Consider the following 72,089-nt stretch of genomic DNA (forward strand, 5'->3'; position numbering starts at 1 on the left):
CATGCAGGCTGTTAATGTCAAAGGCACCCACGGCGGTGGGCTAAAAGCGCCTCTACGCCGCGGGTGCCTTTTGGCCAAAACGCGCCATTAGCCCCCCACCATGCCAGCTCGGGGGAGTCTTTCAAGGACTTCCCTGAGCTGGCGTAGCGGGAGAAGGCGCAGCATGCAGGCCTTTGATGTAAAAGGCGCCCACAGCGGTGGGCTAAGGGCGCCCCTCCGCTGCGAGTGCCTTTCACAAAATGCGCCATTAGCCCCCCACCACGTCAACTCCGGTGAGTCTTTCAAGGACTCCCCCGAGCTGGCGTGATGGCAGAAGGCGTGGCAGGCGCCTCATTGTCATTGAATGCACGCGGGGCGGCGGGCTCATTCAATGACAATGGGCTGCTGTTGCGCCCTATTCCTATCATTACCTCCTCGCCTGACTATTTTTGAAACTTTAAGATTCCTACAGATTTTTGGTCACAGAATGTTGGCATGTATGGTGTTGTGCATGCGCCTGCATGTCTGTAGAGACACCCTTATGTTTGCTGCATGTATGTTGCTGAGATCGACATCGGCATGCAGGCCCTGGATAATGCTCCCCATGTGTGAGGTCTGACATATGTGGATTGTACATTTGTTGGTATTTGCAGTGTGTGTAGTTGTACACATTTATTAAGGTGAAGACCTTTAGTCTTAGTAGTGGTCAGCCGACATGTGTTTCGACCTCTAGGGTCTTTATAAAGGCTGATAGTTAAAATGCTCATATCCAGCAATTTATTCGATATGAGTGACAATTGTGAAATGAGTGACAAGTGTGTGAGTAATGTGTGCGATAGTGAGTTGATTATTACATCCATTAATATTGTACATAGTATCCATTTTGTAGTGCAGGTCACAAGATACTTTATAGTTCACAAAAGTTATACAAATTGTGTTGGCATTGATTAGAACCTTGTCATAGAGGAAAAGAGAGGGAGAAAAAGAAGAACAATGATGGGTTAGCTTGATTAACCACTTAAGGTGTATCTTAGGCTCATGATATTGGAATGGGCTTACCTATGATTGAAGTAAGTGGGCTCTGTGTTCCCGGGTGGGGTTCCTGTTAAGGATGAGACAGATTCTGTTGTCTCCCAGTCTTGGGTCCTGGAATGGCCTGTTGGCTAGGGATACGTTGGGGGTAACATTGGGTTTGGGATACATTGTGGTGCTGGTTGAATTGTGCCGGTGCAGGGCTTGGTAGCATGCTGAGTATCCGGTGGGGTGTGCCATGCATAGGCATCCCAAGGAGGGCTAATAGTTGTAGTGCCTATTGCTATGGGCCTATGTTGTATGTGGATGAGCTCGGTGAGGCAAGACACGTGAATGCCTCTGGTACTCGGGTCATTGCTTGAAGTCACCCATGAGAAGGTGCTACTGTGTTGGCTAATGTATGGTTAGAAGGAGGTTGTGGCACACCACCGGTGTGTATAATGTGCTCATGGGTGTAGGTGGGTCGGTGCGGGGGCGTTGTCTCTATTATCGGTACAGGCATTTTGGGGTGTGCATGTACTTGGTCATGCAAGGCACGTGTGCCTCTCAGATAATATGAGATACAATGAGATACTCAGAGAATATGAGCATTTTAACTATCAACAACAACAAAAGAAGAGACCATGGGCTAGTTTCAAGACACAGAGGTTCTGCCCTTTTGAACAAAGAAATCAGAAACCAAGGAACCAATGTGTCACTCCTTCTTAGTGCCTTCTCTCCTCAATCTCCCCTCCTCACTACCTCAAAACAAGACAAGAACTCCAAGACCATGAACCAAATAGGTACTGGGTAACACACGGGTAGAATCTTAAAACACATGTTTTATTTAATATATATTTCAATCACTTCAATTCGCATATAAAGTTCTAAAACACAATTTTGTATACACAGCCTGGTATTGTTAAAAACAATCATCAACAAACATACAAAAATTCATATTTATAATTGTACTCCAGGTCAATCTTTCAAAATGGTTGATGCAACCTCAGTGGTCAATTGTCCACTTATGGTAAAATGACCTTGTAGTACAAAAGTGCAAAGAGTGCAAAGTGCAAAAAAGTGCAAAATCACCACATTAATACCTCAAAAACAATTTGAACAAAAGCGAATACAATTGTAGTGTAAACATTGCGTTGGCTTTTCTTTGTATACAATTTTTTCTAATGTATAAAGGAACCCTTCACCATAAGCAAGGGACCTATTGAACCCTTATATTAGGATAGATTCAAAAACTCCTTTCTTCTGAAAGGTATACCGTACTTAATAGCTCTTTTGTTATAACACTGTTATAAAATCACAGTGTTTTATGCCCAACACGTTTCGTCCTATGGGAGCAGTTATTTATGCTTACTATAAGGGCTTCTTCAGGGGAACCAACGTGATCCCACTACAAGTACTAACAATTATGGTATTTCACCAATTTGAGTCATAATAAATGTTAGTGTGCTATAAACCAGGACTATAGCAACAAATTGAGACTCCTTAAATCCTGTTTACAAGTGAATTTCTTGAATCAATTTGTATTGGATTCTTGAAAGGAGGTATATGGCACCCGTCATGCTGAGAGGGAGAAAGAAGGGGGAGGGAGAAGAGAGGAAAGGAGAGAGAAAAAAGTAGCAATTAACACTTAATGTAAAAACTTGCAGCTACTAAAAAGTTTCAAAAGCATGTTATTATGCTTTCTACACACTTACCAAGCGTAAATTAATTTATTATTTCTGTGCTGAATGTTCAGGTGTCCACGATCTGGACTGTGCCCTGTGGACAACACCTTAACACTTTTTAACTATCAGCCTTGATAAAGACCCTAGAGGTCAAAACATGGGTCGGCTGACCACTACTAAGAATAAATGTCATCTTAATAAATGTGCACCATACCTACCGAATACCGTGTGGATACCCATCCTTTTCAATATAGTGAGAGGTAGGCAGGATTTTCTCTCTAACTATATGAAGAAGGTGTGGGCATCACCTCCAACAACCTGTGACCTTGCAGTTAACAATCACTAGAGCACCAGAAGCTAGAGCGCAGTGCTGGAGTGTTCACAGCCTAGGGCCCACCAATCTTCCATTGTGTAGCTGTACAGGTATGCAAAACATGCACATGCATTATCACTTGCGGCTGAGATGTGGTTGTATGGCAATGCTGCCAGATGAGTGTGTGGTGCCCATGTTAGATGCATGCATCATGGACATGATGATTTATGGAATATAGGCATGTATGACCCTGCTTACCCCACATCTGAAGTTGGCACATGCTTGTTGATGTTTGGAATAGTGAAGTTGGGGCATTGTAGTTTATGGGACGCTGATTTGATTTAACATGGCACAGCTTGTGTACTCTGATTTGATGTGTGTGCTTGCCATGTGTTTGCGCTTAGGGCCATGGCATCCTCACGTGTGCCTGTGCAATTGATGCGTGGATGTGTAGCATGCACGCAGGGTGGGTGATGACAGAGGCATGTTGTTTGATGTGATTGTGTGGAGAGATGCCAAGGCAGGTGTTGGCATGGTCATGCTGTGAGTGGTGCAATCATGGTTGACTACTGGTGGACAGGAATCCACTGTGTGTCTTGCTCACAATGAATCCACAGCTGTGGCAATGCACATCTGTGTTCACATGCTTTAAATGTATGTACATCCTACCAGTTTACTCCCTGCCCACCCCTGTGCCCATGCCAGGTCTATCATGGATGTGCATCAGGTTGCAGTTGGGTCACTTTGACTTTACTATTGTAACATGTGATTTCTCTTGGTATGTGTTTGTGCACTGGCCACATTGTGTTGCGTTTCACATGTGTATGGGTCATGGCTGTGGTTGATATGGAGCCTGGGTTGTTAGTCTGTTTGGATGTGAATTGCATGTCCATGTGTGTGAATGTGGATGATGCTGGTTGTGCCTTGGACAAATAATGTTCCTGTGAATGTTGTTGATGTCACACCAGCATTTACGCAGTGCACTAATTGTGCTGTTCTGTGCCTCCTTTACAACAGTTGCTGCAGCTGATGAAAAGGGTCGATGCCATTCTGTGGAGCTTGGATGCGGGGACCGTCCCCCGTGACAGCTCACCTTCAGGGAGCGATGTGGCTGAGGTAGCACATGTACCATCGGGAGTGGCTGCTGGGGAGTAAGTCCAAGGAGGTGAAAGTGGCAGAGGACTCCTCAGCATTGGTGGCACTGGGTGATGCCACACAGGGGCCATCCACGGCGGAAGAGACAACGGAGTTGGAGGTGGCCATTGCAGCCAAGCCCATGCGGTTAGGTGGGTGTGTGGAGGCAGGTGTGCATGCTGCAACCCTGTCCAAGGAGCATGCGGCTGTGCAGGCCCCCATGGAGGTGCCTGTGCATAATCCTGTCACTTGGCCATCGGATGCAGCAGTGCACACCCTCTGGGATGCCTCCACCCAGACCAGAATCCCCATGCCAGCTGATGTGTCCATCAGGGATCATGTGCCACCCCTGCTGGCTGGCTTGATGAGGTGGACTGCAGTCATGCGTGATGATGGCCACACTACTCATGGTATGCATGCCCATCATCACAATGAGCTGTACCACCTTGTGGCCTTGCTGGCAGCAGGCCTGTTCCCTGGTGGGCTCCATGGGAGGTTCAGTGCTGCAACATCCTCCACAATTTACTCCTCTGTGCACCAGTCATACTCCGGAGTGCCTTCTGGGCCATTTAGAAGCATGGCCCCCTGTACACCAGTCCCACCCCAAATGCCCCATCTGGTGTAGCTTCAATCCCCACTCGAGGTGGGAGTCCAAAGCACATCGGCTTAGGTGGTCACCGAGCCTACTCATGCACTGACAGGGGCACAGGCAATGGAGTGACCGCAGGCATCTTGGAGCATTGCAGGTGCAGTACGTCCTCGAAAATCATCAACAGGTCGCAGGGCGTACCAATGGAGCATGAACTGACCACAGCAGCAGCAGGTGGCAGGAAGAAGGAAGCAGACCGTTGCAGGGCAGACAACACCACGGAGGAAGGTGGCAACTTTGGTGCAGGATGACCATGTTGGTGCACTGAACGACATTTCATCTGTGTTCCACAATTATGAAAAGCAGCTGCTGGCAGATAGACAGTGGGCATGGGAGGCACTTGTGATGGTGGTCAGGGCTGAGCTGGTGCTGCGTCGGGCGAGGAAGTGGGCTGCCATCCTGGATGTCACTTGTAGGGCAGCGTGGGACGCCAAACTAAAGATGCTGTCCACCCTGCAAGCCCTCCAGGAGTCAACAGAGGCCCACCTGATGGAGGAGGACGTGGCGTGTGAGTCAGCCCCGGATGACAGGTTAGGTAACGTTGGTGATTGGGGCTAGTCTGGTGCCTTTGTATTTAGTTATTAAGGTATAGGTTTAATTTCATTCGTTTTTTCTTTTAGCCCAGACTTTGATGACTTTCCTTCCCTTTTCTTCATGTAAATAGTTATTTAGGTAGAGGGTTCTTTTCATTTTGAATCATTTACCCCAGAAATCTCGGACCTTCCTTCCCAGTTTTTATTTCTATATAGTTGTGTTGTTTAATAAAGGTTGAATATGGTTCCATTATACACTTTATGCAGTTCCTTTGTGTGTATGTTACTTTGATTGCTGACAATTCACTTAGTGCTTCTCTCCATTGCAGGTCATGTTTATTGTAGCGTGTGTGTGTGATGTAGCTGCTGTGATGGTTGCAGGTGGAGGGATGCACATGTGGGGGTGGAGGGTGGGGGCACATGTGGGGGTGGATCTATCAGACAACTGGGGACTGCACTGGATGTTTTCAATTGCATTTATATGTGCAGCATCACTGTGTTTTCAGCGTCAGTGTGGTTGGGGAGGAGGGTTCTGGTGTGTGTGAGATGATTTACATCCGGGTATGGGTGCATTGATGTGGATGTGTTTTCTATTTTTTGTTTGACTCTGATTGTGGATGTAATGTCACCTGTTTCTGTCTGTTTGCACAGTTTCACATTGTTTTAATTTCAGAGCCACTGTTGTTCATGTTCCCTTTGCACATGCTTGGGATTGTGTATGTGCCCACGCTCAGTTCACTACATTGTGTATTTTCCATTGTGGTTTCTGCGGCGGGAGGTGGGCACACTGTGGATGGGAGGCCGGGTCCCATCACTTGCACATTGGTTTATCATTGTTTTATCACTCCCATGTCATGCGCACACACCCACCAGCATGTGCAGTCACACACTGCTGGCTCTCAAGTCTTGCACCACCTCTGCCCCTGGAATGCATGTGTGACCCATGTTTGCCCATTCAGTTTGGCAGCACACATTTCCTGTCTCAGTGAGTCATGCACTTTCTGACTGCACCCCCATCACCCATGCATGTGCCGGTCATGTTGTGGCCTCTGACAGGGATGAATGGGTTGCAAGAAAAAAGGATAAGTGAGAAAAAACAGAATTCTACACAAAAGGTGATTTGTGTACCCTTTACCATTGTTGTAAGGTTCTCTCCTAAAAACAGAAGTACATTATGTATGCACTAATAGTGAAGCATGGAGAGTGAAAACTCTAGATACAATGTTCAGTAGTTAATCAATATATTGTGAATAGTCTTTATTTTAGATGGAATGTGTTTTTAAGAGAAATACAATCTATATTTTTTGATAAATACAAAGCATCTGATGGTGATTTATTACAGATAGCAAAATAGGAAAGAGATTTAATATTAAACTCCATCCCAACAGCCATTAGGTGACATTTTGCTAATTACGAGTCGGGCAGTAGCCGTGCCGGAAAAACCAGGCTGCTGCCGGACTGGAAATTCCATTCCACCTCAGTGATTGCCGGAATCACCAGGGCATTACAACCCTGGTGATCCGGTAATTCTGGAGGCGGAATTCTGTAAAGCCCCATTACCATGGAGTCCTATAGTACTCCAGCGAGGTGGGGACCATGGAAACACTGGTTCCGTCTATGACAGAGCCGGTCTTTCCATGTCTGCCTGCAGGCGGGTGGTATTACTTCAAACAGGTCAGAGCTGGCGGGAGTGACACCCACCGCCTGCAGGACACGGAATCAGCCGGTACAGAAACAACAGTGGCGGTGGATTTACCGCCACCGTTGTTTCCGGACTGGCTGACTTGTAATGAGGCCCATAGGACCATCCAAGCAGGCTGTGTGTAAGCAAGTTAAAGGATTTCTTTGGAGGGATTGCTTGGGAAGCTCCATATAGATATCCCCTCTTGTCTCTATTTCATTTATCAGTGGTCCCTGATAGGGATTTTGCCACCTCTTCCACCTGCCTCAGTTATGCTCAGGCTGTGACATGCATGGTCATTATGTGTTGATCTGGCCGATGTTTGAATCAGTTTAATTCTGTCCTCAAGTCACATTCAGTTGCTGTACTTTGGTGCCTTTGCAATGACCCATGGCCAACGTGCACATGCCACTTTGCATTGCATTCACTTGTCACATGTGGATGTGACGGCCACAGTGTTGTTGGTGCAATATAGTGTGGTCTGGCTGGGGTGCTGCTGATTCAGGTCTGTCAGGGAGTGACAGCGGATGCTCCGGTCCAGGAATGATCTTGGGTGCTTCTTTTCGATGGTGTTCGCAGTGGAGGCAGATGACAGAGGTTCAGGTGAGTTGCAGCCACGCATTGTACTGGTTGTGTGGGAGACTGTGAGGGGGATGCCTCAGGGCAGTGTCAGAGGTGAGGGCAGTGTGGGGAGGGGGCAATAATGTCAGGGTGCTGCCTGGGGTAGTGTCGGAGGTGAGGGGGGCCGGTGGGTGGTGTCTGGACTTGATGGGGCTGCCTGGGGCAGTGTCTGAGGTGAGGGCGGTGTGGGGAGGGGGGAGTACTGTAAGGGTGCTACCTGGGGTAGTGTCCGAAGTGAGGGGGTCTAGTGGGTGGTGCCTGGGCTTGATGGTGCTGCCTGGGGCAGTGTCGGAGTTCAGGGGGGCTGGTGGGTGGTGTCTGGACTTGAGGGGACTGCCTGCGATCAGTGTCAGAGGTGAGGATGGTTTGGGGAGGGGGGACTACTGTCAGGGTGCTGCCTGGGGTAGTGTCAGAGGTAAGGGGGGCTGGTGGATGGTGTCTGGACTTGAGAGGGTTGCCTGGGGGCAGTTTAGGAGGTGAGGGTGGTGTGGGGATGGGGGAATACTTTCTGGGTGCTGCCTGGGGAAGTGTCGGAGGTGAGGGGCGCTCGTGGGAGGTGCCTAGACATGAGGGGTTGATGTGCAGTATTCATATATGGCTGCAGTTTGGGTGTTGTGTAAGTAGGGGGGTGCACTCGTATTTTCGGAGGGGTGCTGCCTTAATTTACAAGGGATCTCTTGCCTTTTCGCAGGGGGGAAGCCTTGACTTACAAGAGTGCGCCCGCGTTATTTCAGGGTTGTAGCCTTGACTTACGAGGGAGCTTGTGTGTTTTCCCAGTGGTGCAGCATTGACTTACGAGGGTGCCCTGCATTTTCATAGGGCTGCAGCCTTGAGTTGTGAGGGAGCTTGCACATTTTCCCAGGAGTGCCACATTGACTTACGAGGGTGCGTCCGCATTTTCATAGGGGCACGACCTTGAGTTATGAACAAGCTTGCGTGTTTTCGCACAGAGGTGCCACCTTGACTTACAAGGGTGTAACAGCATTTTCGTAGGGGCAGAGCCTTGAGTTAGAGGGAGCTTGCGGGTTTTTTCGCAGGTGCGCCGCCTTCACCTTGACTTACAAGGGTGTGCCAGCATTTTCATAGGGGGACAGCCTCGAGTTATGAGGGAGCTTGCACATTTTCACAGGAGTGCTAGGTTGTGGGTGAGGGGTGGAGGCTGAGGGTTGCTATTAGGTTGGGCTATTGCTTGTTTTTTGGTGTGCATGGGGGTGTATTCTGGGCATTCCTCGTGTAGCTCATTTTGATTTGTGGATTGGGTTGTAATGCACATTTGGATCCATGAACACATGGAGCGTGCCATTAAAATTCTGTGCACAGGCTCACGCAGTGTCGATCTCTACGCGCTGCCCTTGCAGGTTTAATGTGCTCTTTTCCACAAATCGCCCCCATGGTCTCTGGCAGAGGAAACTGCTGTTTCAGCAATTAAATTAAATCAATAACAGTAGCACTATTTGAGGTCTAGACATAAAACAAGTTTTCTTGGTGCTATACATTTCGCTCCAAAACAATTTGCTGAATTTCCCAAGATGATGATGATGATGATGATAATAATAATAATAATAATAATAATAATAATAATAATAATAATAACAACAACAACAGGTATTCACAGGTATTCATGCCGGCTTCCTCCCACCTCCAAGACACCAACACCGTAATGCACTGCTCATACCCTCTTTATTACTTCATGAGGTCGGGGGTTGGCGGGTGGTGTAACAGAATACCGAATTTTCTTTTTATTAATTATACCACAATGTCAGACCTTTATTTCCAAACGTCTGCTAAACCCTTGATAGGATCCGATTTGTTTTACTGATGGCTCCCCTATTCTCATTCGATTCACGCCAGGGCCAGGTTGTCAGATTTGATGGTTTCAGAGCAGAGACGTTTTTATGGGAGGGCAAAAGGGGCACTTGCCCAGGGCCCCACCTTGGAGAGGGCCCCACAAGGTTGCCTGATCTAAAGAAGTAAGAGTCCACTGTTCACCAGATTTAAATAGCACATGTCAGGTTATTTTAAGCCCATTGCCTGTCTGTTTTGACAAATACATTCTGCCTTGATCAATTCATCATGTAATGCCTTCTGTGTTCACTGTGGTATACATAATTTGTGTTTCTAAGGACACAACTCTGTAGCATTATTTTCTTCCTGTGGGAATTATGTTGATCATGTGCAATAGCTAAAGTTGAATTGCATAATGATAAATTGAATGCCACAATTGTTGAGAAGTTAGCTCAGTGTGTTAAGCACTCATTGCAGAGATATGTGTTCAAATGCAAGATTAGAATAGCCATTCGTTCAAAGCTGGCTGAGCCTTTCCTATGTTTGAAGCTTATACACCTGCCTGCATATGTACCTGGTTGTATAGCACAGCAGGTGCTATTATCAACAATGTACCTGCACCAGGTAGGGGTTGCTATAACAACTAACATATAATCTGTATGGTAAAGGTCCAGACATTGGTTTGTTCAGATTGGGTGTTGTAAAAAAAAAACAAGCAATCACCTCCAATGATGAGCATAAACTGTTAGTCCAAGAGGTGAATAAGTATCCAAATTCAAGACTGTGGAACAAAAACGTTCATGCTTGTATCTTGGCTTTGTGAGCAGATGATACAGTGATCCTGGTCAAATAATGTAATATCTCTTACATTACAGTGCTGTCTTCTGTAAGGTTTGCCTTTGTGCATGCAGTGGTATTTATTGTTTAGCCCATTACTTGATCTTTCTTCTTATGTAGGCCATTTGACTGGAAGGGGTGGTAGACAGAAGAGAGCGGACCAGGTGTTGCAGGTCTAGGGCATGCATATTTTAAGGCCTGCTCGTTTGCCACTAAAATGGTTTGCTTTTTTGTAAAAGTCAAAGGATTTTATGCATGCTTATAAATGACAATGTCACAAGCCATTGTTTTGGAAGTATTTAAAGCTTTAAAATACAAAATAAAACAGATTAAATGTGTTAACTAAAATCGATTGGTAAGCTGGTATTTATATACTTCGCTTGATGATGGAGAGAATTAATCTAGAATCATTCCCATTTTGTGTAACACCCTTCTATAATATTTTACTTGTTAAAATGGTCATGTTTGGTAATGCGATTTGTGTACTTTCCAAGTCAGTTTTATAAAATTAGATTGTTTTCTTTCATTATGAGAACTGGAAAAGAATGTGTTTAAATGCAGAAACTGCAGAGTTGGCACACATCCACCCCTTAACCAATGTGGGCTGCTGGGCATCTCATTTAATTTTGTATTGCCTAACCTCTCAAAATTACCAATCCCTAATCCTTTCAAAATTGTCAGCCTTTCAAAGTGATTTCCTTCTCAGGGTATGATCTTCATAAAAGCCTCATTCATGGTTTCACTATTGTGTTGCTTCCACTAGAATAGTGAGCATTGATATATTGCACACCACAGACACTTGTTCCTTTGATCTCTAATGGCAACACTATTTCAAAACCATATCCCACTTCTTAACTCAGTCTGTCTGGATATGGACACCTTCCTGGTACCTTCTAATCTGCATCCACTATCCATGCTATTGTAATTGTAGCTTTCTCCTTCCTTCCAATTGGTCTTCTCTATCCATGCTTGAGCCCTTTTGCATTCTGTGAGGCAGCTAATGTAAGTTCTCTGTCTATTCTGGGTTACATGTACCTTTTACACGCGGTCCTGCATTAATACTACAGGTTGAATATTTTCCTGGATGCTATTGATAAAAAGTATCCTGTATCTGTACTAGAACAAAAGTAACCTCTTCGTAGACTACTAATGTTGACCTTCAAATGGTACTTGTTTATCATTCTGATAAGAGCCAGAATGAAGAGGGTAAGGGGACTTAAAGGGAGTAAACATGTTTATTTTGAATGTTGCAAGGCAGCATATCAAACTATAGGTTGTGATCGCGGCGATGGGGTCGGGTGTGCGACCAGATACTCTTGATCACTTAATTTCTTTGGTTTGTTGGAGGGGGCCCCAATGAGGGCTCGTGGTGCCCTACACTGATGTCTTAATTTGCAACGGATTGACGCTCATGTTAGATACCCAAGCTGCGGTATATAGTACTACTGTCACATATCGATGTGACTATATCTTAAGGTTTGAGTCACGTGTGAGAGCGAATATCGCAGTTCACGACAATCTGGATGTTAGTGCAAGATTTGTGTGGAAGGTATGTGTGCTTTCAGATGCGGCTCGTGTGTCAGCGTCGTTGTTACTCACTTGACAGAGCAAAACTCCAATTACTGCCTATTGTTGAACATTGCCACACCGGTTTTCTGTGAATAATATGAACTACATTGCATGTCACGCGGCATTGTCACCTAACACCATGACACTAGACGTTTCAACTGAATAACACCGGATTGGTGTGCTTTCGTCTACCCAGTGTTTTGGGTTAGTGTGAAATGTATTTGTACCGCTGCACTGTTGCATTCACTCCATAGCACTGTCATTACATGCAGCTGTAATCTTGCTGATGATTACTGCTGCCCTCCCCGGAACCATTAAGAATTGGGGTGGCAGCCTCTGCAGGCTCATTTTTCTCCTTAACTAATAGAAATACACACTTCTATTAGCATGCTCGAATTGAGCTTGACAGATAATGAGGCTTTGTTTAACAATTATATATAAAGAGGCACATTGATCACCTTGATGTCAGTCAGTCTAATTTAGAATGCCTCTTTGTTGCCACAGCACTCACATGTTCTACTACACTCGAATATAAATCGTGTGAACTTTCAAGGCGTACTGTAACTAAGTTTAGAATGACAATGCACAGAGGCTGAAAGATGCAGGGCGGCATACATCAGAGCATGTACAGAAAGGTGGCGAAAAACAAGAATCACATTGTCTGTGTGCACAGTAGTGAAAAGCCTTCTTGTCTGCACTCGAAATGTAACATCCCATGAACTCATGTTTATAATCCCCTTTCAGAGCTTGCAAAGTTCAAGCCAGGGGACTTAACTTTGAAGTATTACATGGGTAAATAACATACTCTGATATACGGAGACAGCTGAATGCACACTCAATGAGGCCTACTAATAGGGTATTACAACTTTAGCTCAGTGTCCCAGTAAATGGGACTCATAAAACCTGAATATTCTATTGACTGAGACAACAGTGGTGAGAGGGCGTTGGAGCTTTCCTAGATACATGCTGAGGGGTGGCAATGGACAGTGGATGCATGCTACAGAAACACCATGCTTTCAGCACACAAAGAGGATATGTATCTGAAAAGTAAATGCATGATTTCTGACTACAATGAACTGGCCATTTCAAGACACCTTTGCATCACAGCGCATTGATACACAAATGAATGAACACCTTGTGTGGGGTGTTTCACTGGGTAACATGACATTGTAAGGAAGGAAGGGGAGAATTAGCCCCACCCTATATTCTATGTGAAATGAACCTCTTGCTCTTGCATTAGTGGTGGACGCCTCCATCACCCTTCTGCTGCCATGAGGAATAAGACCTCGGCTGAAGCAGAGGTGGAGCTATTACAAGACACACTTGGACTCCATTTTGTGTGCCCTCGACTCCATCTTTGGACTAGACCGCAATTCTGCAATACAAAGTCTCCTCTCCCCTCTGCAGTGCCGTGCCCAGCAAGCACCAACCAACCCCACTGTTTCTGTACGGCCCAAATCCCTTTCTCACGGATGCGCTGAAACTAACTGATACAATTAAAACTATGTATCTATCACTCTTCCACTGATTTCACTGTCCTGTGTGTGAACTGGCCTGAACCATGACTTATAGCTCATCCATCTCCACAAACCTGCTCCTGCACCCCTCACTCTCTCTGTTGGAAAATGACTGCTTGTGTAACCCTGTGCCCTCCTAAGGTATTCTCTTGATGTAACAGAAGTGTGCCCCCACTGTGCTGACCACCCCAGAGTGCCCCCAATAAACCCAGACAACCATCACAGTATATCCTATCCTAAACTAGCATGTGTCACTCCACTCCCCACCTCGCCCTGAGGTGCCAGACCAGCCCAGTCCCCAGTTAATCACAGAAGGCAAGACCCCCACACCCTTCACCTTATGAATGACTTAATGTGAGATGATGCAGTCATGTATGTACAACTTATAAGCCTCTAAGATGTATACAAAGGTATATTGATGCTCATTGTTTATTGCATGTCTAGAATACGTGTATAGATTTGCTAGTGAGGTCCAGCTGCCTCTCCGACCTGGCCTAACCTTCACCTCGCACAGACCGGCCCAGCTGAATCACGTGATGTCCAACCTCCCGCCAACTCATCGGCCAATCCTGTGGAGCCGGCCCATAAAGAAGTATATGTGCACCTTCCTTTTCCTTCTAACCAATGATATTGTAACTTGCTGGCTGTATAGATCTCATCACTGATGACGCTGTAACTTTTTAAAACACATTGTATTGTATTGTTTGCCAGAGCGCTCTCGAGGCAGCAGAGTTCTCGTATGCTGAATTTTATATACATTTTTGATAACTCGCAATCATCTCTCATGGTCTGATTCCATACTGGGAGGTGTCCTTTACTCTGAATTGTATTAGTATTGTGGGGAGTGAGTACTTTCACCTTTCTTGGCTAAACACAGAGGAAGTCATTTTGGATCTTTGTGGAGTGTTGAGGTGTCTGTGTGTACTTGCACATCAGGGGTGGGAATGATTGCATGCTTGGTTTTAGCACATGGCTGGTGATAATTTGGTAATAAGAAATTGGGGCTCTGATCAGGATGTCAGATTCAGCCTTTTATTTCTGCATGCCCCAGACCAGATCACAGCAGCATTGACTGTATATGCTAGCATACATGTATTCCATTCCTATCAATTAAAACAACTTGGGTGGCCTATTCGATGCAACTGCCTGTGTATTGCCTCCTGCCATAAATATATGACACACGGCATTCACATGCATTGTTTGCAGTTTGTCATGCTACCATTTATGATTGCAGAGAGGGGTGCACCGTGCATGTATATTCAGCATTCTGCTAATTAGTTGTAAACATTGCTCATTGCATGTAGCTGGCCACCTACGTGGTCCCTGGTATTCCTAGGCACTATATTGTCCTGGGGGAGGCATGTGCAAAACCATGAACCTTTGTGAAGCAGGGTTAGAAATTGACTCTAAATACTTTGGCCCAGAGGATTCTGGTGGCTGTAGGTATTCTTCACTTTCTGGGATAATAAAACTGCAACGATGCAAACGGCACCTTGTTCAGGCCCTGGATGTGGTGTGTGGCAAATGACCAGTTGTTAGTCTTGGAGATGTATGGGCATTTTCTGTGGATATGTTAAAGTAGAAGTCCTGAACCAAGTGCACAAAAACAGGAGGGGTCACCGATTTTTGGGGTGCCTCCTATGAATGGTTGGTCCCCTCTGCCATGACAGGAACAGGAGGAGACTTCCTTTTTACCCCCTCTTCTAACTCTACATGCTAATCCTCCTACCATTGGTGTATGTCTACCACATGTCGTGGCACCTCTGCAATCTGGTCCTCCCCTTAGCCTACTCCTAATGGACTCCTTCTAATGCTCAGCAGCACCATCTACCTGATGTGTGTAGACAACCCCCTCCTCTATGCCTCCCATCCAGACAGGAGCCATACCAATTTCCACCTCAAGGGTGCTTTCTGCGGCTGCCTTCGATTACCACAAGAGCATCATGCCCCCCTGCTCCTCCAATGCCTCTGTGGGGGAGTCTGAATGAGCTGCTACCTCCTCTGACTCTTTGGAGGTTCTACCTTCCCTATCTATGTGATATTTTTCACACTCCTAAGTTCTACCGCAATGCCTCAGCCACCCCCACCAACTTGGCAGATCAGTGACCTGCTTTGGCCTGGACCCATGGAGCAGCACCCACAGGTCTCCCCCTATTCTTCTCTCAGCTCTCCACTATGCCGAACATTTCAGGATCCCCCTCCTGACAGACTTCTCTGGTAGCAAGGAAAAAATGCTCACGCCCAAGAACATATGGTATGTGTAGGGAGATAATATCACTGTTCCCAGGGGTCCTCATCTGTGTGGTTTTCCCCACCACCAAGACAGGAGCATAGATACACCCCTTCTTTACCCCCTCCTCCCGATATGGCTTCTCCATGAGCTGGAGTTCTGCTGAACCTCTCTCTGGTGGATTACCCTTCATCCTGCACCCTTGCTCTGTTAGGTGGAGACAACATCCTTCTCTATGACTCCCACTATGACAGGAGCTTCTCATCCCTATGCCAGATTTTTCACTGCCAGCGATTGCTCAAATACCAACCCTTCTCACCCACTTCTGAGGCCTCCCCCAATGCTTAAGCCTCCTCCAGTGACTGAGAGACTCACCAACCAGCACCCACAGAGAGCTCTTGGTTCCACCCTCTACGTCCATCAAGGAAGAATCCTCCTCCTCCTCCACAAAGGAGAAATTCAACTGCTCCTCTTCCTCCATCCACCTTCTGCACTTTTCCCTCACATTATTGTAAGGGCAGCATGATCATTAACACCATTGGACACATGGAAATGGTGGTAAATGTGTGCACAACCCAGGAACTAAAAATGGTGAACTAAACGTAGCCCAGTAGAGAACCAGAGAACAACAGCACAGCAAAACGTTAACAAACAATGCCACTATTATCACTGCTAGTAAAACCTCAATACGCTTGTTCTATAATGTTACTCTAGAACAAGACTGCTACAATTCTATATCATGCAGTGCACATCATACACACTGGGGAGTGTGAAAATAATATTTTATTTCTTTTTATAACTACTCAACGGTGGGAAGTCACAAGCAGAAAATGCAATGTTTTTGTAATTTTCTTAAAATGGGGAATCTAGCACAAAACATGTTCAAACACTGAACAATTACTAAAACAAAGGGCACACACATGGCTTCGAAAGCACACTAAACATGCAGAAACTACAGAGAAAACAACACAAAACAAATCATCTCCCTCCAAAACCCTCAAAGCAGTGCTCCAAAGCTCTAATATATCTTCTGACACCCTCCAAGTGTGAGCCTGCCCTACTCTAGCTCTCTAGAAAACCACACAAAGGAACATAGGAGGGAAAGTTCCATTGGGAGATGTATGGACTCTGATTGCTGAATGAACTTAAACACACTGGATGAATCACCTCAGAAGGCCCTAATTGGCTAAACACACTGACACATAAACCCATTACTTGCTACAAGATCTGCAGATTCTAATTGGAGTTCTCCTGAAATTTGTTGGTGCCTGTATCATTCTCAAGGTAGTGATGAATTGTTACTAAAAGATTTGTCTGCAATTGAGCTCTATCTTTGGGTAGTTTCCCCAGACCTACTCAATATACAGCTGGTGCGTGAAGGAAACCTACAGTTTACACTGTACTACGAATACATTCCCTGGATCATGGCATGATTGGGTCACTGAGGAGGAAATCCAGGATGAAACACATACAGAAAAATGTACACAAGAACTGTGTTATGATAGGTACCCTACGAAACACATGTGTGTAGCCCACAACACTTGTTTTGGAATCATAAGCCAACCCATAACTCATAACCCAATAGCCTCCTACATTCCATGGTGATGACCCATAGACAGAGTTGTGATTGCTCATAACGTAAGTGTCCTCTTCCCAAAGCAGGTGGCTGAGTATAACAATTTAAGATATGGCTCATAATGCCATTCACCAACCTCACCATAAAATGCATGAGGCATTATCGCAGAGCATTCATCGGGAGAGCTACAGCAATTTCATGAAATGCTTCCTGTGTGAGCACCAAGGCATATGGCAAAGCCAAGCCCCTCCCTTGTCGACTGCAAATCAGATTCATGCTACACAACATGGTCACAGAGGCCCATCTAACCTTAATTGACCAATTTGGTGAACAATGTTGCAAGTGCCATTAGACTAACTGCAACACCATATAACAAAAACAAAACACAAAAAAAGAAAAACAGTATGTACATGTTTGGCTGAGGAACTGTGTTAAACTATACTAAACATAATCCAAAGCATGATTTGTTACAATCTAATGCATGAGAATAATCTATAACATATGCATCTAATGCACACTGTTCTACAGAGTTATACACTTGCAGTTTGTTCTCCTGATTTAAATGCAAGGTACAGTGGGGACCCTTACTAGTCCCTTATTTGCCCTGGTAGAGGCGCCGCTTTGACTGCATGAAAAACTGAATGACCTTCATGTGCAAGCACCACCCTCAGTCCACCAGTTTCTTGGATATGCACAATGGTGATGATCTCTTCCAATGCAGTGCCCTTGCTGAAAACCTGTCCACATCAAAAGCGGCTGACATACATTTGCTCCTCTTCTGACACTTGAGGGGTAGGCTTATTTAATGCTATTTTATGATGACTAATACACAAAATATATAGATCTAGGTTTGTATGCATAAGTGCAACTACTATCTTATTTTGCAGCTCACAGTTCATATCCCCATGTGATACAGCAATGTGACATGAGTCTTCTTTGGCCAGCATCAGCATTTCAGTTTCGCTGATCTCTTCTATTTGTCGGCCCTTCTTTGCCGTGTTGCACCACTATTTTTGACTCTTGAGGAGTCTTTGAGGTGTCTTGGTTTTGTGTGTGTCAGTTATGGATGTGGTGCATCTTGTGGCTTCTGCTGGGTCTATCTGAATGGTTGAGGGTCCCGTAGGTTGGTTGACTTCATCCTTACTGGAGGTGTTTTGTGGGTGTGCCGTTTGAGCTGCTGGTATCATAGCATGGTGCCTTGGAGTAGGCTTTTCAGTATTTCTTGAAAGATATATGAAATCCTGATCTGGATGGATATGTTATATATATATTTATATTCAAAGAAAATACATTGTTAAAGGGACGTTAAGGTTACAAGTAAAAACAAAAAACCCTAGAAATGTGCCATTTATGGTAAGCTAAACCACCATAACTCGCACCACCATCGTGCACTAAGACAAACACCCAGTACTTGAAAGATGACATCACAAATATCACTGATGACTGATGACATCACATATCTGAGCCACTTGGTTTTGTTCACTGACATGTCTAGGCCAGTTTCTAATTTTACTGACAATGAGAATTTAAAAAATTGAGAAGGTGCTAGATATAAACATTAACCTTCTTATATCTTCTTAAAGTAATTTCTGCAAAGTTTGATTTGACCGTATAATGCACATACATGGGGCAATAAGCAGGCGTCAAACACAGTATTCATTTGTGTACATGATAATGAACTCTAATGTCATTGGGCCTCATTCCAAGATCGGTGGTACCCATGGTGCTATTTGCACCATGGCTGCCTCCAATACCGGGTCCATGTCCGGTCTGGTTGAATGGAGACTTATCGGGACATTCCGACCTGTGCGGACCCGGTATGTCCCCATTCAACCAACCATTCCCTAATCCCATTTTAGCCCCCATAGGGCTCAATGGGAATGAGGAAGGTGCTAATTATGGGCCCGCTAATAGCAGGCCCGTAATTAATGCCCTGGTCACTTAGCGGGACCCGTAAAGGACGTGTGGTCAGACTACACATTCTTTGCGGTTCCTGCAAAGGGACCTCGGAATTGGGCAGTAAGGGTTTACCAGCACCGGTCTCCATACCGGTGCCCGGTAACCCTTACCGCCCAACTCAGAATGTCCCCCATTGTCATTTTTTGGTGCTGTTGGTTCTTTCTTCCTTACTTTAGTTTCCCTGTATGTGGCTCTAATTTGTATGCATTCTTGGTTTTTAAATATCATTTTTTTCTCACACATATGTTATAAGTTTGAAAATGTTAGCTACATATTCAATGTTTAACATTATGCAAAACACTTTCATACGGTAGCATTTATTGTTTTACTATTGGAAATTACCAGAGTAAAAATAATGTACTTCTTTGGTAGATGCTGACTATGTGTATGGGCCTCATTACACGGACGGCGGTGGACCAAGGTGCTGTTAGCACCTTGGTCCATGCCGGTAAAATACCGGCACCGCCTTGGTGGAAAGGGGAATTACCGCCCTATTGCATGGTTGTTGGGGCGGTATTTCCCCCTTCACCCATTGCCCTTCCCCATTCCCATTTTTGCCCCATAGGGCATAATGGGAATGGGGAAGGTGCTAATTAGCTCCCTGGTCCCTTTAAATTCTCCAACCCGCAAAGGGACCTCGTAGTAAGGCGGTAAGGGTTAACGGTCACTAGTACCATTAACAGTGACCGGTATCCCTTATCGCCGTCCGTGTAATGAGGCCCTATGTATTATTAGGTTCCTGTATTAACAAACAACACTTGAATATAATATTTTCTTCAGATGAGAACATTGTTTAATGCATTAAGTAGTTTATGAAAGATCTCCCGATCACCCCTGATATCTTGTTACCAAAATTATAAACATTACCCCTTGTTCATCAAAATAATTATTTTAAAATGTAATATCATCAATGATATTTGTGATGTCATTTTTCATGTAATGGGCGTTTGTCTTAGCAGTGCACTGTGGTGATGTGAGCTATGTTTGCTTAGATTACCAGAACTTGCAAATGTATGTTTTTTTTTGTTTTACTTGCCACCATAACGTCCCTTTAACAAGTGTGAAAACAGAAAAATGATATGAGGCCGGGAAGCCCAAAAAGAAACACACCAACACAGGTTACAAAGGAACATACAAGTGCTTTATTCCAAGCTACAACAGTTACCAAGTCAATAGACAAAACGGATAGCTATTCGGCTCTCAGAATAACATAACGAACTTCAACGAGGGTTCGATGTGTTAGTGAGAGACCGCATATTGGAAGACCCGGGCCTTTTATACAATTTGTCCGGCCCTTGGCCAACCCTCTTGCAGGTTAACCATTCTGCGAAATACTTAATTCTGGTCTTTAGGGTTCCTTGCCAGGTCAATCCTTTAATATATACATTTCGATTAGTTTCGCTGTTATAAGTAGTACATTTACATACAGGTCAACGGTAGGACAAGGTCTCTGTTCACGACCCCGACAAGTGGCCTGCAGGCATATTAATTATTCAGTTGTACGGAGGTCACAACGGCCAGAATCTTACTCAGAATGTCATTTGGCCTCCATTTTGATGTTCAGGGTGACTTCTACATAACAAGAGAACCTAAAATGGCAGCTCAATCCAAGATGGCGGCTTACATTGGTTTCTCTAAGGTCAAGACCTTGCCATGGAGTTTGTTCGCACATGATGTTTAGACAACTTGGCGTAGGCCAATACACATACAATTGTTACAATAGGAGGCATAATATTGTTTCTATTCCGACACAAATATTTTTCTTTGAATTTCATAGGTTTTTATTTGCAAGTTAACCCCTTACCTACCAGGCTATTATGCAAGTCTATGCAAACAAGGACAAGCATACTTGTCCTTGGCACTTTTTACCCATAACTTTCCATTATCAAACTTTTTTCATTGAATTTCATGGGTTTTTATTAGTGCAAGTTAACCATATCATCCCTTAAACAATTTTTTTTCAGTGAATTTCATAGGTTTTTACCAGTTCATCCTAATTTGCTACAACTTACTAATATCTTATTTACCCCAGTATAGCAATATTTTTCTCCAATTTAGAAAGTTTCATCTTAAAACAGCCATTCCCCACCTTCTAGCATCATTTTTAACACTTCTATACACGTTTTGCAACTTTTTCCACTGTTTTTGCATTCGCTGATGTTCGCGAACATCTGACGTCATTACAGACTTTTCAGACAATGTCACTTGACCACGTGCACTGCACTAGTGCCTGACATACTTAAGTACACTACACTGACTCCTCTTCTAAAAAAGTCCAATTTGGATCCACTGGTTCTCCAAAATGATTGCCCTATTGCTGGTATTCCCTGGCCGGGGAAGATATTGGAGAAAGTGGTGACCCAACAACTGCAAGCATTTGTTGAACAGGAACTTCACTTGGACCCCCTAAAGTCCGTTTTCCGGCTGCAAATCAGTACGAAGACGGCTCTGTTTGCAGTCTATGATGAACTTTTGAAGGTCGCTGATCAGGGCAAGCTTTCACTTTTGGTGATGCTTGACCTGTCAGCCGACTTTGATACGGTCAACCACACAATTCTTTTAGAGAGGTTGAGGACGGTTGGGAAGGTTTCTGAACATGCCATTCGGTGGTTCAGATCTTTTTTGCAAAGGTGCCAACAATGTGTCAGACTAGGAGCTTTTACATCAGACCCCTATACTGTGGACTGTGGGGTTCCACAAGTCTCATTGTTGTTACCACTTCTCTTTAATTTGTATCTGCGACTGGTTATGGAAATTCTTCGACATCATGGAATATGTTTCCAATCCTATGCTGACGATACTCAGATTTTTATTACAAGTGATAAGGTTGAGGAATCTTTTGCCAAGATCAGTGACTGCCTTCAGGATATTAGTGAATGGATGGCCTCTAACCAACTGCAACTGAACTCAGCCAAGGCAGAGTTTATTTTGTTTGGCCCGGAGCCTCTTTCGGCCACTTTAAAGAATCAGTCACTCCCAAGTTACTGGGAGTCAAACTCAAACAATCTGGCAAAACAACCTGGGTAGTGAAAGCCAGACTGGAGCCAATGTGAAAGCTGTCTTCTAATCCTTGAGACTTCTTCGGCAAACCCTCCCATATATTCTAGAAGGGGATTATGCTATGGTGGTGGGAGCACTCACAAATGCCCACCTAGACTATTGTAATAGGTTGACATCCCAAAAAACAACTTTGTAGATTGTAGAGGGCGCAGAATGCAGCGGTTATTCTTGTCTGCGGTTTGAATAAAACCTCTCATGTTTCAACCTTACGCTGTTAACTCCATTGGTTATTAGTTGAGGACCACATTAAATTTAAGATAGTTTGCCTGGTATTCAAGTGTCTGAACAATTTAGCACCAGACTACTTGAGGGATAAACCTATGCATTATCAACCGTCCAGATGTCTACGTTCTAAGACCAAGCTCTGTTGGTCATCCCCCCATCTACATTTGTGTCTAGAGGGGATAGAAGTTTCTCAGTGTTTGGACTAGACTCTGGAATAGCTTACCCCGGGAAATCAGGTCTCTGGATTCCCTGTGCCAGTTCTGTAAACCTCTCAAAACGTTTTTGTTTAAATAAAGCTTAACCAGGCCCATTACAATTGTTTGCCCTCTTGGATGCAATTGTTCTTTGTCCTTTGGATGTAATATGGTACTACTACATTTCTTGATATTCATTTACAGCAAAAGTCATCTGCGCCATTATATGGTTTGTTCTATTTTGAGCGTGTTATAAATATCCAAAATCAAAATCAAAATCATGATGACCTGTTTGTGAACACCTCTGCACTAGGAGAATAGGTCTGTGCTTTGTGAACAGTTAACTGCATTTTCAGCTGATTTAGGAACTTAGAAGCTAAAAGTGGACCCTTGCACAGCTCCTACACCTATTCTCACTATCCATTAACAATCTAGCACACAGCACATACTTGTAAGAATATTAGGAAAACTACTATTTATCTTAAAAATGGCATCAACTGTTGCCATCCCTCCTCCCCAAGAGCCACCACACGGCCACCAGTTGCAGGTCCTACACAGTGAAAGAAGCACAATACTTCAAAACACAATCAAGAAGACGAGGAAGATGAGGTAAAAGATGTACCTAACTCCTGCACCCAGAGAGAATCATGGGTGTGGCAGTTCTTTACCACTGTTGGATATGTAGCAAAGGCTAAAGCTACCAAAGTGAAATACACTGGAGTGCAATGCTGTATTCAGTCGCAGACAACCTGGGCAGTGCTCCTAACGGACCACCACCATGCACCGCCACACCAAATCCAACCACCACAATGCTCTCAGAAAGGCTATTTCCATTTCCTTTCTGAGGAAGTAGTAGGCTGTTTTCCTCTACCTCATTTTCCTCATTAAATTCTATAACCACACAACCTGCTTCTGTGGATCCCACAATTCCACCAGCTACCTTGCAAGTGATAAAAGAGGCTGTTGATCCATATCTTGTGAAAACAACAGTACTGTGTATTTACGGCAACACAACACCACTCTGAAGGTGGAGGCAATTTCGAGGTACTTTTGAAGCTGTAATCAAGGACTATGAGAAACACTGCCCTCTACCTTAGATTTAACAAACACGCTACATTTTCCCCTGTCCACCTGCCCCTCCATATCTGTGGTTGTGCCCCCTCCCTCATTTCCTTCCCCATGTTACTTTCTGGCCTCCCCTGCAAGGAAATAAATAAAAAAACAGATAAACAAATGTTCCTTTACAACCACCTTTTACAGGTAAAACATAGAACTAAAATAATAAGCTTATAGATTACGTCTACTTTACATTTTTCAGTAAAGTAGTTAGATTCAATACGTTTCTCCAACATTTCCATTGGCATTTTCTACTATGCTAATGGAATGAATGGACAATCGTATGCTAGAGAAAAAGAAAAAAGCAAATAAATATATTTCTGTCTAAAATTCTTCTCCTTAGTATACACTATACAGTCTCTGCATTCCCATGTCTAGCCCATGTGTTATTAGAAAACCCGGAATGCATGCACCATCAAGCAAAACAACCCTTCTACTCTTTTTACTATTATGTTTGTAAAATACCCTCAATGCCTGATTTAAACCATTAACAAATATATCCACCAATCACTTAAAAATCTCTACATATACCCTATCAACATATTATACGTCCACCCACCAACTGTCACTTTTTTTTTTTTTTGAAAATTCTTTATTGGTTTTTCGATAACATGTAACAAACAGCGCATCGGCAGAGCAATGTAGTATGTGTGATAACAAAACATCAACCTTAACATTCCCTCCCCACCCACTCCACCCCCCTCCCCCCGAGACCGCAGTTAAAACCTCAGTCCTCAGTAGGCTCACGTGCCGAGCAGGGGCTGCCAGGACTGTTCGGTGTGCTGTCCGGTATCGCTGGACGGAGAAGTGGCTCTGTCAGCTCTACCCAGCGGAGAAGATCTGCACTGGAATCTAGTTTTTGTACCTGGATTGCCATTTCCCAAGCCGCCGTCTCCGCGGCAATCCATCTCTTGAGGTCATACCACCAAAGGGCCTCGCTAGGACCCCGTACGCTCTTCCAGCCCATGGCTATGCGCCTTTTCGCTGTTATGTAAATCAAGTCTAGGAGTCTATTTAGGGGTTTATTCTTGCTTCTTCGCCTGTATGTCCCCAATATGCAAGCTGCAGGTTCATGAGTTTCCACTTCAATCCCGGCCGACGCCACCCTCTCTTTCACCCGGGCCCAAAACCTCAGGACCGCAGGACAGCTCCAGAACATATGGGTCATTCCTGCCCGCAGCGCGTGGCACTTGGGACATGTCTGTGGCGAGGCCCCTTTGAACTTTGATATGGCGTCAGGCGTAAGGTAGGCTCTGTTTGTGATGTATAGCTGTATTAATTGGAGGCGAGCATTCCTGGAGGTCTTTTTATGGTAGTGGGTTATTTTCTCCCATGTGTTGTCCTCAAATACAAGGCCCATTTCACACTCCCATCTCCTTTTGCATTTTAGTTTGTTCGTTGTCGTTGCCAGTAATAGGGCTTCGTATATTCTGGAGGTTTCGTGGCCTCCCTCGGCAGTGTCTAGCAGTGTTTCGATGGTTTCGTTCTCAGTGAATTGATTGTCTGCCTCAGGCCATCTTTTCCTTAAGGCCAGTGTTACTGCCCTGTGGAGCAAGAACTGCCCAGTGGGCAGGCCCGTCAACTCGCAGAGGTCGGGGAATGTCAAAAGTTCATGTTCGTGCATGAGGTCGCCCAGTACTGCCACACCGTAAGGCTCCCACACCGAGCGAGTTTCAGTGTGCCCCCAAGAGGGTTTCGCCATGACTGCAGCGATGGGGATCTGTGGGGAGTATGGGTCCTTCAACCCCACAGCTTTGCAGGCCCGCTTCCAGAGCTGAGTTCCTAGCTTGGCCAGGTATGGGTGACGTTGTGGAGCCCCTTTCTCGACCCACAACAAGTCTCGAAGTAGCAGTCGCGGCAGAGCCGGTTGAAGAAGTCTGGTGTCCGTGGTGGTTTCATCTGCCATCCAGTGCGTTACGTGCTTCAGTTGGCTGGCCAGGTAATATAGTTCAAAATTAGGGACTTTCAGTCCGCCCTTCTCGTAGGGCCTCTGAAGGATGTCAAGCGCCACCCTGTGCCTGCCTCCCTGCCACAGGAATCCTCTGCAGAGATTGTTCAGGTCTCTGAAAAAGGCTGAGGGGATGTTGTAGGGGACATTGGTAAAGCAGTGCAGTAGGCGTGGGAGCGCTACCATTTTGAGGAGTCCTGCCCTTCCTGCCACAGAGAGAGGGAGTTTCCCCCAGAAAGCCATGGAGTTAGTGAGTGCATCCCTTGCTCTGACTGTGTTGAGAATATGTTCAGTATCCGGGCTACGGTGTATGGTAATACCCAAGTATTTGAAGGAGGTCACCTGCCACTGGAGAGCTAGTAGGGGCAGGGATCCACGCTCATTGCTATATAGTGCTGCGAGGGGGTAGAGACACGACTTGTCTTTGTTTATCTCGATGCCTGTATGTTTTTGGAAGCAGTCTAGTGTCTCCAAGATGTAGGGCAGGAGGTGCTCAGGGTTATGTAGGTAGAGAAGAGTCTCATCCGCGTACATGGAGAGGTGTGTCACTCCATCTAGTATGATGCCTCCCCCACCGTATTCCTGCCGGATGTACGCGGCCACTGGCTCTACAGCAATGATGTATAGCATGGGGGATAAGGGACATCCCTGTCGTGTGCCTCTGTGGAGGGGCCATTTGTCAGAGTACGTCTTGTTGGTGCGCACTCTGGCCACGGGGTGGGTGTAAAGCCATTGGGTCCATTTAAGGAAAGCGGGTCCAATGCCCATCCTGACCATGGTGGCGTATAACCATTCCCAATTAACCGAATCAAAGGCCTTGGTGGCGTCAAGTGATGCCACCGCGTATTTCTGGGTATCTCGCTCAGTGCAGTATATGATGTGGTGCAACCTGCGTAGGTTTTCGGTGATAGAGCGCCCGGGTACATAGCCAGTTTGGTCATGGTGAATTAGCAGGGGGATCACTCTGCGTAGTCTATTGGCGAGGAGTGCCGACAGTATTTTGCAGTCGACATTAAGCATAGAGAGAGGTCTATATGAACCGCAATCTGTCCCATCTTTGCCGGGCTTCAGCAAGGGGATGATTATTGCTTCCCTCATGGAGTCAGGGAGTGTGCCGCGTTCAAAAGCCTCATTGTATTCTTGTGCTAGCAGTGGGGCAAGGGTCTCCTCAAATGTCTTATAGAATTCCCCAGGAAGGCCATCCATGCCTGGCGCTTTCCCAGAGGGTAATGATCTAATGATTGCCTTGACTTCGTCTGGGGCAATCGGGTCTTCTAAGGCTACGGCCAACTGTGGGTCTAGCTTGGGTAACTCTATGCAGTCTAGGGCGTCCTCGATCCCGGTATCTGGCGAGGGCGGGGTTTTGGAGTATAGGTCCTGGTAGTACTCAGAGAAGACTGTGTTAATTTCTGCCTGGGTGTGCACCGTAGTGCCATCTGATCTACGAATGTGGCAGATGGGGGTCCTAGGGGTTTCCCTCTTGTACAGCCAGGCCAAGAGTTTGCCAGGCTTGTCTCCCAGGGCGTGTGTCCTTTCAGTGTGTTTGGCGTAGCTTAGTTTCCCCAGGGACTCCCAGTGCGACAGACAGGCCTGTCTCTGCGTTATTATTTCCTGTACATGCTCAGGAGTCGGATCTGCCTTGTTCTCCAGCTCCCCCAGCTTCCTTTCTGCTTCCGCCAGAGCATTCATAATGGCCCTTTGTGCCCCCCCTACTGCAGCCAGCATGTCCCCTCTCATAACCACCTTGTACGCCTCCCATGCGGTGCTGATGCATTCTACACTGCCTAGGTTGTTTAGCCAGTATTCATCTGTGCTGTCTTGTACGTGGTCCCTGAAGGATGCCTCCAGCAGTGCCTCTGCGCGCATTCTCCACGTGGGAACCGGGGGTCTGGGCTGGTACACCTCCCAGGTGACCGACAAGGGCGAGTGGTCTGATAGTACTCTGGGTAAATACTGTGCCTCGCTGAAGGTGGCTTGCTGCTCCTGACTGACCAGCATGTAGTCTAACCTAGTGTGGACGCTATGTGGCAGGGAGAAGAAGGAGTACTCTCGTCTCTCCGGACTCAGTTCCCTCCACAGATCGCAAAGTGACAACTGGGAAATCAGTTTGGATAGTATCTTGGCTGGGGGGGACGGGCGGGAGTGTTTGGTGTCAGACCTATCTTTGAGAGGGTCTAAGGTGCAGTTGTGGTCCCCACCCCATACCATGGTGCTATTTATGTAGGGGCCTAGTCTAGAGCACAGGGAGTGGAAGAAAGTTGTGGCGTCATGGTTAGGTGCGTAAGTGCTAATCAGGCATAGGTCTCTTCCCTCCATGGTACCCTGCACCAGTGCCATCCTGCCCTCGTCATCCGTCTTGGTCTCCGTAACTTTAAAGGGGACTGTCGGGTTAATCCATACCAGAACCCCTCTAGCATATGAGGAGTAGGAGGATCCCACCAAGGTCCCCCGCCAAGTTTTGGCTAGCGCTGTCAGTTTTGCCTCTGTTAGGTGTGTCTCCTGAAGCATGGCGATCCCTACCTTGCAGCGTCGCAGGTATGCCTGGATCCTTCATTGTTTCACATAGCTATTCATGCCTCTGACGTTCCACGTCATCACTTTTATTCTCTCAGCCATAGTCATGGTGGTGTTCTCTCTCCTGCCCTGGTCCTGGTCGAGGTCCCGTTAGAGGTGCTGTAGTAATGAGGGAGTCCTGCGGTCTCGGTATTTCAACTTTAGGGTTCCCAACTAGGGTGCGGGTTTCCGGCTCCCCTTTCCCTAAAAAAAAACTTCCCCAACAAATAACTGGTCTGACAAGATACTCCTCGTTGTGACTGTCCCGTTTCCGCTCCTTAGGACCAGGCATGGTCTTCGGGTGCCCTACGGGCGGGTAAACGTACCCTGAAAAACAGAAAAAACAAGCTCCAGGGGGGTTGAGGGAGCTGAAGCTTCAGTGTTCCGCGTGAAAGGATCATTTCAGCTGCTCTAGGGGTTAGGTTACTATGCTCGTAAGGTGTAATTCGCTACAGCAGTCTCTGGTAGGTGTGTCAGTGCGGCTTGCGCCTCTTGCCGTCGATGTCTGGTAATTGCTGCTCATCCATCCAGTCCCGGGCTTGTTCCGGTGTGTCGAATAGGTGGGCTCTGTTCTTGTGTATTACTTTTAGCCTTGCAGGGTATAGGAGCATGTATTTCAAACCAGCGGCCTTCAACCTGGCTTTGGTGTGACTGAACTGAGCTCTGTTCATCTGCACTTGAAAGGTGTAGTCGGGGTAAAATGCGATCTTGGCCGAAGTTCTCAGTATCTGGCCCCCTGACCGAGAGTACGCCAGGACGACCTCGCGGTCTTTGTAGTGTAATACTTTTGCTATCATAGGCATGGGTGGGCCTCCTGGTGGGGGCCTCCTGGCAAGCGACCTATGAGCCCTTTCGATGGAGAACCCCTGCGATAGTTTCTCCGCGCCGATCTCCTGCAGCAGGAGGTTCTCCACGTAGTTGGTGGGGTCCGAGCCTTCAATGCCCTCCGGTAATCCGAGCAGCCAGATGTTGTTCCGGCGGGCCCTTCCTTCGGCCTCCTCCACCCTGTCCTCTAAATTCTTGACCGTTTGCTGGAGGCCTTCCATGTCGTGCAGAAGCTGGGTATTCGCTTCAGTATTCTCGCGTACTTGGGTCTCGAGCGCGTCAGTTCTACCAGCCAAGGAGCGGACGTCCTGGCGAAGGAGTCCCAGATCTATGGCCACAGCGTCGATTTTATTCACCATAGTTGTTTGGATTAACGTGATGGCCTCCAAGAGTTGGGAGTTGGTGGGTTCAGAAGTCACTGGTGTGGGGCTTATGTCTTTACCGGCAGTTGCCATGGTTGGGCACTCAGGGCTGGGGTCTCAGGGGCTGTGTAGGCATCCAGGGTGGTCTGCCGCTGCTTGGACCTGGCCCCCCTCCCCGTAGACTTATCCAAGCTGGACATCCTCCAGCTCAGCGGGTATCAAGCGCTGCAATCGGGTGCCCCGGCCAGGGTACTTTAGTCGTGGCCCCTGTAGAAATTGCCAATTTACGGTTCTCCCAGCACACTTAGGGCTATAGTCCGCGCTCTGGGCCCTCCAGCGGGGTGTCAAGCGCTCCGGCGCCGGTCCCCCAGGTCCTCCAGGCTCCACGAGGTGCAGTAGGTCGGTGTTTTGCTTTGTCAGGCAGAGTACGGTAGAGAGGTACGACCCGCTGGGTGTAGGTTGGTAGGCCCCCAGTGGTGGTTCGCAGGAAGTCTTTCCCCAGGGTCGCACGATCGCGGGCCGTGCTGTGCAGCTAGGCCCCCAAACGCTCCGCCAGGCAGGGGCCGTTCTCCAGCCTGTGGTTGCGGCTCCCCACGGTCCTCAGTAAAAAAAGGGGTGGGGGCAAGGGCTCTCTCGATTACCTGCCCGCTCTGAGTGTCGCGGTCGCAGCAACCCACTTCCAGGGCGCATGGAGCCGGGGCCGTGGTGTAATTCGGGCGGGGCGGATGGCGTACGCGGCTCCCGTAGTAGCGGCAACCGGGGGCAGCGCGAGGCGGCCAGCGTTCGCACTCGATATAGTGCGCGATCCCCAGGCCCCGCTTCCAGCACTCCCTTCCCCTCGCGGGAGGGTCCGGCCGGTCCTCAATCACCTTCGATCCCCGCAGCGGGGCCGGCAGGCACCCTCGGCCGCTCCGGTCACCTTCTCGTCCTCGAGCCCGGAGCACTCCCAGGCTTATCGTGGTGGTTGCTTCCGAGGAGCCAGCAGGGGCACTACCCACACCTGCTCCACTCGACAGCGTGGGGCGGCCTTCTCCTGGAATGCTAGGCTGACGCCGGGCTCTCTGGGCTCAGCAAATGGAGGCCGCCATCTTGGCTACCCGCTCCGTCAGGTACGCGGTCTTCCCAACGCGGCTCCCGGGCTTCCACCCTCGTATGTAGGGAGTCCAGGAGGCTCCCGCCGCAGCCAGCAGCTCTTGGGGTGGTTTGCAGGCACTAAAGACGGCTTAAATGCTAGATAACAGCTTATCAATGGATCATCGTGCGGAGCTTGCCGAAGTCGCGTCCGCTCTACATGGCGGTTGGCCACGCCCCCCCCACCAACTGTCACTTAACAATGTTCTACAGATCTTTTGCATCTACATTTCCCATACTTATACCAGAAAACTGTACATAGTGCTCCCATAAATGTACATATGCATTGTGCAGTGACATAAGTGCATAAATAAAAGGGGCAGTTGGATGGACAAGTGCTCATGAGAGCCCAACAGGGAAGTGCCAAGGGATGCCAAGGTGGGAAGCCACCAGCTAGCCGCTGGAGCATAGGAGTCCCAAGGTTGTAGTACATCTTGACCTTAACCTCCCTTTTGCAATGTTTTTTCTATCAATTGAATAGGTTTTTATAAGTGAAAATGTGTCATAATGTTACATCACTGTATATAAGTTAGTAATAATTCTCCTTTAACATACATCAAAGAACTGTAAACCTCATTAACAAACATATTTTTTGCACCACATACTATGTGAGTCGTTATCAGCAGCACATACCCCAATTGGCAAATCAGAGTAGACATTTGTCCTTGCCAAAAGCCAGTCGCTCTGTCCACAGCAGAAAGTTATATCACAATTTTTTGTACTTACATTTTGACAATTTCAAAAAATTAAAACACAGGATATATTTGCAAAAGCATCCTTTTCACGTCCTTGCTGATGGTCCTCGCGCAACTTTGCTCCAATCCCATTGAGCACTCTGAGCTGCAGCCGTAAGAAGATTTTTTCCCCTATTTAAACCTACATCTTCGGCCACGCTGCACACCCCAATAAGTAAATCAGAGTAGGCATTCATCCTTGCCGAGGGCCAGGCCCATTGTCCATGTACCCAACTTATATCACTATGTTTTTATATCACTTTTTTTAGTACTTATGTTTCGACACTGTCAAAAAAATAAAACACGTGTCAGATCTGCAAATGCATCCTTTCAGGTCCTTGCTAATACTCATCACGCACGTTTGTTGTAATCCCGTCCAGCACTCCACACTGCAGCCGCAAGCAGATTTTTTTTAACTATTTCAACTGTGAGCTTCAACCATAGTGCATGCCCCAATAAGTAACTCAGAGTAGGCATTTGTCCTTGCCGAGGGCCAGACCCATTGAACATGCACCAAATTATATCACTATTTGTGTGCTTACATTAATAAAGCACAAAACAACTTTTCAAAACCATGATTTCAGGTCATTGCTGATGCTCCTTGTTCAGGTTTGTTGTCATTCAGTAAAGCACTTTAGGCTGTGCCGTAAGCAAAATATTTCAAACCTAGTGTATTGCATACCCCAATAATCAAATTAGAGTTCACGATAATCAAGTAATTGCAGGGTGGTAGAATCAGTAGATCACAGCGCTTCATCCAGTACTTTAAACAGATAACCCTGCTGCTGGTGATGGGGTTATTTTCTGTATGTGCCCTTTTTATCTTCAAGTGTTAGGTGTCGAAATAGGAGAGTGAGCACTGTTGACCTCACTGCTGGGTAATTGTTGTCTTCAAAATCATTCTTGATGCTATAGTTATTGTTAGCAGTCAGTTGACACTTGATTTGACTCTCTAGGCCCTCTAGGGTTCTTCTCAGGGCATGTGGATTGTGGGGCAGTCTTTGCTGCTAGGTTGTAAAAAGGAGTCCGGCATTCAATCGTGATACCTTGTCCCACTATGGTCGCAAATAAGGGTGGTTAATGATTTCTTGGGGTGGACTGCTGACCACGTGGGTACCTGGTTCGGCGTGCATGGTAATTATCTGCTGATTACCATTGTCTCGGAGTGTATGTAGCAATAGTCACAGCGATCTGTTGATCTGTTGATGCAATCATGTGCAGGACTTCGGGCTGTAGCCACAGACAAAATTGTAGCCACGGGTAGAATTTGTTACCAACATTATAAACACTACCCCTTGTAGGAACCATGACTCGGACAATCTGGCCACTGCCCATGACAACAGGTTATAATTCGGATAATCTGGCCACTTTACATGGCCACCGGCTATACCTCAGTGACTAAAGTTATATCATTATTTTATAACTACATTATGACACTTTTCAAAAAATAAAACAACACATTTGCAAAACCAAGCTTTCAGGTCCTTGCCAATGCTCCTTGCGCAACCTTCCTGCAAATCCATCCATGTTTTTATTTTTGAAAACTGTCAAAATGTACGTACATAAAATAGTCATAGAACTTAGCTCCTACTTGACAACATCCATTCATCCTTTGTAGAGAAATTCAAAGTGGGGTCTATAATCGTTCTAAAATCTTTTGTGCACATTCGTCAAACAGCAACAAAGTTATAAGCCATCTAAAAATGTTCAAACCCCCCTCTAAGTTTGCCCCCTCTTCCCAAAATCCCACTAAACATTGTAACAACATTCAAGTCTGGGTGTTAAATCGTTTTGACAAACTTTTGTGCAGATTCATTAAACAGCACCAAATGTATAAGCCTCTATAATATTTTGGGAACCCCTTCTAAGTGTATTCCGTCTTGGCAAAGCAGCACCAAACTATGTACAGCCATTCAAGGTCAGATCTAGATCAACATTTCATGCACTTTCATTCAGTGGTGCCAAAGTTAGAAGCCATTCAAATACTGCTTTTGACCAAACCTGTAATTCAAAAATATGTATGGATGCCCTGGAACATCTGAGATGTTCGCGAACATCACAGTGCAGTCTGAAAACTGCAGACTACGAATGTGGAAATCCTCCCAATGTTGGGCTTTTTATGGCCCTATCCCATTCTCATCACCCCATGTTTTTACCATGAAGTCTGCGGTCTACGGGCGCAGTTTGGAAATCCAGCATGGCTCTGTTTCAAAGGTTTTGATGCACCTCACGTTTTTCACTAACCAATCAGCAGGCACATCCGATGTCCGTGGACATCACGCCACCCTCTGCTTGGCCCGGGAGGGTGTCCATGGACCGAATAGGGAAGTGAGTCTGCCTAACGTACCCAGATATCACTAATTTGGTTTTACCTACTTTTTGGCTGTTTTAAAAAGAAACTGCTGGAAGGATTTACACAAAATGTACAAAAGCACGCTTTCGGGACCAAACCGGGGCTGCCACACGTTTGTTGAAAATATGTCCAGCGGTTAGCCTTTAGGCATGGGCAAAAATTATTTTCCATTGCATCTATAAGGAGAACCACACATTATGGTCCCCCCCCCTATGACTTTGTCCCCCCTGGACAAACCTCACCAAATGTCGCAGAATCAATCGGAGGGGGCCATATACTTTATTTGCAAAGTTTGGTCAGGATTCGGACAGTGGGGCAAAGGTTTAAGCCACCCAAAAGTGTTCTTCCAATGGGTTGAACAACTTAACCATAACTAAACACCCTCTACCGAAGGCAGTGTAATTTATATACATATTTAAATGTATTGATGGAATAAAGATGTACTGCTAAGAGTATGTACAAAAATACGGTTCTGTTCTAGGATTCAGCCGATGAAAATAGAGGAAGTCCAAAGTAAAGTTTCAGGGTTTATGTGGAGTTGTTAATTGCTCTGAATATTACAGCACGGTTTCAGTGTATAGGGGCCTGACATGAAAAAGCCTTGGACTGTTGGGATTTAAATGGGATGTAAGGAAATTTTTTTATTTTTTATTTATTATTTACTTGTGTATAATCACAGGAAATTATTTTTACAAGAAGTAATCATGAAATGTTCAAAGGTTTGTTTCCGAAATTTTCGAACTTTCGAGGTTACAAAATTGAAGCTTGTAATATACAGATGGTAACTCAAGCCTGATCGGTGGAGTGGAAGGTAAGAGTCTTTAACAGATTTCCGAGCCGGTCGTTGTATGGAAGGGAAGAGTCCGCGATCGGTTGGGCCCACCTGACAAACTTCCTTCCATAGAAGATGGAGACCCGTTGGCATTGATTTTGATGAAGGCTGCTTCTAATAATTTAAATGGGACGTAAGGACAACATTTATCAACATGGATCTTTGGGTCTGAGCAATATAATGCCTTATGAGCTCAGCAGTGCCCATCGAAGCAAATCTCCTTTTCAATCAGTAGCCTGTGACGCTGTCTAATGGAGAGGGGTGTGTGTGTTTGCCTAGACAGTTAAAAAATCAATTTCTAGAGTTGAGAACATATTGTAATCTCTGCAATGGAAAAGCCAGAATGCACAAGTTGACTGAAATGCTGAAATCAAGTCATGATAAAAATGTAGTCATTCAACATGGTCACTTGATGGGAAAAAGAGCATGAGTGTAGACGTGTTCTTTATTAGGATATTGTATTTATTGGAATGTATATATCTCTTTCATCAAAGCGCTGTACAATTAAAGTAATACAATGGCACAATTAATTGAATGGTGAAGTGGAATAAATGAACAGTGTTTAAGAAAAAAGGCGATCATCAATTGTGTGACAATATATGGGTTTCAAAATATATGGGAGAACATAATATATGCAGAGTGGTAAAAGAGTGAACAGGCAAAGGTAGAGAGCTTCAGAATTTAGGGGCAAGTAAAGAGAATGAGCGGAAGTGATATGATGCCCAGGGCGGTTTATCAACTGAAAGTAGATGTAATGAAGCAGAGCAAAAAGAGCGGAAGTTACAAGAGTAGAACGATAGGATAGATCAAGGACGTAAAACACTTTATACGTGAAAACAAGTGAAAATTATGAAAACATATGAGTGTCAAATGAGAACAGTGGGAAGCAAAATAGGCAGCCATAGATGAGCGAGGGGGTAGGAAAAAAAGGCAATTAGATGCATTGTATACTAAATTTAGGGGAGCAAGTTGGGAAGCAGGAAGGCCAACCATGAGAGTGGAGCAGTAATCAAGACGAGAAAAGATGAGAGAGGAGATCAGATGTTCAAGAGCTTGAAAGGAGAGAATGGCACAAGAGCAGTTCATATTATAGAGATGTAAATGACTGACATGAGCAGTGTTAGAGACTTTTGTTCAGAAAGAAAGAGAAGAGGCGATAGTGACACCTTAGCTATGAAGCAGGGGTGGGAAAAAGGAGCTGAGTGGGAAGGAAGAAGAGGCTGGATGTGAGGGAAGTGTAAGAGAAACAGTAAAAAAACGTCCTGGTAGGACTGAGGTTCAGAAAGTGTTTATGCATTTATGGCTGGACAGCTAAAAGTCAGGCAGACACATTGGAGTGGACATGCCATTCAATGTAGGCCATTCCAGCAACATAATAACACTTATGCTTGCTTTAAAGGAACACTTTCTAAGAATACACTACAGTAAGTAAACTAGTAGAAATTATTACTCCTCATGGCCGTCCATTATGTACAGATATATAGCAATGGCTCGCATGGTGAAAGATTAACTGCAAGCGGTAGCTGGGTGACGTGAAGTTTGGTATTCAGAACGCAATCATTTCAGGATGGAATACGATCTAAATAGGCAAGTGATTCGCTCAAATCCTCTGTGTATCTGGAGCTAGGAAGTTTGGATGGTTTGGCCTGTGACAACAGCCAATCCTCCTTTTACCCCAACTGCTTTTTGTTGTCTGGTATAGATAAAGGGACATGAAACCATTCTTCCTTTCCATTGGAAGCAAGGGCCCACCTGATAATGTTCTGCCAGACACTTTTCATGATTTGGCCCCCATTTAATAGTTCATCCAACAGATCCCCAAAGCATTTTCCTCCCATCTGAACATATGATGACCCATATTAGTTATGCACTGGTTAAAATATTACCTCCAATCCAGGGGAAATCTAGCTCGTTGTGCACTTTAGTATTTAAGAAACGGTTTCCGATAGTATTAAAGCAAAACCTATTTATTACCAATGACTCACAGCTCAAATTCCTACATGCCCTGCAGAATCGCACTGGCCTGGTAAACCACGAGCACTAACCCAATCAAAGTTGCATTAGTTTTATAAAAGAAAGCCTTAGTTGCACCCAGATCCTGAGTCATTTTCCATGGAACAGGAGTAACCTTTGTCGTCCGAAAGGGAGTAAATACAAATCATATGATCAAATAGTCATATAAGGAAGCCCTGCCTAATGTTTGATTTCTAATAGCTCCCATTTGCTTAGGATTTTTTTCTTTGGCTGATACTTTATAATCGTGTATTTGGAAAAATGCATTACACTATCTATCAAACTCAGAGAAGAGTTTAATCAAAGCCATGTGTGTCTAAGTAATAACCACTGCATGATCGGCAAAAGTAACAAAGGGCTAGCACCACCCTTTATTTTTCGTAAATTACATTTATTAAGCTGATTTATTTACCTGCAGTATTTTGCCCAGATCATCAATGTACACTATTAAAAGGAGGGCGTAAGGACACAAGCTTGAATCACCATCAATAACTGGAAAAGATGTATCCAAGTGCCCTTGATTGCCAAATCCTGCCAACACCATGTTGCATTAGTATAGAGCTAGAATGCATTGTACAAGACCCACAAAAAACATATGTCTGATCAGTTTACCCTATAATGTAGTCAGTACCACCATATCGAAGGACTGCCGTAAGTAAACACATCTAAGAAGCATTGTTTCTTTCTTCATTTACCTGCATTCCAAAAGTTTGAGATGCAAGCAAACTACTCATTAATGGTAGTTATTTTGGAACAAAAACATAGTTGACAGGTGATATAATGTAATTATGATTAGCCCACTCTAAAAACCTCAATACATCTCTTTTCTATGAAACTTGGCATGGCTGTCTAGTCGAAATATTGCGCAAATACAGTCAGAAGCACTGCCTCCTTTTTGAAAAATAAATTGTGACAAACTACGTACCTTTTCCAGAATTATATATAATGGCCAAGACAGAAGCCCAAATTAATTGATAGTGATCCATGATATCTAGAAGAATTTAATACGGGCACGGTTCCTTACCCGCTTTCAAAACCATGAGAAAGGCCTCATGCCCTCCAGAAAGAGTAACTTTTCTAAAAAAAAACAACTTTTAAAATCAGCAGATATAGAACAACCCGCAGGAACACTCATAACAAAAATATCATTCCCATCTGGGGAAGAAGAAAGCAGAGTATGACAACTATACAAAGAGGTGGCCTTAATGTAAGAATCAAAAACGTGTCCTTCCAGGGAAGACTTGGCACATATAGTCAAAAACCTCCTTCAGTGATTCATTGCACTTCATAGAGCTGATTTCACCCCTCCATATGTACTGTATTTGCTTTGCCGCAATAGCTCTTTTGCGATTGATTCTCACCCCTTGTATCAGGGATAAATCAACCATCACGCTTTTGGTTTTGGCCAACTAGGTGATATGGGCCTCTGTCATTCTGTAGAAGTTTGAAAGCTACCTGCTCCGTTGGCTCTCCGGTAACACGATTCCACCATTTACTTTAACTCTGGCATCATTGGCTTCAAGCTTTTCTGTATCGGATCTCTCTCGAATCAGGACAAAGTGTTTCAATATGCTGTATGCTTAAAAATAAATTCCCCCATTCTCTTATCGGTCCAGTCCTCGCTTAACTTCACATTTCCCCTGTACAAAACAACATCCATGGGACCCAAGGCAATACTGCCTGAAACAAGGGGGCTGATTCATGGAATTTGTTTGCTGAAAAACAGGGATTTGTGCGCCATTCTGCCCGCAAATCCATGTTTAACAAATGATGATTTGCGGCAGAATGGCACACAAATCCCTGTTTTTCGGCACACAAATTCCATGAATCAGCCCTAAGGTTTGGAGTTAGTTTAACTTCCACAAATTCAAGAATGCAATCATGGGATCATCAATGCTTTCTAGTCTCCTCACAATTTGAAAAGTTAGCCACACATCCAATGTATCAGAATCTAATCAATCAGTTAATCAGTAGAACCAGTCAACAAAGGTGGATTCCCATGGTAATCCAACGTGAAACTACTATTTAAACAATGCATCCTTGTTCTGAGAAACATGTCACTAACAGCTGCCCATCTTTTATTGGAAACAATAATTGTAAAGAAAATAGAAAAAACCTCATCTCAAATAAAATATTGACACAAATCTCCAATCTTAGCCTTAAAATCCAGTGCTATGTCTCTAAACTGCGTTTTTAGGCCGGTTTGGTGTGGCCTCCAATGGGTGGAAAACCGTGCCGATCAAGGGGTATTGCTAGGTCTGGAAAAGATCTGGGGCTACGCAAATGTCAGGACTGTGGGACTCGGGGCTAGCTAGCCTTTTGGTTGTAGCTCATGAGCATTTATCCTGGGCTACAACCAAAAGACCTGGGGCTATAACCCCCTCAGCCCCCCCCTAGCAATGCCAGTATGCCCCACTCCCATCTTCTCCTGTGTTGTCTGGATTTAGTTAAGAATGGGGGGTTTACCCACCATCCCGTCATTTCTCTCTCCCTCTGACTTTCTCATCACATGCAGCACGCCCTCAACCACACATGCACACACATCATAACCTCGAACACCTCATTTGGCTCCCCTTCCTTCCTCCCATGACTTTCACATCACCTACAGCACCCTGCCACCCCCACATACACACACACACAGTGACCCCTCACCACATGCATACACATAACACTCCCGTCACCTACATACACGCACACAAACACACACTTACCTGCTGTCCGTGTGGCATCTTCCTTCTTCCTCAGACCATTGGGAACTGCCATTCCTTGTGTGCACTATTGTCTAGTGTTGGGCGGCGCTTGCCTGTCCTCAGCAGTCGCCAGCCTTTAGTGCACACCCTTGTTTGATCCCAATCTTTAGATTGCAGCTAAAAGAGGTCGCACCTAAAATCCCCCCTAAAATCCCCCCCCCCCAAAATCACTGAAGGACTTCCAGCAGAGAATAATCAGCACAATTCTGTGATGGGCTAAGCTTTGACTATAATAGGCAGGAGGTTTGTGCAACCAACCTACCTCTCAGTGAACTCCCACAAAAGGTTGATTGAAACAAGTGTAATGAAGCCACCTGATGGTCCAGTAGTTCATGTCCGTGTGCTTCTTAATTGCCAGGTACAGCTGGTGTTCTTCCTGTTATGCCTGATTTCAATGATGACTTTCACATGCACGCACTGACAACGTCTTGTTGTGGTCGATGGCTGCAGGGGGATGGCAATGGCATTATATTAGTGTAAAAGCTGCATGTTAGGGTTTGCCATGCCTTGTTCTGCCACAGGCCCAGGAGCTTCCAGACTGATATATATTCACAGATGGATGGCATGTAGCATATTTTAATTGTATTCATAGCATTATCTTGTGGGGGCACATCATGCTTCTACTTTCTGTATATACAATCATGGCCTTTCCAATGCTCTGGTCAAGAATGGCATCTCAACCCTAGTATGGGTGGTTGTTTATGGGTGTATGGTAATAGGTTCTGTTTGACATTGCTTTTCATGTGGACACGTCTTCGTGCCATTTGAGCTGTAGATTCCTACCCGGATGTGGAGGGTTGTTCTGCATACTGTGCTGCCCTGTACGCCTATTTCAGGATGTACAGCCATGCAGAGTGATTTTTGTGCCTAACATCCAAAATTCATTGTAATCCTTTGTCCAGCCGAAGTGGTCACGTTGAAGTGCAGTTGCTCATATATGATGTTTTGCAAATGGTTATTTTGATTCCTGATATATTCCCGGAGCTGTGTTTGCCGATATTTCATAATAGCTTAATTGCCTTCTTGCTTGAAAATGAGTTCTGTCTTTACAGATTGGGTGAATTCTGCCCTCACTGTTTTTTCCCCGCATTTGGCATCAGCTAAGTTTTCATGTTTTTTGAAGTGTTGGTATAAATCATGTTCAAGTCTTTGTAAATGTATACATTTGGGTTTCCGTGAATGAACCTGTCTCATTTTAGTAAAACAAAATAATAAAATAACCTGCTTTCATGTCTACATCCCCAGTAGGGTCGAGGAGCATTTCATTGGGCTAAAGATCCAAAAAGTTCATATCTGTATGATGTTGGTATGATGATATGATTGTTACGCAAGAGCTATTCCGAAATGTTTGACTGCATATAGATGGCATGCTTCTTACCTCCTTCTCTTTGTAATAATCCATTGAGCCTATGTAAAAGGCAATACCTGGATGCATGGCTGTTGGCCTGCTATTAGCTGACCAGCCTGCAATCTGCTCTAATGTACCACAACCAATGTTCCCGCTAAGCTGTTCGCATGTGCGGTTGCCCAGCTTTCTTCTGGGTGCCGCTCAGAGGATTTTGAGCAGCACACACAGACAATTCTCACATATTCAAAAAAGATTTAATGAGGCACAAGTACAGCAATTACCTGAAATGTTCTTTCTCTTAAAATAAGCAACTAGTCTTGATATTCTGCTAATTTGCGTTACACTACTATGCACCTGAAATCCCTAACAACAAAATACAACATAAGAGGTAAAAAACTAATATGAAAAATTGGCTCCATGAACAGAAGAATCTAACCAAGATATGTCTGCACACATTAACCAAAAATGTTCCCTCCCCACCCATGACTCCTAAACCTGACTCTACCACACTTTTACCTTATGACTCTAACTTCTGCCCCAGAGTACATTAAGATACTATCGGACAACCTTGACTCTTCCTCTCTAAGCTCTGTGAGAGGTTAGCAGATGTGTACCTACATCCACTTGTTTTATGTTTGTTGTAACAGGAATAACTTTAACATGAATAACGTTCACACAACAGAATTTCTGTTATTCATTGAGCCTTACCAAAAGCATCCCCCACGCTATATAATTGAACTACCAGCTCAAGTATCGGATACTAGTAAGCAGCCTACTTGGATGCATAACCAAATTCCATACTTCCTCTTCTTTGTACATATATCACGCAAGTGCTTTGAACTCGCCCCCTTGTAAATGAACGCATTATAAAACTCAAATATTAATTTGCCCTCTAAGGATTTAGAAAAGACAAATGTGATGCTCAGTGTTTCCTACTTTAGCATTACTAACATTACCCTATAAGTAGAGAGCAACATTGCAATATCATTTACTTAGCCTACAAGGGATAATGGGTATGGCCTATGCCTGGAATTACTCGTCCATAGTATCAGGGCACTGGATATTGAGACAGTAAAATGCTTTTCACTTAATCTGCATCATTTCCAAGTGTTCAGAGTTCCTTTGGGCATAGACCGTCACACATTATATGGTAACTCACTTCTATACAAAAACAGTTTCACTGACCACTTGTGTAATCCTACACAATGATATAAGGGTGGGGTATGTTGCAAACAATCTTGTATGCACTGAAAAAGAATTGTGTACATGCAGAGTCATGACATTCTTAAAATGTACATCATATATTGAGGCATTTAAATATGCCTTGGTTGCAAAGTATTGTGGGTCTGCAAATATACCAGTGAGTGTTTACTGCTACAATCCCTCACTTTTTACAGTACTCTATCAACTAGTATTGGAAGCCAGCACAGGGACCAGGGAAGGGTATAGGTGGAAGCATCACTCCTTGCGGGTGATGAACAAAGCAGCAAATTTAAAAGACCAAGTCAAACATTTCGGCAGTACACCGAAGGAAATGTGTGGCATGTTTGCTAAAGGATAGGAAATTCTAGTACCCATCTAGACAACAGCACCTTATTTCTCTTTCTATGATCAACTGCAGAGAGATTTTCAATATAACCATGCATTCTGTGTGTGCCGTCTCTAGCATCGCCCTGCATCTTATTTAACTGATCACAAATAATTACAGACGAGGGATCCATAGTTACAGAAAACAGAACTCAATCAGTTGTATCTCTGATGAATTGATGCAATTAACTTAAAAGTCATATATGTGTGATTTTCTTCAACAGGGCTCCTTAATAATCCTCAGTAATGCTCTTGTTTAATTGTATCTAGGCTGTGGTGCGGAAGGGTCGGAAAAACTATACACTTCATTATGTGCCCTGTCATTTCACTCCCTATGTCAGGGGTACAAGCAGGGCTCTAATCAGATTTTGCTCCCTACTTGGAGTCAAATGATTTTCCAGGGAGTTAAAACGTAATTAGCTTTGCTAATAGGGATACTTTCTGCTTATTAAAAGATAATATTTCCCCATAAAATTCCTTTTGAGATCGGGCATTAATATTATTGTAGTTCCTTCCTTCCTATACCACTGCTCTACTGGTCACCAATTCAAAAAAATATCAGTGGAGTTTTGTGGGTTGAAGCAAAAATATATACATTGTTTCTCATTTTTGTTAGGCACATTTTCCTTTTTTAGGGAGTAAAAATGCATGGTGCATATGTCTCTTAGCTATAAGGCGGTTGTTATCACTAACCACAGGAGAACGTAATGCGGATAGTCAGCAGAGGCATAGGAATTTTGGATCATCATATTCTAAGGTGCGGTTATTATGATGAAATTATCCTTACACAAATTCTTAGCATGGTCTCGTGGCCCTTGAATTACTTCATTAAAGTGGCACTTGAACTCCTTTCAGCATGTTTTTGACACATTGCTTTTAATTGCCAATAATCCATTGGCAAATGTATTCTGTCTGGGTTTGTTGACAGCCACATCAGTTATGACAAGAGATATTTGTGTTTTGTAATACAAATGAGTGATTTCCCAGTGGCATAAAACATATAGGGCCTCATTATGACTTGGGGCAGTATCTTGGCGTAAATCCACCAGAATACTGCCCAAATGAATTACTGTTACCGCCACTTAGAAAGTGTGCCTAATAGCGTCACTGTGCTAAAGTTGAATCTACAAATGTGCCTAATAGCGTAACTGCGGTATAGTTGAATTTAAAAAGTGTGCCTAATAGCGTCACTGTGCTAAAGTTGAATCGAAAATGTGTGCCTAATAGCGTCACTGTGCCAAAGTTTGAATTTAGATAGTATGCCTAATAGCGTAACTGTGGTATAGTTGATTTTAGAAAGTGTGCCTAATAGTGTCACTGTGCTAAAGTTGAATCTAAAAATGTGCCAATAGCGTAACTGTGGTATAGTTGAATTTAGAAAATGTGCTTAATAGCGTCTCTGTAGTATAGTCACTGTGGCAAAGTTGAATCTAGAAAGTGTGCCTAATAGCGTCACTGTGCTAAAGTTGAATCTAGAAAATGTGCCTAATAGCGTAACTGTGGTATTGATGAAATTAGAAATTGTGCCTAAATGTATGCCCCCTGCCCTGCTCTCATGTTTGATCACAGGCGCCTTACTGATCATCAACATATCAGACTTCTACGCTTACTCTCCCCTATACACCATCATTCAACTAGAACACAGCTGTACTATGACACACTCCGTCTAGCTGTTCTCATAATTAACATGACCCCACAAACTCCACATCATCCTAATAAAACACAGCTAGCTGAGCACATTCCGGCTAGCTTAAGCCTCTCCTCAGGCCTAACGCAGCCAGAACTCAGCCTGGGTGTCCACCCTCCAGACTGAACACATCCAACTGATTTCCTCAGCACCACAGCTACCGCTAAGAAGCAACGTTCATGCAACAACCACACCAGCTGCACACATATCCGGTGTGCCCATGCACCATACCACACTTTCTATCTCTACTGACTGAACTGCGGTTCCCAAGGGTATTCAAGCTACCAGCGCTTTCAGATCATCCCAATGATACATAAGGCGCTATATAAATTCCAAGTAACTAATTTCCAGCGTATTACAACTGATGGTGCTGGTGTAATTCCCCATTCATATTGAGTTCATATTGAGTCCATTGGCTCAATGTGGCTTTTTTGGCGGAATTACCACTGCAGAAATTCTGACAACTTCGGTGTTCAGTTGGAGGATTTACCTCCAGGATTTTCCAGGAGGCAAATTCTTCACTCCAGGCCCGAAATCGTAATTTGACGTAATGGTAAAGTTGGTGGTAATGGAGTTACTGCCAAGTTTACCACTTACTGACTAACTCGTAATGAGACCATCATTTACCTCTGCGCAGAAGTGCGTTTGCAAGGTACTGTGGCAGATATTGAAGTCTTGGACTGGTTGCAGAGTTTTCTGTATAATAATATATGGCATATTTTATTTTAACCAAGGTGTTTGGAAAAAGTGTGGTAAGATTTTTTAAAGAAGTGCAGTGGATTGGAAGAGGAAATTCCTTTCCAAACTCTCTTCTCCAATGGTAGCTCACAATGTGGCTTACCTCATTAGTCCGTTGCGCACATGGAAAATAATGTGCGCACAACAGCCAACCGGTTCTGCCCATAGAGAAAAATAATTAGAGGGAACATTGACCACAACCAGGGATGGACTGGGACATAGAAATGGCTTGGGCACTTAGGCGCTAGGAAATGCTTTCTCTTTTCTGCTTTCCTCAAATAGACATCAATGCGATCTCCCATGCTTTTGTTAATGACCGCACCCTGACCTGACCTTTTGGACATAAGTAAAGCCCTCAGTCTTACTTATCTTACTTTTGCTCACCTTTTCTGGGAAGACTAATCCGTCCCTAAGACTACCAGTAATTGGAAACCCAATCTCCCTTAGTAGCATTTTAGTTGTAATTAAACTGTACACACCACCTTATCAGGAGGTGTCGTAGGGATACTTTGTGTCCCTATAACTTTGTCTTTGGCAACTTCACTGTTGCAGACACAATGGGCCTGATTTAAAGAAAAACGTGCAAAGTGTGCACAAATGTTCCAGGGTGTACGCTAGGATTGTGTGGTGCAAATGCATCGGGCGAGGAGGCAATTTAGAGATATAAGAGCAAGCTGGGACCTGCAATGCAAAGAAAACAGGTTTGCACCTGGCATGCCCACAACACACCCCGAGTGAAAACCAAGCACCCACTGAAATAGACCGTTTTGCGACAATGTGAACCAGGTCACTAGACACTGCAAAAAAATTACAAATTGCATGGTGATTACTGACAAGTAATCACCATTACTTGCACCCATACCAACCATTAAAAGCCTGAGGAGTGCTACAAATCTGTGCCCCTCCAAATGCACAGTGCACCTACACCAAATATTCCTACTCCCTGCACACCGACTGATCTGAGTCCCTCACATGCAAATTGCATCTACTCCCACTATTCCTAATCCCTGTACACCACCAATATGAGCCCCCCACATGCAAAGTGTGCCTACACCCAGTACGCCTACACCTTGTACACTGCCAAATCTGACACCACAAATGCAAAGTGCATCTACACCCACCATTCCTGCCCCCTGTACACCGACCAATCTGAGCCCTCCACATGCAAAGTGCGCCTACACCCAATATTCTTACACCTTGTACAACCCCCAAATCTGAGCCCACCAAATGCAAAGTGCACTCACACCCACTAATTCCACTCCCTGTACACCCACCAATGTGAGCCTCCTACATGCAATGTGCACCTACACCGAAGAACCCTACTCTGTGTACAACCACCAATCACACACCACACACAAAACCCCACACCCAAGCATCACCCTCAAAGTACTAGCACACACAAGTTGCATCCAAAATCCCCAGGAAACTGCACTCACACATCTCCCTCAAAGGACTAGCACAAACAACGTGTACCCCGAATCCTCACAACCCTCACCCATGCATCCCCCTGGAATAAACAAAAATTGGGCATATGGTTGACTCATACATTTGTCTCTGGCCTGTCTCCATTAGCACCCATTATGTGGGAGCACAATGGTTGTGTGGTGCAGCGGGTGGATGCCCCCCGGCAAAAGCACATGTGCAACAGGAAGGCAGCAAGCCAACCACCATACAGCTGGCCTGGGTACCCCCAGTGCAGGCATTGCCTATTTGCCTTGAGGCCAGAATGACGCTGAAGTGAGACCGGAAGCTCTGGGCTGTATGGGACCTTGCCCGTAGGCAGGGTTCCCAGGGGAAGAGCTGGTTGGGCACCTTGAGGTAGACCATGACATACTGGGTCATCAGACCTGACCATTGGGCAACACCAAGCTGAAACAAATGGCCAAAATCGAATGCGAGTCCCAACAAAGCCCAGCAGCTGGATGCACAGATGTGGAGAGGGTAGTGAGCGTGGGACCTGGGTCTGGACAGGGCTACACAAGGCAGACAGGGGCCTCCTGGGTATGCACCCCACAAGAACTCAGTCCTATTCACAAATTCCCAAACCTCTGTATGTCTGTACTTAGCCCAATACCCATTTAAAATCCACTAGAAGTGTTACCACCTTCATTGTGTAGCCACAACACCCTACTGTATCTTCTGGAGGGACATTGTGCACACATCATTCAAACTACAACCTCTGGGTGGTACAAAATGAGTGACCACAATTGTTGATGAAACCCGAAATGGGCACTTACTTCATTACCGACAGTGACACTGTATGGTCTGTGTAACTACTAGTTCACATTACATCCATCCTGAGGAAATTGACTTCACATGGCCCACCACACCAAATATTGCAGAGAAAATCCTCTGAGCGTACCTGTTTAGCCACATGAATCTCTAGAAGTGTCAGGGTTGAGTGGCCCATCACATCCCCACTCACCCTTGTACGCCGGTCACTCAGATTCCAATCCTACACAGATATGTCTCCCATGTTGTACGCCATGGAGAAATCAACGACTACATGCATTGGAGTCCGCCGTGGTGCTGTTAACACACATTCACCTGATGCACATGTCCAGCTACAAACAACCTTAGGAACACACTCATCTGCCCTACAGATGTTGGAGTGATGTTTGGTGTATAACACATGCATTACCAGTCACAGTGTGTGAAATGAACACAACTCTGCGCAAAGGGCCAAATCAGAAAGCACAGACATTCAGATTACATATATTGAGCATGACAGTGACCATCACTGGGATTTCCAAAACCACAGCACAACAAACACTATCACTGGCAACATCACCACACCCAACACACCTTTGACACACACAAGACACCGATAAAGCCTTTCCGATAGAAATGTCGCCCATAAAAAGCACACTTACATCCATGACACAAGTAGTGGGGCCATATCCACCAACCACATCTCAGGATCACAGGAATGTACAGTACAACTTCCATGCACACTGCAATATACAGTCATCATTGTCCTACATAGGTAACCATAGATCTGTAAAGCCAACATACATGGCTACATGACCATCTGTGCAAGGAATGCAATTTAGGACAACCTTGACTACCACAATGATGAACCATAATAATACACCACCAACACCTTTACATGTATACAGCCAAAGATGCACATGACAGTCTGTACATAACACAAATACATGTAGCAATCTTATGCACATGCATCAACTACATGTATGGACTGCGAAGGTCACAATGATTACATGTACTTAAGCTGATCCATAAGTGCATGGCTGAAAGCCTGAAGGTTGCATAAAGCACACATGGTGCTCCTTGGCAATGTACACATGTAACACAGAATCATACCTAAACTGTGAACAAATGCATGGACAAATGCCACATAGAATCTTGTAAACTCAAAACAAAGAAATGTTGAATGAGGACTCATACATCCTGACAAGTAACCTATGACTATGCAGCATGCAAAGATGAATGCACACAGACATGAGCGTCGGAGAAAGTGAATTACACAGTATAAAACAAAATAACCACATACATTTGATTGATCCAAAGACAAAACTGTTTTGTAATGCAAAAAGAACATGAACCATAAAAACATTAACACAAAACAAAATCACAGGAATCCTCCTTTAATGATGTAAATATATTTTTAAAAAATCTATGTACAATCACTGCTGCAGTCCACTGTCTTACAATTCCCTGGCAAAGGTTGCTTGTGTCTCCCCCTCGACTTGCTGCAGGCGGGTTTCAGTGGTATCCCTGAGGGCCTTTAGGACCTCCATATTTGCTGAGCAGCCCTCAGACTCAAGGGACATAATTTCACCAAAATGCCAGGGGTAGCGGAAGTGACATCACACAAGCCTTGACCTCTGATGACATCATAGGAAGTGATGTCATTTGACCTCCCCCAAAGTGATATTACAGGAAGGGATGGAACATGGCCTTTCCCTCTTGACAAAAGAGGAAGTGGCATCACATAGCATTGTTCCTAAGTACACTATGGAAAATATGGTTACAATATCATTATAATGTGATATACATTTCATACAAGGAATGGATCGCCATATGTATCGTTAAGATCAGTGTGTATGGGCCCATATTACCAAATTACTGTGAATGCAAGCAGACGTCCATGGCCAAATGATAATGATGTGTTATAATATAGCACTTATGCTTAAGAGGTTTATATAGAACAACTATACATACAATATCACCCAACCTGTGTTGGTACTCATTTATCGACCTCAGATGAATGAAAGGCTGTGTTGAGGTGTTTAAGAACAGAATAAATCAGTGACTCACCCCCTGAAGTGTGCCTGAAATAAACCTTTAATGAGTCTTGCAATTAATGTATAGAATTCCAGAAAGACAAATTATTTGTTATTCCTATTCTTTCTTATTTAGGGTCACTGCTGAAAGTGTTAGAGTTGTGGAACCCCTGTTCATTTTTTTTAAGAGGCCTGAATAAGAAAGCCAGCCACTCCAGAAGCAACGAGCCACATGGCACTGGCCACAGTCCAGGACTTTGCATTTAATCAAAAAAAAGACAGTTAAAAGAAAAGGTTTTTTAGGGGTAACAAGGGCGACCACAGGGGTAGCAAGGCAGTCTACAAGGGTCATAGGTGTGACCCCTGGTGACCCCTAAATGACGTCCCTGTCAGACTCTCCCCCAGAATGGTAGCACGTAACTCCCCCATCCTTGCAAGTGCTGCAGCCCTGTCACTGGCAGCTGCCTGCTCCATTGCCTGCAGCCTCTGCTCCTCCTGCTGCTTCATGTGTCGTAGCTGGCATGTGGTGGCTACACGTATCCTGTACCTTGACACCTGTCTCTCCTGCCTGACATTGAATGCCTGCTGCACACTACGTGCCATAATAGTCCAGTGTTCTTGCCTCAGCTGCCACAACAACTCCAGCTGCCTGGCAGCCCACCTCTGGTGCTGGTACTCCATCCGGCGAGATGAATGACTCCTGGAGGGGAGTACTGCACCACCGCTCACCTCCAGTGCAATGTTGACTTGCACTGCTTGTTCCTCTATAAAGGCAATTTCAGGCTGTGGGATGATCTGAATGGCCTCTGTGGCCACTTGCACCCCCACTGAGTGTGAAGGAGGCACCAGACTTGCTGATGGGGTCTCAAGGGCAGAGGGCCTGAGGTGGTGGCCAGCAGGGAGGCCACACCTGTGGAGGCCTGGGGCACAGGTGCTGAGGAGGAGGTGGGTGACATTGGTGTTGCCTGTACCAATTGGACCACGCACAGCAGTGCACTTGCCATTTGCCAATGATGTGGCACACCCGCCCGATATGGCTCCCGAGCTGGCCTCAGAGTATGTCAAGGGCCTCAAGGGCAGCCACCTGCCAACCATGGCCCGACAATAGCAGGGGCAGGACTGCATCACAGATGGCCTCATTGGCCCTCACTGCAGATCTTGTCTGCATGTAGGCATCACTGAAGGTGTGTAGCCCTGCAACCGATGGGTCTGGGACAGTGAAAAGAGCTGACTCCACCACTGTGTCCTGCACAACCTCCTGTCCCAGGTCCATGTCTGAAGCCTGCACATCCAACATTTTACCCCCACTAGACCCCAGGGACAGGCTCACAATGGTGGCACCTTCCCCCTCCAACACACCTGACCCTAAGACCCCAAATGGACCCTCCATGCCAATCAGCTTTTCGAGGGGGGGATGATGGAATGTCCGTCTCTCTGCCCCTGAGGACTCACCCTCCATGGCCATGGCAACATCCTGCACCTCATCAACAGCGTCATCGGAGGTTGTCCCCTCACTAGCCACATGTCCCTCAGATGAGGTGTACAATGGCAGTAGTGGTTGTGGTTTGCGTAGCCCCCTGGAAGGTCTTGGCCTGGAACCATGCTCCCCCTCAGTGATTGTCTCTTCATCTGCATGCGACACTGGAAGAAAAGGGAGAGAGGAGAGGCAGATCAGCACACATGTGAATTTCCGAAGATTGGTAAAGTAGCATGCTGCCATCTCACATGCAAATGCCATGGCCTCATCACATCACGACTCATCCTGAGCACATAGACATGTAAGCTCGTAATACATGATGACACCCCCATCAATTGCATGCACGGATTTGCATAGAATGAGCAAACATCATTCCATGGGGACAATAGTTTCCAGGGCCATCTGGGCACATGGATGGGCATACATGAGGACAGTAGCATGTTGGATGTCTGGTAGACAAGGACATAAACACAACATCATAGTGCAGTGGTAGTGCAGGGCCATGAAGGGTATGGGGAGCACAGATCCTGAAGTGATGAAATGGCATGGGTGCACCCCTTCTAGTGCAACCAATGTTTTATGTGTCAAACAAATGCATGCATGAACCTGCAACTATGCCCCCAGGTTACAAACAATCTCACAAATGTGTGCATGTCAACAGCGGATCATTTGCCTCACCCACCCACTCATTGGTACAACACAGGCTATGTTATGCAAAATAGGAAGCGGAACCATGATTTCAGCACTCCAAATCTGTGCTCGACTATGCCTCTGGTGGCAATGTGGGCTGCATTGTAGCATTCCTGCACTGTTGTGGTGGGATTTCAGATATGCATCATTAGAAATGGTGATAGCAGGTAAGCACTGTCCCCTGTAAATGACCAAAATCACATTTTATTATGGTATATGACTTTATAGGCGTTTGTATTGTATGTGACCCCCAATCAGTGTGTGTTGGTGGTTGATACCCACCAATGAGCCACTTGTTGCCAAACATTTCTCATGCCAGTGCGTGGTGGATGGGGAATGCATAAAATGTAGCTATCGTGGGTGATTCCAGGGTAGTTTACGTTCACATACATGATGTGACTCTTTGCATCACAAATGAATGGCACGTTCAGCTAATGCCAATTTTTCAGATTCCAATATATATATTCTGTGGCTCGAGGGGGTTATAGAGCAACATGTATGCAATACATTGCCCCAAGTACCTGTGGGAACTGGGCAACTGCATAGAATTCTTGAGACACTCTTTGCCTTAACTGCACATTGCATGGCATGTCTATGGGGGTCATTACGAGCTGGGCTTGTAAGAGGATTCAATTCAGCACTACAGCCAAGTTAACGCCTAGTCTAGAATACTGAATGAAAACCCTTATTGATATATCTTTAGGTCCAGTTCATGCGTTCTGGATGACTACCCTTGTATAACACCCCTCTCTTGGAATCCCCCTGACCCCACTGAGCCAAGAAGTAATTCTGTTTTGCAAGTTTAAAAGGTTTATTTGATAAATTAAAATATATATCACACTTTTTAATAAATTAATAATTGAATATCACACTTAATCTGATATGGTAAATATTAACAACGGAGAATCTGGCACTAGCACACTTCTTTAATCACTAATGAGTTGACATGAAATGGATAAGGTAGCACACTGGTAAATAGGAACAAAAGTATAATGTGGTAGAGGATGCTTTATGTAGGCTCAGGTGGATGCAATATTCAATGAATGCAGTACAGAAAATACGCAATATGATTTCAACCAAACAATGTAATCACTTTTCTCTGGCTACTCCCCTCCCCCCCTTGATGCAAGGCAAGGAAATGGAAGGAAAACACACAGTTCTCAGAAATGCAATCAACTGTAATTCAGTTCAATCCAGCAAGCTTAAACAGAAGTTTGAAAACACAGGCAAATGCTTTGATAGATGCTAGCAATGAATGAGAATATGCTGGAAACGCTCTTAATTCCCCTTTAGAGGTTCAGGATGAGTGGTATCTAGTTAATATTAGTCCAGGCTCACACTAGCAATGATGCAGGGATAGTTAGCAGGTTAAACGAATTTCTGGCAAATGAAATCAGGCAGCAGCAGTTTTTTTTACATGTGAAGAAATTGCAAATCGCGGCAAAATTCGCGGATGCGCCGAGCGCTATTACAAAGGAACCGCAAGGACTATCTCTACCGTTTTGGGGTCCTAGGAAAGCCTGGGATCTCAGCTTCCAAATGAAAGTTATTGCAAGTCTCTAGCCCAAACGGTTGCGGAGATATGAGTAATTTAGTAAAGGTCGTTTTTGGTTTTGTAAATTTTAAACGCACACTTTTTCAAAATGACAAATTTTACTAGAAATGACAGGTGACAGATAGGAGGCAGTTCTACTTAGGTTAAATAGATTGAATTAGATGAATTTAAACTAAGAGATGTGTTCTGAGTTTTGCTAAGTACTCACAAGAGATTTTGAACAGGAAAGCGACTTGGTCACGATCTTCAGTCTGGTCAGGTCTTTCCGGATTCTGCTCACAGCGCCTGGTCTGGTCTCGGCTAGGCACAGCACTGCTTTCTCTCTGGTCTGGTCTCTGCTAGGCACAGCACTGCTTTCTCTCTGGTCTGGTCTCTGCTAGGCACAGCACTGCTTTCTCTCTGGTCTGGTCTCTGCTCTGGATAGATTGAAGTCTCTAGTTTGGCTTTCTGGAGTTTGATGGAGGTAAGTATGGATTTTTCCGGCAGGGCTTCCAGCGGCAGATGAAATTGAATCTCTCTATGTGTCCTGACTCTCTGCTTTTATCTGTTTCTTGAGAATGGGTGTGTGTGTTGCATCACTAGACTTGCCCCTCTCATTCGTCATTGGTCAGGCTTCCATTCCTCCGCTTGATTGGCAAACTGAACTGTGAGTCAGATTGATGTCATTTTATGATCTCTTGAAACAACCTCCCTTATCATCTGTGCACCCAAATATATATATGATCAAAATCCATACTTCAGAGTTACACAGTTGTTTGAAATTACATATACATGGTGTGGCTGAATTTAGCCATGTCTATGTCCAAATCTGCTCATTCTCGGAGCTTGCATTCAAAGAGTGTACATAATTGACTTTTTAACTGCTTTTTCAATTTCCGACATGGACCCAACTTTACATACATGTGTGCAGGGGGTAGGGACATTAACTGATGAAGTTTCAGATTTTTAACATGCACACATTTAGAGTAATATCCACTTTTCCGCTAAAACCCCCCTGAACATACCACCGGTTCCTACCACGTCTTAAACTGTGGGCAGAAAAATCACAAGAATTATGGTATCATTTATAAAATTTTCACATGTCCGCACTATGAATTATCCCCCTTTTTATAAAACCATATCCTTGCTGCAGGGGTGTGTCTTTTCAGGTCACATGGTACAGAAACCAGTCTTTCCAGTTTCTGCCAAGCCAGCTTGCTTCTCACAGGCAGTGCCCCTCCCAGCTTCTCCAGGAGGAAGCCACTTTTTACGACGTCTGTAATAAAAACCTTTGCCTGAGTGGAGAGGGCTTTGTTCACTCTCTGGCAGAGCACAGGAAATTCAATTATCAGATAGATGGCATATCCTTATTGTGGGCAGCAAAAGGAACATTGGCCTGGGAACATAGTTGTGACTCAAGTTTCACTCCTGATGGGATCCGTTGCTAGGCAAAATCAAGTTCCTTAAGCCAGACCTTCAGCTAACTTTTTGTTGCTTTTAAAATAACTTGTAATTTTACACATGCAGCTAAAATGCTGATTCTAAGTGCAAAACTATGACATTTCAACAGTTACAAAGGCATGTGACACCAAACATAGGTCACTCATTTATTTTAACATTTTCGATTTTGGTGGTTTTAAATCCAGTTGCAGTTAGGCTTAAGCTGCTGACTCCATAGCATTTTTGTTATAAGCATTGTTTTTGGGCTCTTCATTTCCCAGATTTTGTAGGCACACAAAACTCCATTCTGCCAAATGTCTGCTGGTGTTCAGTGATTATTTTGCACATGTTGCAAGGTTTGAAATAGGCATTTTGCTTGCCTTCAGAAAAACACCCAGTGGGTTTTAAAATGCCGGCTTTTGGATAGTGGTGAGTACTGGTACTGCACCCATTTTTGGGATTTTCTTGGATTAATGCATTCTAAACAGGAATGGTTCTTACATGGTAGTAAATCCTTGCTTAACATTGTTTTGATGGGGCTCCTTACAGTAAGATGGTTATGTGGAACCCCACAAAAAGGGTTGAATCTTTAAAGTGGTCCAATGAGTCACGATTTCAGCAACTTTTTGACATCAGTAAAAGTGGATTTTGTTAACAAAGACCTTTCTTTACCCTGGTGGGTGGCAAGTTAGGTAACCATTTTGGTGTGCGCACAACTGCGCAGCTTTCCTGGATTTCGGCGCACATGTGGGTTTTCCGCCATCTTGAATTTCCTAAGCCCACAGCACCAAATGTTGTAGCAGGGTAGCTTAAACGTGGGTCAGGACACCCTACAAGCCCCCCCACGTGACTGCACTTTGAGTTTGGGTCGATGGGGAGTCGCGTGCCCAAGGGTTTTGACCCACGCACCGGTCTGTCCGCATAATCTTCTTCCTCTTCTGTAGATGGCACAGTTCAGCATCTTCTTCTCCATCCGGTCAGATCGATCAGTTCTCCTCGCCGGTCCTGATGGGAAGATTGGGCGGTACCCCGGGCCCGTTGTGTCTTTGCTCCCGGTCTCCGGATCGTCCTTCTTGGTCATCCTTCATGGTTTCATCTCTCCTAGGATGATAAAGGAAGAGCGGCAATATCTACTCGTAGACGATTTTTTTTTCCACCACTGTTGAGATAGTGGGGCAGCATATGCATTTCATCGTAACGAAATATTACATTCTTATTTTGAAAAAAAAAAACAGCATCACTAGAGACCGTTTCATGTAAATCACAATATTTTAGAGACTAGATGTGGTAGGTTTTATGATTGGAACTGAATTAGTCTGATACAGTACCCGCTAGGATTCCAGAGGATTCCTCCAGTTGTTGCAGAGTGTGCCTGGGATGGCAACATTTCAACTGGTTTATGTGGACCCACTTGTCTTCCCCCTCTGCCGAACCACCTTTGGGGATGCGGATCTTGTAGGCCACAGGGGAGATCTTATCGACGATCTCAAAGGGTCCCTTCCATGTAGGCAAAAATTTGCGCTGCTTGGCCTGGTTCCTTTGGAAGTTGTATAGATAGACCCGGTCTCCCACCTGATATTCCTTCCTGGAAGTTTTCAGGTCATAATGGGTCTTCATGCTATCAGCTGATCTTTCTAGATTCCGCTGAGCATAAGCAAAAGCATGTTGGAGGTGTTTCCTTAAATTCTCTACATACTCATGAGTAGTGGAGGCATTTATCAGTGTCTGCTCTTGGGTCCTGTAGAGCAAATGCTGCGGAAGCACCATCTTGCGCCCAGTCATCAACTCAAATGGTGACATTTTGGTTGCAGATGAAGGGGTAGATCTGATGGCCATTAGGACCAGAGGTAATCGGATATCCCAACTTGGCCCAGAATCTGCCACAAACTTCTTTAATATGCTCACAATTGTCCGGTTATATCTCTCTACTGCCCCAGAAGAAGCTGGCCGATAAGCAATATGCAACTTCCTTTTGACCCCCAGTATCTCCCACATCTTTGTCATTACTTCACTGGTGAAGTGGCTACCTCTGTCTGACTCAATCCTTTGAGGTAGACCAAAACGGGAAAAGATGTGGTTAATCATCAAGGCAGCTGCAGTTTCTGCCTTGCAGTTTGGGGCTGGGAGACATTCCACCCACTTGGTAAACAAGCATGTCACGGTCAACATGTACTTATTCCCCCTAGCCGAGCGAATCACAGGGCCTACAAAGTCGATTTGTAAATCTGACCATGGCAGTGTCATTCCCCTCTTTTGTAAAGGCGCCCGGTGTGTGAGGGATGTCGGCTGAAATTGTGCACACACAAGACAACCCTTCAAATATTGGTTGAGGTCCTGGCCCATGTGTGGCCAGTATGCAACCTCTCTTAAGATTTCCAGTGTTGTGGGAAACCCCCTATGACCGGCAGTGGCCGCATCATGGGCGTGACTTAACATCAGGCTTCGGAATGAGGTAGGAACCACCCACTGATCGTGGCCAGCTTTGGATTTCCTTACCAGCAAACCGTCTTGGATTCAGAACATTTTTGGACATTTCATCAACACTCTTAGGTCCTCTTTCCCAATGTAATCGGTATCCGTCAGGGGAAAGTTCTCAGGGTCCTCAAGGTGCTGGTAAAATTTACCAATTATTGGATCCCCCTTCTGAGCAGTAATCAAATCAGCATCAGGGGTCTCCTTACTCCATTGTGCAATTGAGAGGTCGTTGTGAGCATTTGTCTGGGACCTAGTGATGGCAGTTTTGGCCAGCTGATCAGCTAAGTCATTTCCAGTTTTGTCTGGTCCCTCTACTTTGGAATGACCCTTGATCTTCTTCCAATAGATGGTCATCCCATTCGAGGTGACCAGATCATCAATGTTTTGGATCAACTTCCCATGTTTCAAGGGTTTGTTGTTAGCACATACCATGCCTCTGGTCTTCCAATTAACCAGGTGCTCCACGAACCCGTTCCGTACATAATCCGAATCTGTGATTATGACCAGTTCGTGGAGTTGATGCTGGACAGCAGTGAGGATGGCCTGATGCACAGCCATCAATTCTGCCACCTGACTACTTCGGGGACCAATTTTGTATCCAGCGGAGGGTTCTGGGGACTCATTCACCCATGCATTCCCTACGCCGGCCACCAGTTCTTTCTCCCCGTTGTTGTCGACATGGTAAGAGCATCCATCCACATACACAGTGGGCATTCCCTCACACTTGTCTTCTTCAAAGACTTTGTGGGGGGAATTAAGGTATGCCTCCATGTTGTCCTTTATTTTTAGACTTTCGTCCTCGAGACAGTTTTCTCTGGCACAATCATGCAAGTCAGCCAGACCTTGCGCGAGGGGACTCTTCTTGTTTTGGCCATATCGGACCTCCACAGGAAAGCCTTGCATTGACAGAATCCAGGAAGTAATTCGGGAATTACTCACATTTCCGGCCCGGATTCTGTCACTTTGGAGATATTGCAGAGGCTGGTGTGGAGTCTCCACTATGATGTGTTCCCCCTGGATAAACGGGCGGTAATTCTTCAATGCCCACACCGTTGCCAGGAGTGCCTTCTCACAATCGTTGAATTTTTCCTCCACAGAGGATAAAGTTTTGCTCGCATAGGAGATTACTTTATTGACCTTGTCATGCTTTTGGTATAATACTGCCGTCAAGCACGTATCAGAGAACCCCGTCTCAGGAAGAACTCCTTGTTTCTGACAGGGTAAGCTAGGCAGGGCGCTTGTGAGAGGCTTCTTTTGAGTTGTCTTACTGCCTCGGCTTGTTCTGGACCCCATTCCCACTTGACCCCCCCCTTCAGGAGATGAATCAGGGGTCTGGTGATCTCTGCGTAGCCCTCAATGAACTTTCTGCTGTAATTAGTCAGTCCAAGGAGGCTCCTTAGTTCCCGCAGAGTTGTGGGGTCTTTCAGTTTCTGAAGTGCTTCCACTTTCTTTTCCTGGGGACAGAGACCCTGAGGAGTAATCTCATGCCCCAAGAAATTAACACGGGTTCTACACCACTGTGCTTTCTGAAAGGAAAGTTTTGCTCCGGCGGCCCTCAACTGCGTCAGAACATAACGGATCTCCGCTATGTGTTCCTCCACAGATGAACTTTTGATGAGGACATCATCTACATAAGCCAGGTTACCCCTCGTACCCAGGTCGGGCATGGCCTTATGTAGGAAAATATTGAACTCATTACCGGAGTTAAGGTATCCGAAGGGAGTCCGGGTCCATGTGTACTGCTGGCCCCCAAAGGTAAAAGCCAGCTTGTATTGGTCCTCCCTACTGACAGGCACGGTCCAGTATCCATTGGTCAGGTCTATTGCAGTGAATACCTGTGACCCCTGAATCTGGGCCAGCCCTTGGTCAATGTAGGGAAGAGGCCATCGGGAAGTGTGGACCCGTTTGTTGAGCTCCCTGAGGTCAGCGCAGAGTCTCCACTGGCCGTTTGGCTTCAATATTCCCAGCACCGGATTATTGAAGGTGCTGTGGACTGGACGGATTATTCCCCGGGACTCAAGGTTCTTAATTATTTCAGTAAGGGACTCCATTGATGCGAGAGGCAAGCGATATTGCTTCACAAACACTGGAGTCATGCCAGGGTCCGTGGGGATTGTTGTGGTGTGGATGTCGGTGCGACCACAGTCATATGAGTCTACCGCAAAGAGATCTTGGAAATCCAAGAAAACTTGTTTCAACTTTTGCTTTTGTTCCAGAGTCACACAGGCATCAGCTAGGTTGACTCTCTCTTCCACCATCTGCCTGAAGCCTGGAAAGACTTCTGGTTTGGCTATCTCAGCGGCCTCCTCCAACTGGGTGGAGAAGTCCCTGGTCAGAGTGCTGATTTGGACCGGAGGCTTCAGGTGGGAAAGGCAGCCCTCATGTACCTGGAAAATCACCTCATCCCTCCTGAAGTCACACGTCACATCTTCCTTACCATAGGGGCAGGAAGTGTACACCAGGAAGTTCCCCCCATGCCGGGTGAAAATCCTGTCTGGTGTTGTATTGTCCTCACTGTCACTGTCAAAACAGTCCTTAGGGATTGGTCCTAACAGTTCATTTCTAAGATCAATGGAGAAATGTCGGTCATCAACCGCCATTCCAATAATGGTGCCTGCGGCTAGAGTAATACTCTTTAAGTCGCTGTTATCCACCTCTATTAGAATGGGGTCATGTTCTATGTTGACTAATGGAGTCGGGTTTACCCCCAACCCTTGCTGTTGGAGAGAAGCATTTAGATGTATGTAAGCATCAGGGTTTTTCAACTCTTGTCCCCTTTTAACTTTCACTTCCAGGGAGAATTGTCGGGTCCTTTCTGGGATGGTGACTTCCTCTTTAACCTGAATTTCAACTGCATAAGGTAGCAATTGAGCTGACCTAAATGCTTTTTCTGGATCATCAAAGCCCATGGGATTATCCGCTAATCGGGACCAAGCTTTGAAGTTTATTAGGTCCAAACTAATGGCAAAGCGATTGAGAATGTCACTGCCTAAGTAAAAGGCGGCAGTGACGTCTCGCACGACCCAACAATTATGGACTATGCTCTTGTTGCCAATGGAGATTTTGAGCATACACCTGCTTGGCAGGAGATGTTTGGAATTAGGTGCTTCCAGGTCCATTTCCCATTTGTCTATCAGTTTGAAGGTGGGAATGGCTGGATCTTTTGGGAGTTGGCGAAACATGGCTTCGCTGATGAAGCTCTTACCGTTGTTCACACACACTCGAGCGAGAACAGAGTCCTTCCCATCATTTAACTGAACAGGGATGAACAACTGCTCTCCAATTTGCTGAATATCAGCCAGGCTCTGAGCTGATTTCACATCTTTCTGGACTATAGGAGTGGGAGTTTCAGATTGTGGATTAGTATAGAATTTCAGAGTGTTTCCTTCCAGCGTGGAATACCACTTTAGACTGGAAGGAAGGTTGATTTTCAGAAATAGAGAGGACCCCCCATCACCAGTCTGTTGTCCTACTGCTATTACTGTCACGTCTGGAATTTGGCTATTCTGGAAGTGAAATTCTACTTGGTCAGATTTTTGTTCAACCATGTGGCATGTGCCGTTTAAACTAACATGGTTGACACTCTGTTTTAATTTTATTGGTCGGCTAGTCTGGGTCCAGAGGACCTTGTTTACGCAATCTATTAGGGGTGACAACCTTCTCAGGAGGTCATTCCCTAGTAAACAAGGGGTGCCCTCTGGGGTCACAACTATGACCGGGTGTTTCAGCTTGTGTCGCCCAATTTTAATGTCCAAATCTGCCGTCCCCTCAACGGGAATTTCCTTCCCGTCAAAGTTCTGTAGTTGTCCAGGAAGAGAGGTGAGAGGAATTTGGTAATTCTCTCCCCTTCCTGCATTCAGTTCGTCAAAGGCCCTTCTGGACAGAAGGGTAGCTTGAGATCCAGTGTCCACCAGTGCTGAGATTGTACCCTGCCCCTGTACTTGTACCGGGGCATAATATCTTCCCTCCTTCTCCTCAAGGGGGCACAGATAATGTACATTTTTGGACAACTGGTGGGCTAATTTTCTGGTTTTGGACATCGCTAGCGAGGAGATTTGGGCAGAATTCTGTGGAGAGTCTTGGGAATCTGAAAGAAAAAATTTGCAACTGGAGATCAGAGCCATTGTGGGTTCCCCTGGCTCCGTTTCTGGCCCGCCCCCCCCTTTTTGGAGGCAGTCGCCAGGATGGGTTTGAACCAGGGGATTTTCTTGCTGTTGGTTCTGGGATGAGATGGTGGGCGGCGGTAGCTCAGTCTCCACATCTCCCCAGTCTGGATTTGCATCCCTAGGGACCCATTTTTCTTTGGGAGGAGTTCCCCCCTCTCTGAAGGAGAAGATCCTTTTCCCAGGATCCTCTGAGGATCCCTCTCCCTCAAATTGGAAGATCTGTACCTCCTCCTCAAACTGAGTCTGTTTGGGTCTTTTGTTTCTCCTACCCCCCCTCTGCTCCTTAGGAGGCAGACTTTCAGGGGCAAGAGATTTTGTTTCCGGTTCCCGGGTTTCCAGGGGCTGTTTACAAGTGAGGAAGGAAGCTTCCTCCAAGGCTTTACACCCCCCTTCCCTTTGTGCCTCCTCCCTGGGAACCGGTGATTTATCGGGGTGCTGCCCCCGTAATTTTTCTGGAGCATCAGGTCCAGAGTTGGGTGCGTTCTGCGCCGGCATGCTGATCTGAGGGTTCTGCTGTGCCCTCAGTATATGACCCATATCCCGCGCCATGTTTTGAACCTGGCGCTCTAACTGGGAAACCCGCTCAGGCTGATACGGGGCCCTGTTTTCTCCCCTGGGCTGATCCCGGGAAGGGTAGCTGTCCCTCCTCTGGTAGTACCCCTGGTTGGGAAGATTTTGGTACCCCTCCACCCTTGGCCTCCCCCTCCCGGATTCAGTGGTCTGGGCTCAGGGAATTGGGGAAAGAAGGATGGATGGTTTTGGGGCTGAAAGTCGGGAGGATATCTGGGGAAAAAGTTCTGCCCAGGGTTTGGTAAATTTCTGCCCTCCTGTGGGAAGTTTGGAGGGAAGTTCCCTGGGTTAGGTGCTTGGCTGGATCCCCCCCCTTGGGCTGGAGGAGTCCACACATAACCCAGGATGGGTCTGTTACCTTTGTAGCGAGGACTTACATAGTCAGGAGAGCGAGGGACCCCATTTGTGGGGCTGCCTCCCTGGCTCCCTGTCTGTGACTGGCCCGAGGACCTTCTGGGCCTAGCATTATTAGGTGCAGGTAGGTTTTTAGGGCCCCCCATCTCCAGATCCAAAACGGGGGTGACCTTTACCTCTGCCACCTTGACAGCAGCAGGGGTGCTGTTGGCTTTGGGGTTTTTCTGGGCATTGCTTTTATTTTCTATGGGCTTCTGCACCTCATAGATGCGGGTAGCCTGTTCAATGACCCAGTCTAAAGATCTTTTCTCGTGAAAATCCCTCACGAGCTGGGTCATGATATATTTGGGCAAGGCATGGAAAAACGTGTTTATAAATTCACGGCTATCCGTGCGCACCCTTCTTGTGGTCTGTGCAAAAGCCCGCTTTAACTCCTGCACAAATTCTTGTGGGGCCTGATCCTCCCCACATTGCAAATTGTAGGCTGCCTTGCGAGCCTCTTGAGGATTTCTGTGAACAGAAAAATGTTTCAGGATGGCCGCCTTATAGGTGGACCATCTTAAATGATTTTGGTCCTCCAGCCCCGCAAAGAAACTGGAGTATTCCGGGGAGAAGGTCCACTTTACATATTGAATGCAGCTTTGGCTGTCCTTCAAATGGAAAGTCTCCATCATTTGTTCAAACAACTCTAAGTGCTCCCAAACAGAATACTTAGCGTTCTTATGGTAAGGCGTGATGACGCTCCTGATCGCCTTAATCTGCTTTAAGGGGTCCTTGAGCAAGGCCCTTTTTGCCTTATTGGCCTTTTTGGTTCGGGTAACCCTTGTCCATTCTTCGTCGGACTCAGAGGCACTGCTCCCAGAGGTTCCCGTCTGTTCTTCCAGGTTTTCCCGGATTCTGCGAGCCTGGGAATGGCTGGCAGAATGTGGGGACCTGGTCTCCTGTGTCCTGCGCAGTTCAGAGGAGTCTTCAGATTCCTCCTTGCTGTCAGGATTTGATGGGTACCCCCTCCACTGACCTAACTGGGCAGAGGTTTTCAGGATGCCCTTAATGGGCCTACTCTCCTGGGGTTCCCCACTGAACTGTATTGTACTTGGGTGCCCATACCCGGATGCCCACCCCTCCATTCCTGGATGGTACTGGCCTATGAGCCCCATGCTTCTGGCTGGATAGTAATCTGCCATCCCTGTGGCCCTGTGCTCATGTGCGCCAGGGGACATGGGGGTGGCAGAGTCCAGGGACTGAGAGGTATGAGGGCCTCTGGTACTAGGGCTCCTGAGGTTATGCTCCGGAGTTTCCATTTCCCAGCGAACCTCATCTCTATCCGCCCCTGCTCCCTGTTGCAATGCAAGAGCCTGCATTTGTGCCTTCAGTTCCTCAGTTAAGGCCTTACTCGACTCTATCAGTCTCTCCTGCATTGCTACCTGCTGTTGGAGCCTATCATTGTGTTGACAGAGGGCCTCATTTTCCCTCTGTGCTTCCTGGTTGGTCCTGGAGAACTGGGCCAGTCTTTGCTGCAGGAGGGTTACCTCCTGAGCTGTGTCCCTATTGGCCTGCTCCTTTCTTGCTAGAGCATCCTCCACCCTCCTGGTGTGCTCTAGCAAGTTCTGGTTTTCTTTTTGGAGGTCACCCAGTCCCTGGTGGGCCAGGTGATTTTCTTCCATTTTCCTTTTTAAATGGCAGACTTCCTGGCCTAAGGCGTCTCTTTCCTGACTAAGAGCCTGCATTTGTGCCGCCAGGTCGTCCCTTTGCCTTTGGAAGGCACCAGCTTTCTGGCGCTCCTGATCAAACTCTGCCTGGATATCCAGGTCTTTCAGGATCAGTTTATTGCTCTCCTCTTTCTCTCTGTCTAGTTGGATTTGCAGGGTGGCTACCTGCTCTGTGCATGCCCTGTTGAAATTGATCTGTTGCTCCAGCTTTTTCTGGCTCTGCAGTAAGGAGTCCAAACTGTCTTGGTGCTCCTTCTGCAGGGCCAGAAATCTAGTATCCTGTTCTGACTTTTCCTTTTGCAGCACATCCATATCCTCCTTTATTTTAGTAATGTCCAGTCTGCTGTCATTTTCTGACTCCTGGCTCCTCTGCAGCCTCTGCTCAGAAGAGTCCAGATCAGATTGGACCTTCTGTAATGCCATCTGTTGCCTATTTGCCAGATTTTGGCTTTCAGCACATCTATCCTGCATGTCTCCCATATATAGGTACAGGTATGCTGCTATCCTGGCGATCTTATTGTGTTCCTCTTTGGCTTTAGGAGCCATATATAGTTCACTCAGGGCCACATGTAAGGGACCCTGATCTCTATATATATGTGACCCTGTTTCAGTGACCTGTTGTGTGATGGCCTGCAACCACACATCCTGGCCCTGTTCGGTCCATTCACCTCTCACAAATAGCTTATGCAAGAGGTGCTCTCTGGCTATTTTCATGTCTACTAAGGTCGTCATTCTAGAGATTGGTCTCTGTCCTGACTTACAGAAGTTAGTATTTTATTTTTGCAGAACAGAACTTTTCTTGGAGTGTCCCTTTTGAGGAATGCTTCACAGCGTAATGCAGCGTGGTGATCCGACCGGGTGTATGTATCCCGTCAGTTAGCACACTGTATTAAGCTGCACAACTGGTAAATCTAACCCAACGTCTCGGCTCGAGCCCCCACTTTGTAAGAGGATTCAATTCAGCACTACAGCCAAGTTAACGCCTAGTCTAGAATACTGAATGAAAACCCTTATTGATATATCTTTAGGTCCAGTTCATGCGTTCTGGATGACTACCCTTGTATAACACCCCTCTCTTGGAATCCCCCTGACCCCACTGAGCCAAGAAGTAATTCTGTTTTGCAAGTTTAAAAGGTTTTTTTGATAAATTAAAATATATATCACACTTTTTAATAAATTAATAATTGAATATCACACTTAATCTGATATGGTAAATATTAACAACGGAGAATCTGGCACTAGCACACTTCTTTAATCACTAATGAGTTGACATGAAATGGATAAGGTAGCACACTGGTAAATAGGAACAAAAGTATAATGTGGTAGAGGATGCTTTATGTAGGCTCAGGTGGATGCAATATTCAATGAATGCAGTACAGAAAATACGCAATATGATTTCAACCAAACAATGTAATCACTTTTCTCTGGCTACTCCCCTCCCCCCCTTGATGCAAGGCAAGGAAATGGAAGGAAAACACACAGTTCTCAGAAATGCAATCAACTGTAATTCAGTTCAATCCAGCAAGCTTAAACAGAAGTTTGAAAACACAGGCAAATGCTTTGATAGGTGCTAGCAATGAATGAGAATATGCTGGAAACGCTCTTAATTCCCTTTTAGAGGTTCAGGATGAGTGGTATCTAGTTAATATTAGTCCAGGCTCACACTAGCAATGATGCAGGGATAGTTAGCAGGTTAAACGAATTTCTGGCAAATGAAATCAGGCAGCAGCAGTTTTTTTTACATGTGAAGAAATTGCAAATCGCGGCAAAATTCGCGGATGCGCAGAGCGCTATTACAAAGGAACCGCAAGGACTATCTCTACCGTTTTGGGGTCCTAGGAAAGCCTGGGATCTCAGCTTCCAAATGAAAGTTATTGCAAGTCTCTAGCCCAAACGGTTGCGGAGATATGAGTAATTTAGTAAAGGTCGTTTTTGGTTTTGTAAATTTTAAACGCACACTTTTTCAAAATGACAAATTTTACTAGAAATGACAGGTGACAGATAGGAGGCAGTTCTACTTAGGTTAAATAGATTGAATTAGATGAATTTAAACTAAGAGATGTGTTCTGAGTTTTGCTAAGTACTCACAAGAGATTTTGAACAGGAAAGCGACTTGGTCACGATCTTCAGTCTGGTCAGGTCTTTCCGGATTCTGCTCACAGCGCCTGGTCTGGTCTCGGCTAGGCACAGCACTGCTTTCTCTCTGGTCTGGTCTCTGCTAGGCACAGCACTGCTTTCTCTCTGGTCTGGTCTCTGCTAGGCACAGCACTGCTTTCTCTCTGGTCTGGTCTCTGCTCTGGATAGATTGAAGTCTCTAGTTTGGCTTTCTGGAGTTTGATGGAGGTAAGTATGGATTTTTCCGGCAGGGCTTCCAGCGGCAGATGAAATTGAATCTCTCTATGTGTCCTGACTCTCTGCTTTTATCTGTTTCTTGAGAATGGGTGTGTGTGTTGCATCACTAGACTTGCCCCTCTCATTCGTCATTGGTCAGGCTTCCATTCCTCCGCTTGATTGGCAAACTGAACTGTGAGTCAGATTGATGTCATTTTATGATCTCTTGAAACAACCTCCCTTATCATCTGTGCACCCAAATATATATATGATCAAAATCCATACTTCAGAGTTACACAGTTGTTTGAAATTACATATACATGGTGTGGCTGAATTTAGCCATGTCTATGTCCAAATCTGCTCATTCTCGGAGCTTGCATTCAAAGAGTGTACATAATTGACTTTTTAACTGCTTTTTCAATTTCCGACATGGACCCAACTTTACATACATGTGTGCAGGGGGTAGGGACATTAACTGATGAAGTTTCAGATTTTTAACATGCACACATTTAGAGTAATATCCACTTTTCCGCTAAAACCCCCCTGAACATACCACCGGTTCCTACCACGTCTTAAACTGTGGGCAGAAAAATCACAAGAATTATGGTATCATTTATAAAATTTTCACATGTCCGCACTATGAATTATCCCCCTTTTTATAAAACCATATCCTTGCTGCAGGGGTGTGTCTTTTCAGGTCACATGGTACAGAAACCAGTCTTTCCAGTTTCTGCCAAGCCAGCTTGCTTCTCACAGGCAGTGCCCCTCCCAGCTTCTCCAGGAGGAAGCCACTTTTTACGACGTCTGTAATAAAAACCTTTGCCTGAGTGGAGAGGGCTTTGTTCACTCTCTGGCAGAGCACAGGAAATTCAATTATCAGATAGATGGCATATCCTTATTGTGGGCAGCAAAAGGAACATTGGCCTGGGAACATAGTTGTGACTCAAGTTTCACTCCTGATGGGATCCGTTGCTAGGCAAAATCAAGTTCCTTAAGCCAGACCTTCAGCTAACTTTTTGTTGCTTTTAAAATAACTTTTAATTTTACACATGCAGCTAAAATGCTGATTCTAAGTGCAAAACTATGACATTTCAACAGTTACAAAGGCATGTGACACCAAACATAGGTCACTCATTTAATTTAACATTTTCGATTTTGGTGGTTTTAAATCCAGTTGCAGTTAGGCTTAAGCTGCTGACTCCATAGCATTTTTGTTATAAGCATTGTTTTTGGGCTCTTCATTTCCCAGATTTTGTAGGCACACAAAACTCCATTCTGCCAAATGTCTGCTGGTGTTCAGTGATTATTTTGCACATGTTGCAAGGTTTGAAATAGGCATTTTGCTTGCCTTCAGAAAAACACCCAGTGGGTTTTAAAACGCCGGCTTTTGGATAGTGGTGAGTACTGGTACTGCACCCATTTTTGGGATTTTCTTGGATTAATGCATTCTAAACAGGAATGGTTCTTACATGGTAGTAAATCCTTGCTTAACATTGTTTTGATGGGGCTCCTTACAGTAAGATGGTTATGTGGAACCCCACAAAAAGGGTTGAATCTTTAAAGTGGTCCAATGAGTCACGATTTCAGCAACTTTTTGACATCAGTAAAAGTGGATTTTGTTAACAAAGACCTTTCTTTACCCTGGTGGGTGGCAAGTTAGGTAACCATTTTGGTGTGCGCACAACTGCGCAGCTTTCCTGGATTTCGGCGCACATGTGGGTTTTCCGCCATCTTGAATTTCCTAAGCCCACAGCACCAAATGTTGTAGCAGGGTAGCTTAAACATGGGTCAGGACACCCTACAGGCTGTAAGGGTTAACGGCGCCGGTAATGGTGCTGGTGCCATTAACCCCTTACCGACGCATTACGAGGTCCTTTAGCAGGTCCCACTAAGGGCGGCTGGTTTTACCAGGCACCCTTAGTGGGAGCCGCTAAAGGACCACCATGCTACCAACGGGCCCATTATTAACGGGCCCATTGTTAGCATGGTCCCCATTCCCATTGAGCCCTTTGGGGGCTCGAATGGGAATGAGGATGGGTTCCCTGAATGGGGAAATACCGGGTCCTCCAAGGTTGGAATGGCCTGGTAATTCCCCATTCAGGGAACCCGATCCCGGTATGTGGTAAGGGGGTAGCCAAGGCACTAATAGCGCCATGGCTACCCTCCAACCTCGTAATGACCCCCTATGTCTAAGAAAGTCCATTGCACTTTCCCCCCTTCCCCTTCCCATGCACTTGCGCGATCTGAAGGACACCTGGCCTAGTAGGATCGCTGTCTCGGTCTTCACTCTGTTCCCCCTTCTTTGCCTCATCGCACCTTGAAACACTTGTGTATAGGCATGTTATAAATGCCATATCATACCATATCATATGATGCTGTGCACATGTGCTATGATGCAGTTTACGACCTGTTTGAGGAAGCATGATTGTGTAGTCTGTGAAATGCACCCAACAATGGCTGTGTTCTATTGGAATGTGCCAGTCCCCAGGAAGTGAAGGGCAGTTAGGAGTTTCACCAATGGTGGTATTGGCTGTGAGCACATGGTTGGGGACACCAGGTCGTTCTCCCACTCCCAGGCCAATTCAAGGATGACATGTTGGGTGAAGCAGTATGTGTTATACACTTTGCCATCAGGCATATCGAACATCGTTGTGTGTGTATGGTAGAGTCTGACCCTCCTCCTCCTTCTCCTCCTCCTTCCATGAAGCAATAGGTCTGCGAGCAATGCAGGAACGGGCATGGTCACGACATTTCACCACAATTGCATGGCGGTTTCTAAACCTGACATTGCATGGCTCAATCTCACTTTGTGGCTGGTCACGGGTGATGGTAAAATTTGAATCCTTTTTGGTTTGTGCAGATGCACGAGTGAATCTGTAAATATGGATTTGTTTGCACTTCATGGGGCGTGTTTGTACATTTGCACGGTGCCTCCCTCCCCACGCCCGTGTTATCCCTCATTTCGGTACTTTAATTAGGACGATTGCATATTCCACCCCCTTCTTGGTCTTTGCACTGGCCATTCCCACAGGCCTTGTGCAAGACACACGGACATGGCGCATGCTGCTGGTTACCTGCACACAGGCCGATCTGGTAATCTGTGGATATAGTTTTGCATGCCACATAGTGGACTTTTTTGGTGCAAAGTACTTTTGCACTGCGCAAACCTTTCTGTAAATCAGGCCTGGTGTTACCAGGATGGGCTGATGGCAGTGGATATTTTCTACTTTGTTTTTCACTTTTCTCACATGCATTTTTGCATTTTACTGTATAATTCTATTTAGAGCGCTTGGTACTCTAAAATGCCTCAGCCACGAGACTAGCACACGTACTTTGGCCATTTCGTGACTTGGCCATCTTTCTGTCCTCTCAGGCCCATAATTGCTGTATATAGGAAGCCATTTCCTGGGCAAATCTCCTGCTTTCCCAGGCAAGCTTTTGGTCTCTGTGTGTGGCCGACTGTTGGCACTGGGTCTGCCTGGATCCAGTTCATATCCAAGCCAAAGGTTGTCTGTTGCTGTGGAGATAAGCTATTCAGAGGATGTCCATTATTGAACAGCCCTTGACAGTTTGAATGTTGCAGTTCCTTACCTTTGGCGTGCTTGGTGTCGACTACAGCTGTAATCCTGAATAAAAGGAGGACTCCTTGAGCTATTCGACAAATTAAGGTTGGAGCCAAGACACCTACGTAGAAGTGCATCCCACTGATGACCCAAGGAAGACTGTTGCAACCAAACAGTATTGTCTCCAGCCAAGTCCCATTGAAGTCATTCTTTTCTCTGAAGAAGGCTCTTGTCAGTGCTTCGACCCCCGGACATGTAGCAATAACCTGACCCGAGCTCGGCTCAAGTATCAATGTCTCTCGAGCCTTTAGAAGTGTCCCCATACCACCGGTGTACTGACCAGCTCTTTCCTGGACTACCTTGCTGCATCAGTCACTGTTCAGAGTTCAGCTTTGGAACTCTGCAGAACTTCAGCTTGTGAGGTAAGATGCCTTTCCCAGAAGTTGCTGCCTTCCAGTCTGAAGAGTAGAGGTGAAGGGCCTGATCCTTTGTTCTCCCAAGAGGATTCCCTGTTGCTGCCTGATCATGGTGGCCACCACTGAAACCTGCCTTCTTGGAATACTGGACATCCCCTGAGGCCACCTGCTCTGTGTAGATCCCCATCCTGTTGTGTCAAGGTTGTTCAGCTGTCCAGTCTGCATTTCAGTCTTGTCATGCTGACTAGCCAGAACAAAACCTTATGCCAAATGTGATTTCTGCAAGCCTGGCCTCTAGACTTCCCTCGACTGGACAAAGCCTTGAAGTAAGTGGACCAAGCAGATTTGGGAACCACTGAAGTGGTTGCAAGAAGAAATTGGAGTAAGGTGGGAGAGTTTGTATACCTGTTCCTTACCCACCTACTGCCATAGGGTTGCATGGGTGCAAAGTCCTATCCTTACATCTCCCTTGCCTGGCCGTGATCAGTGAGGGTCTGGTTAGCGATGCCCCCACCCGCCTCCCTGACTGGGCTACCCCTAGAGTGGTGGGATTTGGAGACCATTGTATATGAACTTTACTTATCTTGTCTTTCTGTTTCTGGAACATTTACCAACAGCCCGTGACTTTTCCAACACTTGCTTGAATATCACATAGTGAACCATTGTGACTATTTAAAAGTGGTTCTTGGGGAACTGGTGACTCCTAGGGCACTAGGCTCCATCTCCTAGCAGGGCAGGATTTATTGAGAACTATTGCCACCAGACTCGGAATAATTTACCAGCGCCTGACTTGCCGGTAACACAAGTCCTATTGGACTCTATGGGAATGGGGATCAAGGAAGCACCGGCACCGTTCCTAACGGTGCTGGTGTTTCCATGATAGTCTGCCTACTGTGGCCGCTGTGGCTGGCAGGGTCAGACCTGTCTGGCACAGCAGCTCCGGCAGGCGTACTTGTACTTTGCCGGTCCGGAAACAACGGTGCTGGTAAGCTTACGGGCACTGTTGTTTCCGGACCGGCAAGGTTGTAATGGGGCCCAATTACTCTATTTCTCACGTGTTCTGAATACCACTTTGCCGAATAGTTTTGGGCCAATGCTTTTTCTACTTTTTGGCTGCAAAACTATAAATGGAAAGTTTAGGTTTCGGATATGGACGGTGTCTCCCCCTGCTCTTTGCAGCAAACAAAGTGGTATAGTCGGCCAAAATGAATTCAAAAAAGTTCTTGTCAGCGAAAATAGGAGAGGAATAATCATAGATCCACAATTACCCATATCATTGTTATGTAAAGTGGACTACAAAAAAAGAATGAAAATTGTCATTTGTGGAAAGCTAGTAAGCAATAATCACTCTCAAGCCCTCAGGCTGTCCTCAAATAATTCATTTGCAGTAAGTGATCAGCTATGAGACAGCCTGTGGGAGGTAGCAGTGCGCGGTATACATCAACATAACATACCATAACTTAACATGCTAGTAGTGGACATTTTTATGCATTGAGTTTTGTCCCACATTAGTTTGAGCAGCAACTTTGTAAAATCTTTTTCTTAAAAGGTTTGACTCCATGTAGTTTGAGCCGATAGTCTTTATACAAGTTTTTGCAACCAAAGTACATGAGACTTCTTGGTTTATTAGATCATGTGCAGAAAATAAAGGTCTTCCACCTCGTCATTTGGTCCTCGTAAAGCACAGCTACCAAAGCCAGACCATGCCTCCTCACATTTAACAGTCCTACTTTATGCTTGAAGGTGGTTTTAGTTCCTCCATCCTCCAAGCTATGCTGTCAAATGGGGCGTGTGGCTTTTCCATTGGGCAAGTGTCTGACTTATAAGACCATTGGCATTCTAATTAAATACATTATTATTAATAACGGTATTACCCAGTGCCACGTGACCTTACATGTTTATTTTTATTTGAACGCCAATCTTAAATTTGCATGGAATAGACAACTGATAGTGCCTCAGGCTTAGCACCTAAGGAAATATGGTCACAATAGTGAGGTGCTAGTTGATAGGTGGCCTCTTGCCAGTTTGTTAGTTGGCACGAGTAGTCCCCCCCCCCTCCGAACCCCCAGGAAACTGTATATGGGTATACATGTTGCGGATGGATTTTGTGTGTTTTTAGCCTCATTTTTAGACATGTCTCATAATGTGTTTTAGAAGATGTTTTATGAGGTTTTATATGGATATTATGTGTTTATTTGTAAAGTTATTCTGGTACTAAACCAACAAATAAATAATGATAATAAGTAATTAAAGAAATTATGTGGAGATTTGTCTTGAATGCAATCTATTTTTCAAGGGTGAAATTCATTCTCACATGATATTGTTTGGAGAAACATTTTGTGAAGGAGAACACAGTTTAAGCACCTACGTTTTCCTATCAAAATAAATAAATATGATTTCCGTATTCCATTGTACTAACAACCAATCATCAATTTGTTACCGGTCACCACTGATTCATGTGTAAAAAAAAGGGCAAGTGGTTTAGTTAATAATGGGCTGCACAGGCAATCTTTCTTGTGTAGCTATTGAAAAATGCGCCTGCAACATTTAAAATAAGACATCAAGTCAACATTTCCAGTTAC

Source organism: Ambystoma mexicanum, chromosome 1q (assembly GCF_040938575.1).
Source record: "Ambystoma mexicanum isolate Mex_15411 chromosome 1q, UKY_AmexF1_1, whole genome shotgun sequence".
Lineage (NCBI taxonomy): Eukaryota > Metazoa > Chordata > Amphibia > Caudata > Ambystomatidae > Ambystoma > Ambystoma mexicanum.